At 36.2% G+C, this 72,089-nt stretch overlaps 1 protein-coding gene and 1 pseudogene across 3 annotated transcripts; both read right to left on the reverse strand.

The window, feature by feature from the left end:
- Window positions 1-19,509: 19,509 nt before the first annotated feature.
- LOC145074872 (tropinone reductase homolog At5g06060-like) lies at window positions 19,510-20,923 on the reverse strand. Of its 2 annotated transcripts, none has more exons than XM_079021200.1 (4): window positions 20,545-20,923; window positions 20,182-20,398; window positions 19,989-20,095; window positions 19,510-19,903 (listed from the first exon to the last, which is right to left on the reverse strand). In XM_079021200.1, exons 1-4 carry the CDS (start codon window positions 20,818-20,820, stop codon window positions 19,727-19,729), a joined length of 777 nt encoding a protein of 258 aa, XP_078877326.1. In that variant the 5' UTR covers window positions 20,821-20,923; the 3' UTR covers window positions 19,510-19,726. The 2 variants fall into 2 exon arrangements, with proteins under 2 accessions (XP_078877326.1, XP_078877325.1); XM_079021199.1 differs by having other exon boundaries at window positions 20,509-20,923.
- Window positions 20,924-41,755: 20,832 nt separating this feature from the next.
- LOC145072763 (tropinone reductase homolog At5g06060-like) lies at window positions 41,756-43,189 on the reverse strand (annotated as a pseudogene). Its single transcript, XR_013691145.1, has 4 exons — window positions 42,738-43,189; window positions 42,347-42,567; window positions 42,167-42,273; window positions 41,756-42,087 (listed from the first exon to the last, which is right to left on the reverse strand). The product of XR_013691145.1 is annotated as a tropinone reductase homolog At5g06060-like (transcript).
- Window positions 43,190-72,089: the final 28,900 nt, after the last annotated feature.

The raw sequence follows: 72,089 nt of genomic DNA on the forward strand, positions 1-72,089 counted from the left end.
ACCCCTATATAAGGGAGAGTAAACTTCATTTCCACCCTTTTTACTCTCTCTCTACACTCTCTCTCTACAACTAAATTTTAAGCCAAAATCGTCCGTTTCGAGCCCCAAACGAGTAAGCCATCTATCCTAACTTGTTGTATAGCTTATCTAACATGCAAATTCGAGTTTAAGACTTAAAATAGGGACAAAATTATGTGTTTATGGCCCAAGAACACTCTTGGACCGTGAACACCATTTAATGGGGTTTTTAAGCCCCAAAACCCCTCCAAATTGCCCTAAGGCTTAGATATGACTTGTAGGCTTATGGAATCGGACTTAGAACACCTTGAACTATAATTTTGGGGAGTAAACTTGAGTTTACTTCCCAAGAACTTGCTTGGGCCGTAAACTCCTCTTCATGGGGAGTAAACTCAAGTTTAGGTGTTAGAAATGCCCACAAACACCTCCTATGACTTTGGAAAAATGTCTTGAAGCAATTCCATTGTTGTAAAGGCTTTAAACTTCAATAAAACCAAGGGAATAGGAGTTTACGGCCATGAACTCCCATTAAGTGCCCAAATGATGCCTAAATTCCTTCATTTGACTTGGAAAATGCATAGAACTTTATTTCCTACCATTTAAGACCGTTATACATCAAAGGAATGAGTGTATAGGAGCATACGGCCATAAACTCCTTGTTTAGGGCCGTAAACTCCTCAAATGGTTCCTTAAGAGCTTTAAACCCCTTCATATGCATTATATTTGGACCTAGCATAAATCTACAAGTGATATAAGGCCATTTAACATCTTAGAGCATTCCCACCATGAGTTTACAGCCGTAAAGTCATGGGGACATGGTCTTAGGGCCGTGAATCTATATAGAGTTTACTCTTGAAGAGTAAACTCCCTACCTAGGCCATACAAGCCCTTAAATGTTACCCGGGACACCCCAAGCTCTCAACCAAGGTGTTTTCCGCACTTTAGGGTGATTACATTTGTTTATTAGTATTATATGTACTAATTGTATGTAAACATATGTTATCATATGTTAATAGGTCACTAAGTGTGTTCAAGTCTTTACTTGACACCGAGCACCCAACCGACACCTTCGTCGGATCCACTTACATCAGGTGAGTTCATACCCCTGAATGAACCTTTTAAATGTTTTACATGTTTTTATGGGGGGGGGGAATACAAGTTAAACATGCCAGTTATCATATCAATTACATGTGATTGATAACCCGCATGCACAAGGATTTACTACACTGTTAACTGTTTTACCGAGAATTATACTGAAAATGGTTTTCTAAAACATCGTTACTTGCTCAGCTTTTACTTATAATGTTTTATCAAAGTTTCGTTTAAAAACTTGTTTATGAAAGATTCCCAAAGGATTTCTAAAGGTTTTTAAACTTATTTTACAAAAGAATACCAAGTTGTGATTTTCTTAAGTATAAAGGTTTTCCCAAGTTTTCATTGAGGTTTTCTTCCATGTTTTTATACTCTTACTTGTTAGATACTACTGCTTCACTTCTACTTAGTTTAAACTCCTACTTGATAACGCTTTCACTTCGTGATGCGCTTATACTTGTTAACGCTTATACTTCACTTATACTTGATAACACTCCTACTTCACGATACGCTTATACTTCACGATTCGCTTATGCTTCACGATTCGCTTATGCTTCACGATACGCTTATACTTCACAATTCGCTTATGCTTCACGATTCGCTTATGCTTCACGATTCGCTTATACTTCACGATACGCTTCCACTTGTTAAACACTTAAACATAGTTAGATGTACGCATGTGCTTGTATAGATGCATATAAATAATGTTCGAAGGACTTAGGAAGGCTTGTTCGCCCTATTTCCTTTTCTTCGTTGAGATGTGGTCTGGTGGGATCGGATGTCCGTCCGAAGGTCGTTTGATCATTAGTTATATATTATGTATACAAGCATAGTCATATAGGTTTACATTAGTCAGTTCAGTTGTGAGTCTCTATCATTAGTCTAGTATTTTACATCAGATCTCACTACACGAGATACATCTTCAATACACGGCCTTCTCCGTTGTCAAGTTGGTAACCAGAGTCTCTAGTAGGGAGAGCGTACATTGTGTGTATAGATCTATACGGTATTGACACCCCCGCACCCTGACTGCTAGCTACAGTCCACGACTTTCCAAGCCAAGGGGTGACAAATGTCATATTCAAACTGACGCTTGCAGGGCGTCAAGTTCTCTAGTGTCTATCAGTATGGTTACGAGTATCCCGGGGTTACCTTATAATTCATGGCTTTAAGGTAACGGGTTTTATACACTGTACTCACTGTATTTACTGTGTTCACTGTATTCACTGTATTCACTGTTTTTAGACCCTGCTAGACGTATCATTCATTTGATACTAGCTGGGGTCTGTATTCACTGTTTTTAGACCTTGGTAGACGTATCATTCATTTGATACTGGATGGGGTCTGTATTCACTATTTTTAGACCCTACTAGATGTATCATTCATTTGATACTGGCTGGGGTCTGTATTCACTGTTTTTAGACCTTGCTAGATGTATCATTCATTTGATACTGGCTGGGGTCTGTATTCACTGTTTTTTGGACCTTGCTAGACGTATCATTCATTTGATACTGGCTGGGGTCTGTATTCACTGTTTTTAGACCTTACTAGACGTATCTTTCATTTGATACCGTCTAGGGTATGTGTCTCCTTTTTGTTAGACTGAGCTAGGCATACCGTTCATTCGGTACTCTCCTGGAGTCTATGATTTCTTTTTCCTTAGTCGGCAGTCTTCACTGCTGAGGCATATGTTATTTTCCCTGATATTCTCCTACTTTCTTTAAAAATCAAACACCGTATTTTGATAATGATAGTGTTTAAGGGAAAACTACTTTTTACCACATAACTCTGACCAGTCTTGGTAGAAGACTGCTTTTTTAATTAGAAAATATAGGATTTTCTGGAAAGGACTCTATTTCACTATATACTTGAAAACTACTACTTATATAAAGTTATTTATAATAAATGACACTAAATACTTATGAACTCACCAGCATTTGTAAAAATGCTGATACTCGCTTTTCAAATAACTTGTATTCTCATGTCAGCATTAGACAGGTACATTCCAGGAGCTTCTGTTGAAGACGGTTTTGTGCCAAGCTGCATTTATACTAGTTTCTGTATTACTTTGATGATTCTATACAATGTAAACTATGTAAAACTATTACTATTAATGCAATGGTTGTTGTACTTTGATTACTATACTACATATGTTGTGATACCTGACATGACGTCATCCACCCCAGAACGTTTCCGCCATTCCGGTTTTGGGGTATGACACAAACACGAAGTCAATCCATTAGATTAGGAAATTAAATGTAGGAATTGAATGAAAATGATAATTGAATTCTTTCCAAACTTACAACTACAAAATTGGTTCCTTATTAATGTAAACCTTAAATTTAGGCTCTATTTCCATTTAAAATTGCTTTCCAAATACATTATATGTTGAAATCTCGGAAACTATTAATTTCAAATTTCAAAAGTTTTGGATATTTTTATGAACCAATACACTTTCAAGTATGATATCTTCTATTTTAAATTTAAATGAGCTTTCAATTGATTACCTGCTAATTTTCTTCATATTGACTTGTATATATATTTCAAACCTTTTTAATAGTCGATTTACACAAACATTATGTTATAATTTCCACGTAGAAACAAATCTCTAAATATTATTTAAAGAGAAAGTTTATTACATCATCTAAAAAAATCTCGATCGTTGATTGTCTTTTCTATATAGGTTTTACACCCTTAGATCAATTTGCTTACGTCAGCTTGATCAAACAAGAATTCAATCCGTTATATTAGGAAATTAAATGTAGGAATTGAATGAAAATGATATTGAATTCTTTCCAAACTTACAACTACAAAATTGGTTCCTTATTAATGTAAACCTTAAATTTAGGCTCTATTTCCATTCAAAATTGCTTTCCAAATAAATTATATGTTGAAATCTCGGAAACTATTAATTTTAAATTTCAAATGTTTCGGATATTTTTATGAACCAATACACTTTCAAGTATGATATCTTCTATTTTAAGTTTAAATGAAATTTCAATTGATTACCTTCTAATTTTCATCATATTGACTTGTATATATATTTCAAACCTTTTTAATAAGCGATTTACACAAACATTATGTCATAATTCCCACGTAAAAAACAAATGCAAAAAAACTTCAACCTTCCCATCAGTCTGATTAGTCGAATAAATGTATGTATTTCTTCCTTAAATCATTTTAATCTATAAGTTTGATATTGTTTTCAAAATTATATGTTTTTACTCATTCGTATGGTTCTTTGTTGAATACTTATAATTTGGATGTATAATGTTGTTTTTGAATTTTTTTTTTGATGTTGTGTTCGGTTCTTGGTTCCATCTTTTTAATCGGTAACTATGTTCCTATTTTCGAAAACAGTAAACTCAATGTTAAAATTGGATGTTATATATAATGAAATTATGATGTTACATATGTGTGTATACCTTTGTAAAAAATCAATAGACAAGACAAGAGATGGCATGACATAATATAACAGACGGGTTGTACAAAAGACATGAACGCCCTCGCCAGAAAGTTTTTTTATGTCTCCGGTAGTAACAAAATAAGAATAAGAAATATACCTTCTGAACAATTTATGTGAGCTTTAAAGTTAAATATAAGCATGATGTGAAAGATGAAAATAGGCTTCCGTATTCTTTTTTCAAAAAGAATCGGTACCATACATGGGTAGGTAAGAATGCACGGTATAACAGAAGTGTGCACTCAACTAAAGTCAGCATTTGACCGTGAAATACCAAAAACGCCCCTCAGAACCTTCTGAAAAAAAAATCAGGTATACTCCAGGACCAAAAATGTAATCTACTATAAACTTAAGTAATATATATATATATATATATATATATATATATATATATATATATATATATATAAATTTTGTTGTTATGCTATATGTTTTTTAGTTTTGGTTCAAAGGCAAAATGGTGATTTAAAAAAAAAAAAACTAGTAGCTAGGCTGTTAACTTAGGCAATCATAAAAGTTTTATGAAACAGTGAAACAAGGTCCAAAAACTACAACCTGATTCTTTTAGGGACCAAAACCAAAAAAATCAACTAAACACAGGGATCAAATATGTAAATCACTAAAAATAAATGAAAAAACTTTTGTTTATACTGATCCCCCCACCCCCCCCCCACTTATGCCCCTAATTTGCTCTTTGCTTTATAGTAAGGAATGTTCTTTACTACCACTTGATCATTTCTTGCACGTTCAGGATCCATTGATATAATCCGTGTTGTATTTAAAATTCAATAACAAAATTGTAATTAATTAATTTCTCATTGAAGTTAATAAATTATAAACTTATCTCACTTCCTGCTCATCCAAGTTTTCGTATTGGTATAGCATCACGAAGTTGATCATATCGCATATTTTTCTAAATAAGAAACACTAATATCAACAAAAGAAGCTATTTAATTTCGTAATAAAGTTGAATTAAAAAATAAGTAAATAAATATATAAGAAATAGAAGAACCTTGTATTATCACCATCTTTTATGTTTGACCTCATCACCATAGCTAAATCCTCCGATAATTTGAGGCATTGTGTTTAACCAAAATGCAACAATGCTTGGATCTTTCATGCTATCAATAATACGCTGAAACACAAAAGTAGATGTTTTGAAGTGAGATAATTGTTACAAGAGGAAAAGGGGTAGAATCGTAATTGGCATTTACCTCATAAGGGTTTTTGTTTTTTTTTTTCATTATGTTGTAAGCTTTGCATGGAGACTCGATAATTTGCAAAGTAAATAAAACTAAAGGGGTGTTTCTTTTTTCCTTCATTAAACTCTATAGTGAATGACTATATGGATAAAGTGTTCTATACATAAAGATTATAGATAAAGATGGAAAATAAAACACAATGGATTATGAGAAATCACAAAAAATAAGAACCAAACCTAGGAACCAACATCGAACAAAAACCCTACTTTCTTTACTTCAAAAAAAATCAACATACCTGCACATACTCAAAACCGTAGAAAGAATTTCACAAAAAAAAAAATGTTATTTCATAAAAAAAAGGAGCCTGAAAAAAAAGATGGTGGTAAACCGAAGAAGGCATATCAAAATCAACAAAAAAATGAAGATATAAACATAAATGATCGACCTGATAAATGATTTCTTTCATATTATCCCTAAAATAAAAAAGAAGCCATCAATGGATCTTAAAATTTCGGTGATAGTGACAATAACTTAGATTAAGGAAAAAAAAAGGATATGATATTAGAGATGAAGTGGAGGGAGGTGATTAGCTTCATTGCAGATTTATTGGTTATAGTTTCTTTATATTAAATATTGTGGGGGGTTTTATGTGGTTCATTTTGAAAGAACATAAATAAATCGCTATTTTTTGAAATAAACAGTTATATTTCGCAATATAGCCATAAAATAACAATGTATTTTGAAAGTACATTGTTAAATGTTGGATTATACTTGTGTAGACCCATTTTCACGCATGGTTGGCTATATATAGTTGTTTTCCGTGTCACGAGTAAAAAATGTTTGAAGGTACTTATATGTGACAAACAAGGTTATTGAACTAATAAAACAAAAAATGTTGTCTATAAAGAGGTCCTTTAACGCTATATATATATATATATATATATATATATATATATATATATATATATATATATATATACCTATTTTAATGTAATTTCTACACATTTCAATAATACCAATAACCCTACTTTTTTTATAATTATTTTGTAATATCTATATAAATTTGCATTTTATTTATGTGTTCCCCGCGTTTAACGCGGGTTATAATCTAGTTATTTACTAAATTGTCTTTTTATTTTATTAAAAATATTCCATTAAATTTTCATTTATATCTTTAAGGAAATCTTCAATAAAACCTTAATATTTTAAGCAAGTTTATGGTTTAATCTTAACTTTTATTTTTTAAACAGAAAATCCCTAATTATCTTATATTTTGTCCAAATTAATGGAACAATCATTATTTTTTTTTCTTATGACAAATTATTGTATAAAATTAAATAATCAAGACTTTTATATTCAAAAAACAAATGTTTGGATTAAACTATAAACTGACTTAGATTATAACTCGTGTTAAACGAATAAACAAACATAGAAATGTATCTAGATATTGTATAATAATTATTAAAAAACATTTTTATGGTTATTGGTATTATTGAAATGTATAGAAGATACATTGAAATCAATAAATATCAATAATCGTTGAACCTTTTTGTAGACAACATTTTTTATCTTATTAGTAGAACGACATTCTTTGTCGCATATAAGTACCTTCAAAATCATAAATAACTACATTAGTGTAATTTGACGAAAGATTGATGAGTAAAACATTAGGGACAAGACTTTTAGTTTTTTTTTTCTTTAAGAAAATGAATCGTCACTTGAATCTATCACTTCGTTTTAGTGTTAATGTTTCTTATAAAATTTAAATATTCATATATAGGCATATTGGTAAGTTTTAATATTTTATATGAAGAAAGTAATAATTATAATGAGGTAACATTATCTAAGAAATAAATGTTTGAAATATTTTTGGAGGGAAAAAATCGTGATCATAAAAAGAATTTTTACAAAAAAAAATTATAAATTTAGATTGGGTGAGATTATGGATGAAATTACGTGACAAATATTATTTTGGAAGGAATTGTATTTTGTAAGGTATAATACTATGAAAAAATTCGAAATATGTATATTTGTTGTATAAATTTATAAATTTTATTTTTACTATATAAAGATAAAACAAAATAGGCTGGTATGTTATACAAAAAAAAAGTAATCGCTTTGTTTTTATTGTTAATGTTGCTTATATATATATATATATATATATATATATATATATATATATATATATATATATATATATTGGTAAGTTCTATTATTTTATATGAGCAAAATAATAATTATAATTGGACACCATTATCTAAAAATAAATGCATGAAATATTTTTAGAGGGAAAATCGGGATCATTAAAAACATTTATATATGGGAAGTGCAAATTTATATTGGGTGAAGTTATGGATGAAATTAATGATGATTAAATTGGTAGCTTACAATTGAATCCGAATTTACAAAGTTTAAATTTGATAAAAGAAATATGTAAGTTATCAAAATAAATTTTTTTATGGATATAAGAAAAATACAAATTTGAATTTGATAAAGAAACACGTAAGAAATAAATGTTTGAAATATCTTTGGAGGGAAAAATCGGGACCATTAAAAAAAATAATATAAGGAAAATACATTTTTAAATTGATGAAATTATAGATGAAAATAATGACGATTAAATTTCTAGGTTTGTAATCCGATTTTAGAAAGTTTGAATTTGATTAAGGAAACGTGTAAGTCGTCAAAATATAAATTCTTAAATGCGGTGGAAAATATAAAAAAAAGTACATATTAAATTATAAAAAGCCGACACAGTAAAAAAATAAGTTAAAGCAATATAAAAAATATATATCATAATAAATAGAAATAATTTTGTCACATGTTATTTTCTCGTTCATTTTGCCGCCTGATAATTTTTGGTATTTTTGAATTAATTATTTTTCACTTGTCGTTATTCTAATTTTCAATTATTTAAAAAAGTTACTTAATTATATTGTTATATAATCATAAACATGTTATTCTATTTTTCAATTATTTAAAAAAGTTACTTAATTATATTGTTATATAATCATAAACATTCTAGTTAAACGATCCTTCTATAATAAGGTTATTTAATTTAAACCAATATTGACAACCAATATACTTTTTTTTCACTGCATTAAATATTGATAACTATTTTATTTATTTTGATAAAATCATAAAGTATAATTTACCGAATGTTAAATGTTATATGGATTTAATTTTAGTATTAAATATTGACAACTATTTCATTTATTCAAATTAAGTCCTTGGGTTTTCCATGACCGAGATATAACCTTTCAAAGACAGAGATAAATTAGGAAAAATGCTGAAATAAGAGTTTTGGCTTTTTAAATTAAAAAAAAACACATACATACATTGTTATTAACTGAATATGTTAAAAACAAAATAGAAATTGCAACGATCTTAAATCACTCAATGAGAAGCTTTTAGTTCATAATTCTTTCTTCTTGACTCTTTTATCATAGATCTTAAAAATAATCAGAGAATCTATATTGAGAACGAGGCTTAAAAAATTAGTGAAATCGGGAGTGAAGTTTCGAAAATTAGAATTGGGACCGGGTCTAGGGACAAAAATCAAAAGGTATTGTTCATATTTTTTATCTATCTAACTCATTTATGATGTTCTTTAGAAGTAGATTATTTTTTTTTTCTGATTCCCTTTTCCTCGAATTTAGAAGATTAAAGCAACAATATGTCCACCTTCAATCTAGCTTTGCGACTTACATGTTTCTGATTTCAAATTGTCTTCAAGCGTCAAAATCAGTTGTTATTATACATTTTTTATATCCATTTGTACATTTCTGATATTGTTTAGTAGAAAATTAGTTATTTTTTTCATTCTTTATGATCCCTATTTTCTAAAACTCATAAGCATTGAAACAACAATCTATTGACTTTCAATCCATGTTGGAAGTTTAAAGGTATCTGATTTCAGATTTTTTTGAAGCGTCCAAATTTAGAAGGTAACTTATTCATTTCTAATTTTTTTAATTAGAAGAAAATCATAGTTTCTTTCTGATTGTGTAATATAACATTTTGATTTGATTTATGTTTTTTTTACTATTATTTGTAAATGATAGAGGTCTGCTACTTGAGTTTTAAGAGAATGATGATTGCTGTCACAGCCCCGACCGATTACAGACACACCCGGGTTGTGCGCCGATGTCGTGGCTCATAGATATTGATTACGTTAAACAATACACAAAAATATATAACATAAATATCACTTATATTATGGAATAAATATTACATCAAATTATGTTTTTATAGTACCATGAATTTAAATACAAATGGTGCATTGACAATTAGGAATAGCAATAAATGACAATAATAATAATAATAATAATAATAATAATAATAACAACAACAACAACAACAACATCAACATCAACATCAACGCTTCTAGTGATCCCATAGATCTTTCCCCTAATGATAAGCTCTTAATCAAAGTCTTGCATGGCCACCACATACGCTGGCGTAGGTTGTTAGAGGCGTAATTCTGGGTCAATGTGGAGTATGCTGGGCGTACAACTGGGTACACCCGGCCCGTATACTCAGTCAGTTGGGTTTAAGATTTTGGGCTTCGAATTTTGGGCCACCTTTTGGGCTTGAATGATTGGGCCCTTATTGGACTATCTGAGTATAAGTGTGTTGAGCTAAGTGAAGAGTTAGACCTTAGGATAAGGCCCAAGAAGGATTTTGGGCACAGTTTGGAAAATTAGGCCAATTATGGGCCTTAAGTGATTATTTATTTTTGAGCGTTTTTGAATTGAGATTTGGGTCTGGGTCTTAGCCCAACTATGGAAAGGTTAAAGTGGCCATTTACCCTAAGTATGGATTATCAGTCAAGGATTGTAATCCAATTATTAATTGGATGTTTATTTTGTTGTGATAGCGTGGGGGTTTTAGTGAGCCAGCAACCGGAGACTTTTAGTGTGATTTGACAGTGTGATGTGAGTTGTCCACACTATAATTGCAGGTCGAAGGCACCAATGTTGGCCCATTGGATTGATATCGTGTTATGCATGGTATTGTATTGTTATGATCTATTAGATCGGTATCTTGGTAGATAGGATGTCCCTATGCCTAGTGATTTGTAGATCTGTTTGACTGGCTGTAGATTATTATATGATTATCTGTTATATGTGCACATGTTTGATTGGTGGCTGAGGCTTCTCTGCTTTGTGCATAAGCCAATAGGATGGGGCATTCCAACTCGATTGTTGATTGGGCCTGAGGGTATTCCATCTCGAGGATGATTGGACCCATAGTATGTTGGCATTCCAACCTGATGATTGAGGGGCCTAGGGGTATTCCAACCCGATGGTTGATTGGACCCATAGTATGTTGGCATTCTAATCTGGGGTATTCCATCCCGAGGATGACTGGACTCTATGATTGACTGGGTCAAGGGTATTCCAACCCGATGGTTGATTGGGCCCATAATATGTTGTTTCTATATGTGTTATTGTTTGTGTGTCGGTACTTTGGGGGAGTTCACTAAGCTTTGGGCTTACAATTTTGGATTATGTTTCAGGTACCTCAAGGGATCGCGGGAAGGCGAAGGCGTGATTGTGCACCCTCCTCATATTGTTTTTGTGATTTTGGGCAAACTCTGATATTAGACATGTTTTGGAAACTATTTTGTAAACAATGATGATTTTTGGGTTGTTTAAAAAAGTTTAAATTTCTCATGAATTTTACGGTTGTTACAAGGTAGGGGTGGTTATGTGGTGTTCGATCGAGACAAGAAGGAAGGAAATCGTCCGGTGATGGTAAATCTGTCGAGGAAGTTGAAGTTATTGCAACCGGTGATCCTCTGGTCTCATTGTCCTTGTCGTCGAAAGCAAATCGAGGAATATAGGAGGAAGCAGAGGCGGAAATTGGTGGCTATTGTCGACAACAGGGGTGGCAAGGGGGCTGCTCCGGCAGCTCCTCTTGCTTCTTCTTTCCCGACAAAACGCGAAGGAAATGGGTGTTTGGGTGTGGCTTCTCCGTGTGCTCCGGTCAACAGGAAGAAGAGGTGCAAGAGCTTGTTGCCTCTTTGATCTCGCCGGAAAAAGAAAACAACCACCACCAGTGGTGTGTTTCTTGATAGCAAGGAAAAATAAAAGAAAAAGAAAGAGAAAGGAAGGATTGTATATTTCATGATAGCAAGGAAAAATAAAAGAAAAAGAAAGAGAAATGAAGGATTGTATAGAGAACTATTATTATTATTATTATTATTATTATTTTATTATTATTATCTATCACTAGAAGATAAAATAGTTATTTTGCATCAGTCATCCCATTAAGTCAGATATACAATCAAACAACATGGTTTTTTACTCGGTCCGAATTTATTACTCGGATATTTCCAGTCGTTACATTCTCAGTTAACAACTATCAAACATGAGCTATCAAACATGAGCTAAGTTAATTCATGGATTTTGTGTTAGTCAACATTCAAGACCTTGTTAAAATACGAGATATCATATCAGTATTTGTAACAAGAACCTTCTTCACCATCATGATGATTTCTACATCATCTATTTTCATACTCATTTCTCGTTTTATAAACAAGAAAATATCATCTTTGTGCCTTTCTACAAGTAATTTTACATGCCAACATTTTCTATTAATTTTGGAAGTCACGGGAAACCATTAACAGAAAATCCTCCATCCACAAGAATCGTTTGGCCACTGATGTAAGAAGCAGTAGGCATACAAAGGAACGCCACCATTGATGACACTTCATTCGCTTCAGCAATGCGTTTCAAAGGTGTTTTTGATACCAATGTATTTATAAACTCATCATGATTATTAAACAACTACACAACACAAAATAAATTCTTACGATAGGATCAAAAAATGTCAATAAATATAACAATTAAAAAGAAGGCTAGGATTGAGTTATATTACACGTTCCACAAGTGGGGTCCGTAGATAGATGTGTAATTAACATGAACAGAACCTGCAACAGAGGAAATGAACACAATGCTTCCAAATCCAGAAGCTTTTAAAAGAGGATGTGAAAGTTGAGAGATATGGTAACAAGATTCCAAATTGGTAGCCATGATCAGGGAATACTCTTCTGCAGTATATTCCAAACTAGGCTTCACTATGTTGGTCCCAACGTTGTTTATCTATGGTTTTGGAAGTTTGTATAATCATTTGTAAGAATATATACAAATTAGTAACACAAGAATAAATGTGTTTGTTTCAATATATGATCAAACATGATGTATGCAAGAATTCCACGATTTTTTCTAGAAGCTGTTCGCGTTGAGGACGAGAAGCTGCATCACAGACGGATCCGGTGACTGTGAAGCCCTTGGAAGACCATTCTTGTAAGCGGTGGTTGAGCTCAGCCTCGTTGCGAGAGCAGGTGTGTACTGCCGCCCCTAACTCCGCCAGTTCCTCCACCACAGCGTAGCCGATCCCATGTGTACCACCTGTAACGAGAGCCGTCATTCCGGCGAGAGACCATCTGGAGTTTCTAGTTTCTGAACCGCTCTCCGCCGCCGCCGCCGTCGTCATTTTAACAGATTGTTTTGAAATATTGCAGTGGAATATCGATATGTTCGACAAGATGACTGATTTCACTCCTTCCGATTTGTTACAAGCGGATCAGCGTAGTTGCTGTATGGTCCAGATTTTTCCCACTCAATGGACGCCTTTTTTTTTTCCGTGCCTATCACGTATCTTTTTACGTATTTTATTTGAACTTTTTGCATTGCTGTCGTAGGGACCTAAGTAGGGCTCGTTTTTTGGGTAGGACCATAGAATGATAGAATGGGTTGGTTCTAGGGACCATCGGAACCGGATATCCGTTTTTGGAATCGGAACCGCCTCGGAACTGCTGGTTTTGGAACATGAACCGTTTAAGGTTCCGGTTCCTAAACTTATGGAACCGCCTTAAGTGGTTCCAGTTCCGGTTCTCGTATTTTCGGAACCGCTACCCGTTGGGTACCCGCCGGAACCGGTTTATATATATATATATATATATATATATATATGTGTGTGTGTGTGTGTGTGTGTGTGTGTGTGTGTTACTTAGATCGGTTTAGAATATATTGGTCCGATTTTGTCCGTCTTATTTGGATCGAACTAAATTGCGGTTTTGTCGATAAAAGTTAACAAAGTTAATGTGACCGGGTTATCCGCTCCTGGAACCGGAATCGCCGGTTCCAGGACTGGTTCCAAACATTTAAGAACTGCCTAGAGCGGTTCCGGTTTCGGTTCTAACTTTCTAGGAACCGCCGGTTCCGGTTCTGGTTCCAGTTCTCGCCAAATGAGGAAGGTATCCGCCTATGCTCATCCCTAGTTGGTTCGATCTTATCCTACCTTTCATTGATTTTTTTATTTAATTATATATTTATTTTTGTAAATGAAACTTTTTTTACCACTTTATATCTTTACGTTTTTTTAATTTAATGTTTATCATTTTGTATTGTAACTTATGTTTAATATTTTGAAGTTTTTATATCGTTTGAACAAAAAATTGAATGTTTGAATTTTTTTTCATGTTTTAAAATTATAAATTAAAATTATGTTCTATTTTGTGGGATCTTGGGATCTCGATCCCGACTTTACAATTCTGATATTACAAACCCAAAAACGATCATACGTATGATCCCGATCTTGACAACCTTGCAAATTGTCTATTTGTTTTATTAAAAAATATTCCATTAAACTCTTTTTTTTATATATAATTAACCATAATCTTATTTTTATACATATCGACTACTGAATTCTTTTATTCTAATTTTATTAAAAAAATGACTATGCTTGGTATCAAAACTTGAAACCTCAACCAAGGGAAGTGCCAATTGTACCACTAAGCCAATATGCCCACCAGGCCAATATTCGTTTTCAATTTTTAATCTTCTTTAATATGATATTCCACTCGTACCAAAATTATTATCCACACACGAAAAATATACATATTACGAAAACATTAATTACCACTAATTTTATTAAATAAAATGACAATTGTACAATTTTCTTTAATTTAATTACATCTTTTTGTTACATTTAATTTAATGATAGGTTAACAAATAATTGAGGGTATTTTAGTAAATGTGATATGTGTTTTTAAAAATATACTATTATTTTGGAATAAACCAAAAAGGAAACATGAACTATTAATATGGGACGGATGAAGTATATTGTTAGAAGATCTGTTAAACGTTATAGGAAAAATAATAATAACGGAGACAAGAATCGAACGGACGTGGGTCTCTTTATAATTAGGACCGGTCCAAGCCGATTTCAAACTCCGGACAAATAAAAAAGATATGGCTTTTACGTTAAAAAAAGTAGTGAAGGAAAGTGCATGTTTTTTTTGTTTTGTTTTTCTTGAATGGGGCCTTCTGATAAATTTATCCTTAAATCGTTTTTGTAATTTTAGTTGTTTGGTTTTTTTGTTTTTGATTTTTCCTTTTTCTAGTACCAGATACATATTTATTAAGCAAAATGTTATTATTTTAAACTTATAAAACAATTAGAAAAAAAATAAGTAAAGGAAATGAAATCACTTGGCTTTTAACCGTTGTCTAGGACCCAACAACAGTGATTTCAAAACTTGTGATGTTGAAGTTTCAAGTTTCAACAAGAATTTCAAAAAGAAAATGCTTAAATTAGTTTTTTTTTTTTATCAAAAAACTAACATGAAAGAATTAAAGAACAATAACGAAATCTTACAATTTATACGAATCATAAATTTGAATCAACAATTCTGCTTGAAATCATATTAACACGAATACAAGATTGATAGGATGCGTGAATTAAGATTATCACAATCGGTGTATTGAGAAATATTGAAATCGGAAATCAGACTAACACGAATACAAGATTGATAGGATGCGTGAATTAAGATTATCATAATCGATGTATTGAGAAATATTGAAATCAGAAATCAGAACATCAAAATTCAAATCGAAAATAAAAAATCAGAAGGATGTGTGAAAAACCGTAATCGATTTATTGTGATTTGTGAATCGATTTTTTATTAAGGGTTTAAAAAACCATAATTAATATCCATATAGTCATTCTATCGATGGTAGTGAGAGGCCAAATGATATTATTATTTTAGAAGAATTATATGTCTCTTAGTCATCCATACTAATTTTTGTTTTGGCTCTATGTTTTTTCCTTCCTCCGCTCAGCCGCTATACACAATATTTTAAAGTTTTTTTTTTCCATTACTAACATAATAAGATATATAAAAATGAGAACCTACAAATGTTTCTATAATTCGAAGTATAAATATATTACTCTTTAGCCCAAGAAAAATAGGAAAAATAAATTGAATTATCTGTAAATCGTAAAAATGAGTACGCCAAAACACACACACACACACACACACACACACACATATATATATATATATATATATATATATAGTACAAGTCATCCCGATCACAAAAATATAACTTTCGTAGAAATTTTACTCTGTATGAATTAGATATGATTTTTATAAGATATAAAAGTAAGTTGCGTACAAGGAATGTGTGACATAAGAAGCTACAAAGAAAATGGTTGACCTTTAGCTAAAGTGACCAAAAGGAGAATCATAGTACTCTTTAAGATAATAATTTTGAGAAAAAAAAGAATGTCAATAACAGAGTTCGTACGAGAGAGTTATGATTTTAGCAAAATGATTTAATTCTATAAAAATATGGATGAAAAAATAAAGTAAGAATTAGTTGTTAGGGTCTAAAGGAAATTTTTAGATCTCGTCGAGAGTTTTCTGGGGATATAAAGAACGTCAAAAACGGAGTTCGTATGAAGAAGTTACAGAATTTACAAAATCTGTGTTTTGTTAATTATTCTGTTAGGTGTGGAAATTGAATCGGAGTATATATATGACTTCTTCCTCTTGAAGGCTCTTCAAGACTCGACCGATGCCTGATCCATCCTTACTTGATGCTCTATCTGTGTGTAGCATCTAGGTTTCCTCAGGCCTTGTCTTATCTTGCAAGCCGGTGGGAGTTTAGCTTTAAGGTGGATGTTGTACGTCTTTTGGTATTTATGTCAAGAAGTTGTTGTTGGTTCAAGGAAAATATTCAATATCATGTTCCCCCACCTTAATTACTTATTTAGCTCGCCTTCCCGGTTTAGGCTTGAGGAGTATTTTCTTAATGGGTTGACTCTTCAGTACCTCGAGATTCTTTGTGATTGTTTCCTTGCGACTCGAATTTGCATTTCCAAGACAAAAGAATACACAAGCAGAAAGTTAGAGTTTTCCATAATTTCTTGGTATGTCAACTTTGACCATTTTTTCTACAAATCCGTTTTTTTTTTTTTTTTTTTTTTTTTTTTTTTTTCAAATTGACCTTCTTTCTTCCATGCATAAATTTTGTGTTTTGTTACTAAAGAAACCAGGTAGAAAGTGCAAAATTTGGCAACGGGTTGATGAAGAGCATGCTAGACTGAACCACGTATGACAATCATTAATGAAGTGTTCAAGATGGATAAAAAAGAGGAGCAACTATGCAAAGTTCATTTTCATGTTACTTTTTGTGTCTCTTTCCAACAAGTATTAAATTTGATAGTTTAATATCTTGATAAATTTTGATTATATGTTGTTGAAAATAAAACATTGAAACGCTATCTCTCTCTCTCTCTTCGGCATGAGGATTTTCATTTGAAACGCTAAATGACAGCTGAAACCCTGAAAACTAGAAGGGTGGCGACTAAAACCCTAAATACAAGCACACACGAAACCCTAGTGACGCACCATCTTCGATATGTTTTGTCATCCATCATTTCGTCTTCGGATCTGACAATGATTTTAGGGGTGATGAAATGATTCAAGTTTAGGTTTAGGTTTCATAGTAGAAAGTGATTCAGGTGGTGGTGAAGGGAATTAAAACACTGATAAGGGCTTCAGATCGACGGTGAGAGGGATAATCGGAAAAAGACAACTGTGGCGGTGCTCTTTCAGATCTTCACAGGGCTGCTAGGTAGCTGCTGAAGGCCATCAGACGGAGATATATTGACGGTGGCCATGAGCGGCGATGACATGGATTAGATATCCAAAAAACCCCCACATTGGAAACATTCATGGAGTCGATTTTCAAAAACTCACCCCTCGTTATTTTTCAGAAATTTTCAAAAACATCCATGAAGTCGATTTCCTGGGTTTTCATCATTGCTTTATGGGTTTTTGAGAGGCGATGTTGGAATCATGGAGATTAGATCCAAAAACATCAGAATCTGGTATACACAAACCCATCTTGATTAAGAAGGAAGATATGAAGAAGATGAACTGTTCTTGGGTAAAAGGAAAAAAAATATGGGGGAATACGGTGGAGAGAGAGAGTATTTTACTTTTGTTTCATTTTTTATTGTTTTTTAGTTGTTGTAATAAAAGAAAAATGGAAAATAAAATAATAAAGGGCAAATCCGTCATTATAAAAAAGTTGATAGAAAATTGGACCAAACTCGCAACAAAACGAAACTATTGGACCATTCTTGCAAGCCAAACCCATTTTGGACCAAAGTTGCTAGTTTTGACATACCTTAGGGACCATTCTTGCAATTTTGTCTATAATTTAGAAAAAAAAAAATTTAGGCCCACCTAATCGCACCTCACCTCCTATATCAAACTCCTCTTCTATGTTTCTATCAAGTCACTAAATATTCGTCAAATAGTGTGTTTGACACAAAACGTTTGAAAGTGTTTGGAGCTTATAGCTTCTAACAATTGATAAAACATTTCATTTTAAACAAAAAAAAATTTTGACACTATAAGTTTTTAGAATTTAGTTTAAATAAAACATTTCAAATCTAAAAGTTGCCTCATATAGCGTTTAACAAAAAACTATCAGTTAGTTTTGCAAAACAAGTTTCCAACTCTCTCTCTCTCTCTCTCTCTCTCTCTCTCTCTCTCTCTCTAGAAACACAAACACCTCTCCTCTACCTACCCCACCCCTTGCTAAAATCGAACCATAACCCAGACCACCATTGCCGTTTTTTCGATCAACATATGTTTTACGTGTGTTGTTCACTAATCACCCCATTCTTTCACAACTGGATCCATATCTTAGGTATGTATATCGGTCATTTCAGTTAATTATTCCAACGAAAAAAAAGTAACAACCAGCCAAACTTCAAATAATTCATTTCATTTGATTGTTCCAACAAAAAAAAATGGGAACCAACGAGCCTTCTTTTCAACGAGAGTTGTGAGATTGAGCGAAATAAATGTAGAAGGAAGGAGTTGTTCAATTTTTGGTGTTTTCCATAATAGGATTTTGATGGGGTTGTTGTCAGTTGTGCAGAAGACCAACTTTGATGGTGGTGAAATATATAAGGTGTGCATTCGGCCATAAGGTTTAGGGGAAAGATGAGATAGATACATGAAAAGAGGAAAGTGGAAAGGGTAAAGATGGAGGGGAACATTGTTAAGGTAGGATCTTCACGTATCATAATAACATAACTATTTAAAAAGAAATTAAAAGTAAAATAATCATTTTCATTCAAACCTCACCAAAATTGAAACAAATTTTAACCACATGGGTCAAAGTTAAAAATTAAGTTGAGGATAAAACATGTATTTGACCCCAAATGACACGGACGATTATGTAATTTACTAAATTTACTAAATTCTTAATAATAATTAGACAAACATCCAAATTTAAACCACATTAATACAATTTAACAATTTAAATGTAAAACACACACACACAAACAAACTAAACGGATGAACAATAAAACAAATACAATTAAATTAACGATCACTGTTTTAGCAATATAAACAAATTAACAAAATATGTAATATGTATTATTGACAAACATGACACATCTAATTAGCATGCGCATATACTCATTTAGGCAGTAAACTAATATATAAATTAACACAATTCATTTCCTTTATGCTTTTACCCTTGTTACAGAAAGAATAAAAGAGAATTATAGTTACCACCCAAGCTTCTTCACATCAACATAACAAAAAAGAACTCGTCGAGCATTTTGTATGTTATGCGAAACCATTAACTGAAAATCCTCCATCAACAACAATTGTTTGGCCAGTGATATAAGAAGCAACAGGCATGCAAAGAAACGCCACCATTGATGAAACTTCATTTGCTTCTGCAACGCGTTTTAGAGGAGTTCTAGATACCACTCTATCTAAAAGCTCCTTATTACCTAGCAACTAAACAAAAGAAAATTTACATGGCTTATCTATAAATTTTAAAGAAAGAATGGTAGAATCATCGATGGATGTATATTAATATTACATGTTCGACAAGCGGGGTTCTTGTGAACCATGGTGATACACTATTACTCCGAATGTTATCTTTAGCCCATTCACATGCTAGATTCTTTGCAAGCTGATTCATTGCACCTGTAAACACAAAATCGAAGTTAAAACCCCTATAATTATAGTCTCACACAACACCAAATATGATTAGGGATAATGGATAATCTTACCTTTAGTGGCTCCATAGATAGATCCAGAAAAAACATGAGTAGAACCTGCAACAGATGAAATGAACACAATGCTTCCAAATCCAGAAGCTTTTAAAAGAGAATGTGAAAGTTGAGAGATATGGTAACAAGATTCCAAATTGGTAGCCATGATCAGGGAATACTCTTCTGCAGTATACTCCGTAGTAGGTTTCATTATGTTCATCCCAACATTGTTTATCTACAATAAGTAAAAGGATCTATACATTATATATAGTAGCTTTCTTTACGTTTATCATAATAACGAAACAGAAAATCGTTCAAAACAGCAAGCAAAAAGAAATTAATTACTAAGATATTGAGCTTTCCATTGAAGATAGTGGAGACTTTTTTTAAAAGATGTTCACGTTGAGGACGAGAGGCTGCATTGCAGACGGATCCGGTGACTGTGAAGCCCTTGGAAGACCATTCCTGTAAGCGTTGGTTGAGCTCAGCCTCGTTGCGAGAGCAGGTGTGTACTGCCGCCCCTAACTCCGCCAGTTCCTCCACCACAGCGTAGCCGATCCCATGTGTTCCACCTGTGACGAGGGCAGTCATTCCAGCGAGAGACCATCTGGGATTTGTAGTTGCAGAAAGGCTCTCCGGCGTAGTCGTTTTGATCATATCTGTGGAACAGGGACAAAGGATTTGTAATGAGAGACGAAATTAGTTTCGCAATTAGTAAGAAAAAGAGTAATGAAATACAATTTAAGTAAACCAAATAAAAAAACACAAATACTACAATTAACAATTAGCGATAGGTCGAGATCATTTAAAGAACTTAACACAACTTAAAATAATTAGAATATGGTTGTCTTTCATTGTCAAAAGATATGCGATATAGATGAAAATGCAAATAATAATTTCTTTAATTTTTATTAGCTTATCGCTCTATAAATATTTAATTAGTTTTTATAGATTAAGACTTGATGCAAATATAACAAAATGTTTATAATTTGTTCATTTTCTATTTATTCATGCCCCTTGAACGAATTTCTTCGATTGCTTGCAACAAACAAAAACACCTTATCACCAACCCTTGGACAATCACACTATCAAGTAATGCCGGGGACGACGATATTACCGGAGACAAAGACATTAGCGACGACATAAGAAATACGCCGCCACTAATGCTCATGTGGTCGGTAATACCATCGTTGATACTACTACAAAACCACGATTTGCATCTTTTTTCACAGCTGCATCCTAGCCATCGATCTCACATTCAATCCAACAATCACTTGTGATCATCCGTACAATAGCAATAGCTATGACATAGTCGCCGCTGATGCCCTAAAAAATGACCGCGAAATGTTCCTTCCATTTACCATAAAATGTTGATGCTATTGATCATCGCTGCTAAAGCATGATTGATAAAATCAGTCTAATTGTCGGCTTTCTCAGTTTTCGTGGATCACCTCTTTTCCTCTCCGGCAATTATAACGCTCATCAGTCCAATCGAGTGGAATTTTACTGATTTCACCGGTCGAGTATCGATTATCTGAAGAAAATAATCGAGATTATCTTATATTCTCTTATGTTTATTTTATCCTTCTTTTATTCCTAGTTTCTTGGTAGGATTATAATTTGTTTTCATATATATATATATATATATATATATATATATATATATATATATATATATATATATATAATCGATTAAATAAGAAGATAGAACCTGAAATCAATTGTTCCAGTTGAACCTTATTACGTTTTTTATTTGGTATCACAGCGGGTCCTCTAATCCGCTAAAATCACAAACCAGAAACCTCCATGGCTGGATCAACAGATGGCATCGAAAGGTGTGGGAAAGAAAAAGCCAAGAACACTTCTTCTGATCCAGACTCGCCATAATACATTCACCCCATTGATTATCCCCGTCAGATGCATGTGAATGATTATTTAAACGACAACAGCTACGCAGACTCGTCTTAGGAGATGAGTAACTTCCTTATCGCCAAAAATAGGGTTGGCTTCATCGATGGAACTCTTCCAAAACTGCTAGAGGATGCATAAGACTGCAGAGCATGGTTGCGCAGTGACGCCATCGTCAAGGGATGGATCACGACTGCCATGGAAAAAGAAATCAGAAATAGTGTATAGTACGCAAGGATTGCTAGACAGATTTGGGAAGACCTCCAAGAAAGATTTGGGAAAAAAAAGTGCTCCAAGGGCTTATGAGAACTCTAACAACTATAAGACAAGACAATCAATCTGTTTCTTCCTACTTCACAATGATGAGGGGTATATGGGATGAAATTGAATCTATTTCACCTCCAACAACATGTACTTGCAATAAATGTTCCTGCAACTTAGGAAAAAGACTCATGGAGTCCAAAGAAAAGGAACGCATATACGAATTCTGATGGGTCTTGATGACAGTTTTGGGACCATAAAAACCCAAATTCTCAGCACCAAACCCATACCAAGTTTGGAAATGTCTACCATTTAGTAAGTAGCTGAAGACGAACAACAAAAGAACACCATCACAATAAAGAAAATGGCGGTGAAGGAAGCAACTTATCAGATACGAGCACCATTGAAAATTAAAGCCAACTACCCAGGAAAACGCATCATTCGTGAAGGCCTGAAGTGTAAGAACTGCAATAAAGTCGGATATACGATCGATGGATGTTTTGAAAAGATCAGGTATCCTGACTGGTGGGAAAATCGACAACGAAGGGCTCCAAACAATCAAAAGAAACTGATAAACCTGAAACCCAAAGGTCTTGCAGTTGGAATCGAATTCACCCCCATTCCTAGGCTTAATGTCAAACAATATAAGAAATTGTTGCAATAATTAAGCAATGAAACTAAGCATGAAGCTAACATGGCTGGTAGGATAAGTTTTCATCGGTCGTGGGTCATCAACTCCAGAGCAACTGAACATATCTCTTATGATGATTCTGTCTTAATCAATTTAAAGGAATCACCTGATGGTGCTCCTGTTAAGATACTAAATGGTGACAATGTCCATGTTCAAGGAATATGGAGTTCTTGCTTGCCAAGTGATTTGAGTGTCGATAATGTCCTTTACATACCAGATTACAAATACAACATATTGTCTATTAGTAAATTCACCAAAAATCACAATTGTTTTGTAACGTTTTTTTCGGATTTTTGTTACATACAGGACTTACAGTTGAGGAAACTAATAGGCATGGGGAGGTGTAAGGATGGTCTTTACAACGTGGAAGATATGGATGCAAGCATCAAATCAATAGCAATCAAAGTTGATACAAAAAGTTGGCATAGAAGGTTGGGACATGTTTCAAATTCTAGACTTCAAAATATCAGTTTTTTAATACTATAGGAGAAATAGATCATTGTGATTCATGTATTAAAGCTAAACAAACCATATTACCATTTCAAGTCAGTTTTATTAAAACTTCTGCTCCTCTTGACTTGATTCACTGTGATATATGGTGGGGGGGTATTGGGTTCCTTCGCTTTCTAGAGCCTGATACTTTCTCACAATTGTTGATGATTATAGCCATTCCACTTGGGTTGATTTGTTAAAACACAAATTATATGCAAGCTCAAGTCTTGTAACCTTATACAAAATGATTGAGACCCAATTTGAATTAAAAATCAAAAGAATTAAGAGTGATAATATGGGAGAGTTTGTTTCAAAAAATATGCATAAATTCTATGAAGAACATGGGATTTTACTTGAAACTTCATGCTTCCATACCCCACAACAGAATGGAATCGTTGAAAGGAAACATAAGCACCTCTTAGAGATAGCTAGAGCTTTACGTTTTCAAGCTAGTCTTCCTATCGAGTTTTGGGGAGAATGTGTTCTTACGACAACTTACATCATAAATACATTACCTTCTCAGTCCATCCAAAATATAACCCCATATGATGTTCTTTTCAAAATTAAGCCTCTGTATGATCTTATGAAAGTTTTGGGTTGCTTGTTATATGTCACAGAAAATAAAGCTGGAAAGGACAAGTTTGAAGAAAGGGGGAGGCCTTGTGTTTTCATAGGATATCCGATATCCACAAGGACAAAAAGGGTATCAAGTTTTTGATTTCCAAAAAAAGGATCACTGTTTCTCGAGATGTGAAGTTCATAAAAAGCATCTTTCGTTTGCATAATATTGAAGAGTACAACATCAAAGATGAAAATCGAAACAGGAACCATGTAGGTTCAAATCCTCTTGATGATACTTATGATGATGAGACAGATACCATTCTTGATACTACTGATCACGTGCATGTTGTTGATCATCCGGTTCCAAACAACAATTCAAGTGCTTCTACTAGCCCACAACGCAGCTCAACTAGGACGTGTTCTACTGGCGAGTCTACATCGGCCCAAGCCAATCATTCTGATGTCGGCCCAACCCATCATCCAGCCCAAAGCACTCATCCTGAATGAACTCGAACCAATCTTGTACGTCTGCAAGAATTTGAAGTTGATTTGCCACCTTCCATTGACCATTCTCACTCCCATGTGAACACGACTTCTTAGACGATACACCATTTATCACACTTTGTGTCTTATAAAAGTTTTACTAACTCCCACAAATCTTACTTAACTGCCATATCTTTTCAAGATAAGCCCAAACACTTTTCTAAAGCGGTTAAAAGTCAGCATTCGAGGGATGCTATGCAAAGGGAGATTTAAGCTCTTGAAAATAACAACATGTGGACATTGATAAATTTGCCATACGGAAAGAAAGATATCGAATCAATGTGGGTTTAAAAAATCAAATACAAATCGATTGGTGAAGTAGAGCGCTACAAGGCAAGTCTAATTGCAAAGGGTTTCACCCAAATTGAAGGCATTGGCTTTAATGAGATGTTTGCACCGGTTGTTAAGCTAGTGACAGTCATAACCATATTATCAATTGTTGTTCAAAAACGATGGATGATTCACCAACTCCATGTAAATAACGCCTTTTTACATAGAGATTTAAATGAAGAAGTATATATGAAGCTTCCACAAGGTTTTGCAAAGGAAGGGGATACGCGAGTTTGTTGTCTACGAAAGTCTTTGTATGGTTTATGACAAGCCTCACGAAATTGGTACAATAAATTCACTGGAGCTCTTCTCTAAATTGGTTTCAAGCATTCTAAGGTTGATTGCTCACTTTTTTTATTCAAAGAAAAGGATATTTTTATTTCAGCTCTTATCTATGTTGGCAATGTTATTCATTTGGGGAATAATGATCGTCACATTGCTAAAATTAAAACTTTTCTCGACAGCAAGTTCAGTATCAAAGACTTGGGAACGTTGAAATATTTTCTTGGAATTGAAGTGGCACGAACACCGGATGGAATGGTTCTTAGCCAAAGGAAGTATACTCCTGATATACTTGTTGGCAGCAGTTTGGAAGGGTGTTGTGACATACCCAAAATCACGGCTAGAAAAGACCGATTTAATTTATGCTTTTAAACTAATTTTCAGAGTAATCCTTTAATTTAAAAAAGTTGCGGAATTTGTTCCCAAAACAAAATATGATAAATATAATTTATCAAAGCATTCCTTAAAGGATGTATTTTCATTATATATCAAAACTCGGGATGTCATGTTCCGATACAGACACAAAAGCATAAACGGCATATTATAAGCCTTACAACAATTATACACAACTACTAGCCTATAAACAAAATATCTTCACAAGTTGTCCAACTTATGCTCTCGCGCCACTACCTGTAATACAAATAAAACTGAGTGGGTCAGGCTTGGGAACCTGGTGAGCATATAGGGTTTTCAACCCACAATAATTAATTATATTTAATTTCACCAACCAACGATAACCCGATTACCCATTCTCGTTATCCTCACCTTACGTCCCTATGATAACAACTATTACAAAGGACCTAATCTAGGATTTTCATCGGGACGGACATTACTGCAAAGGGGTTTCCTCAACAATAGTTGTCCTAAAGGAAACCATGAGGGGGATAGAGTACACCGGTGAACACATCGTTCACAACACCTACAGGTTATGAACCTACCAGCGTTCCACTGCACTGTCTAGAAAGAGTCTGTGGTCGTCATCCATACTCCGCTAGATGACTAGATCAAAAACAACATCGAGTTCATTTTATTTCATCACACAACAACTGTCTACCCATGTTCTACCCAACATATTAGTAGATAAAAATATATACATTTATATACAACTTAAAACCTCTACAAATCATTCATTCAACAATTATTTCAAATAAGCAAATAATATACAAACACATAACACGTATTTTGTAGAGAATACTTCGTATCTATGTGTTAGAAGAAAAGGAATATACACTCACTTGATAAGACGATGCTCGGACAGCACTACGGCTCTTAAAATAATAATCTTCGATGAAACCGGGATATCTTCCAAAAACCGGGCTTCTCACGGGCAGAGTTTCGGCTCGACAACTCTATTTCTCGGGATCTTCGGGGCTTCGGGACTTGCTTCGAGTGTCGGGATGATACCGGGGGTTCAGGGTATAACTTTCACGCAAAACGAGGCAATAACGAGTGAGAGAGAAGAATTTGAGCAATAAAACTCGACAACCCACGACATCTATTTATAGGGTTGGAGTTGGTCTCGAACACAGGGCGTTCCCTAAAGGAACGTTGGGCGTTCCCTTCGAACACGGCGCGTAGGAGCGGGGTTCTGTCTTATCTCTTATCTGTTTGATGCGGCATCGACGTGGCCAATCTGGGGCCAAGTAACGAACGCGGGGCGTTCCCTTTTGGGATGCGCGCCTCGAACTTCAGAAAATCATAACTCTCGCATTCGATCTCCGTTTTCGACGTTCTTTATACCCACGCGTAGGTGAGATTATGCTCTACAGCTCTTGTTTAGACTCCATCGGCTAATTTTGACTTTATTTTTATTATATTATTTTTAGTAGGCCGGGACAGGAAAACTCCATTAGAAATTCATAACTTCTTCATCTGATGTCCGTTTTTGTTTGTCTTTTCACCGTTGGACTACTATCAACGAGATCTTCAATTATCGTTTAGATTGTTCCGGCTAGAAACCACTCGATCTCATATTCGAACTTTGGGTTGCATACTGCTAAGTCGAAAATTCGAAAAATCATAATTTCCTTATACGAAGTCAGATTTAGACGTTTTTTTATGTACACTCTCGGTTTAACGTATTCTACGACTTTTGTTTAGATCATTAAGGCTAAATATCGCTCTATCGTAAATTTACTATTTACGTCACGCAGTGTCGTACCGGTTCTGTCGCGAAACTTCGACATGTCATAACTTCTTCGTTATAACTCGGATTTCGGCATTCTTTATATATTCGGAACCCTTGTCACGACCACTACAACTTCCTTCATAGATATTGGGCTTATCTAATATTTTATTACTACACTTATTTTTATTCTTAATTCATTTAAGTCATACAATTAAGCATAAAACACATAATACTCAAATAATACATTCTTATTATTTCAAAACGAGTTACAAAGGTTAACCTAGACTATTACATCAACATTAATGCCTAGCCTAGAAACACAGGCGTTACAGGTGTAGACCAAGGTTTTTTTTTCCTATGGAACATAATATTCGTCTTACTACTAATGTTGGGAAGTATAGGCGGCTTATTGGTCGTCTTCTGTACCTACAAGTCACCGACCTGACATAACGTTTGCATTAAATACGTTCAACCAATTTGTTGCGACAAATCATTGGAACGCAGCTCTCCGTGTGTTGTGATACCTTAAAGCCACTCCTGGTCAAGGGATTTTCCTTCCGGTCGATGGTGATTTAATGTTGGTTACATATTGTGATTATGATTGGCTTGGTTGCCCTTTACGAGACGTTCAAAGGCCGGTTATTTTATTACTCTTGGAGGTGCTCCAATCTTTTGGAAGACAAAGAAGCAATTCGTAGTGTCTCGCTCTTCTGCTGAAGCTGAGTATCGATCCATGGCCACTAAAGTGCATGAAATTTTATGGCTTCGTTTGTTGTTAAAGGACCTTCAAGCTCCTCAAATGGCTGCTACTCAACTTTATTATGATAATCAAGCTACACGACATATTGCTAACAACCCGATATTTCACGAACGCACTCAACATGGGAAGATGGATCGGTATTTCATTCGTGAGCGAGTTCAGTCCAAAGAAATATTTCGAGTTGATATCCACACTAAAGATCAACTAACAGCATAGCTTTTTACTAAACCTCTTGGGACGGACATATTTCGTTCTCTACCGGGCAAGATGGGCGTTCGTGATCTTCACGTTCACGTTCCATCTGGAGGGGGAGTGAAGAAAATAATCGAGATTATCTTATCTTTTCTTATGTTTATCTTATCCTTCTTTTATTCCTAGTTTCTTGGTTGGATTATAATTTGTTTTCATATATATATCCGTTTGGATATTTTGATGTATATAGATTCTTTATCGATTAAATTAGAAGATAGAAACTGTAATCAATTGTTCCAGTTGAACCTTATTTCGTTTTCTATAATTATCACCACCCACAAACATGAACATCATCAGGGTGTTTTTGCCGGCGATTTTGGGTCCTTTTCGACGATTTTAGGGCTTTTTTCCGATGTTGTTGATAATTTAGTTTTAGTATGATTATAAAACCCTTGGACAACAATAAACCCTAAGAGGTTCTAGAGAATTTTTTGTTGAAGTTTTTTTCACTAAAAACTTCAAATGAAAACATTCATTTTATCCGCATGAGATCAGTTAGTTTTTTTAGAGCCCTTATATAAGTTATCCATTTACATTTTGTTGAAAACTTATGAGGCCATCAAATTATTGAAATTTTTTTTACAATAGTTTGTTAATTAATATGTTTTATGAAATAACATGGCTTTTAAAAAAACTCACCCACTAGTTTTTCAATTTTCATGAATATTTGGGGGTTGAAAAACTCTAAAAAGGCTTATAATTTGAATTCATTAGAAGTCAAAATTAGGTAGATATTACTTAAATATTCTTCTGAAGAATAACATCTAAGTTACTACAAAAACTCACCTATATATCTTAATATCCAACAAGTACAAATGATGAATATAGAGAACGGGATAATGACTTAAAAGGATAATATATTTTTTGATTTGTACACATTTGGTCACTGAGTATTTTTTTCGTCCACATTTATCCCTTTAAATTGTTAATAGGGCAATATTCTGATTTTGTACACATTTAGTCCTTAATATTTTTGTACACATTTAGTCCTTAATATTTTTTGTTTCAAAATAAGTCATTTTTGTTTTTTGTACTCTTTCAGTACTTATGAATGTTGTCTTTAGGTTTTTCTCATGACATCTTACGTGGGACAATCATTGATGAGGTGTTTGGGGGTATTGATGCTTATGTCAATCGCAATATCGACTGCTTGGTTGTGTAGGTATTGTGGTTTGACTTAGGTCTTGTATTTTGAACATCGTAACTTCTTCATAAGATATCAAAAATTAACGATCTTTATATCCACTTGTTCGTTTTTTGAATCTACTACAACTTTCGATAATTGCTCCCGTTAAAATGTAATATTTTTTACTTACGACTTTATTAAAAAAACATCCATACATGCATTCATGAAAAACGTATGGATATATAGACCGTACGTAAAAATACGGACTTATGGATATAAAGATCGTTAAAATCCGAGATTGTATGAAGAAGTTATGACGTTCATAACACATGACCTAAACAAACTAGTAGTCGAGATCGCGATAGACATAAGTATCAAAAGCCCTAAACACCTCATTAATAATTGTCTCATGTAAAATGTCATGAGAAAAACCTAAAGAAGTCATTCATAAGTACTGAATGAATACAAAAACAAAAATGACTTATTTTGCAACAAAAAAAATATTAAGTACTAAACGTATACAAAAATGTTAAGGACTAAATGTGTACAAAGTGAGAGAACATATTACCCTATTAAGTCATTTTTACCGGCTAAGTTGGAGTAACCGGTCATTAATACTAAATGTGTACAATTTAACAAGTTAAAGGGGGTAAATGTGGATGAAAAAAAGACTCAGTATGCAAATCGAAAAATATATTACCCTTTTAAGTCATTATCCGTACAGAACACTAGATAACATGAAACGGGTACTTTCACTCATGAATAGAGAGCCCTGCCTGTGTACAACTACCCATGGACAATATCATCCACATAAAGTACCAGGTAAGCAATATGAGAGCCCTGCCTGTAAATAAACATATAAACATAGAAGAATCACACTTTCTATTAATAAAACCAATTCGAGAGATAAACATAGTAAATCTATGAAACCATGCCTTGGTGCCTGTTTAAGACCATATAAAGACCTTTGAAGAAGGAAAACATGATGAGGTCGAGAAGAATCACGGAAAATAGGAGATTGTTGCATATAAACTGTCTCTTGAAGATGACCATGAAAGAAAGAATTCTTCACAACAAACTGTCTGATAGGTAACTTATGAGTAACTGCAATGCTCAAAACCGTACGAATGGTAGTTGGTTTAACCACAGTACTAAAAGTCTCATCATAATCACTACTAGGTCGCTGACAACAACCATTAACAACTAAACGTGCCTTATACCAGGACAACGAACCATCCACATTTAGCTTCTTGTTAAACAACCATACGCAATTAATAACATTTGCAGAAGCTGGGAAAGGAACAAGAACCCATGTATTGTTGGTGATGAGAGCAGAGTATTATTCTTGAATTGATTTTACCCAATTTGGAACTTCAAATGCTTGTAAGTAAGACTTAGGAATAGGAGAAGAGGAATCAACATGAAGATTTAATCGTGTAATATATTTTGTAACACTGTTTTTAAGACGAGTGAGCATAGGATGCTGAGACAGAGGAGTAGCAACCGGTTGAGAAGAGGTTATCGAAAGAACAACTATGAAAGGTTGGTCGTAAGACAGATTAGGAATGAGATCAGTTGTTTGGGCCGATGAGTCATGAGGGTGAACCGATGAGTCGGTTGGTTGAGGTGTGTGGATATTCATATTAGGAGATTGGTCTGATGGATCAATGGGACTGTATAAGTGAGGAACATTTCGGTAAAACGGTGCAATATAATTAAGTAAAGATTGTGAGGGAGCAGAATTGGGTGTCAAAGAACGAAAAGGAAAAGAGTATTCATCAAAGAAAACATGGTGGAAAATAATTGTCTTTTTAGTTTGAAGATCAAGGCACCGATATCCCTTATGATTGGTTGGATATCCAAGAAAAATGCTTGGGGTCGACCGAGGGGAGATTTTGTGAGGTTCGACAACATTAGGAAAACAAAGACAACCGAAGACACAAAGATGAGTATAAGTGGGTATTTTCTTGTATAATTTATGGAAACGAGTGTTGTTGTGAAGGGTAATGGAAGGAAGAATGTTGAGGAGACGTTCAGCCATATGAAGAGCTTCCACCAAATATTCGGATGGAAGACGAGCATGTAAGAGAAGGGTACGACCAATGTTGTCGATTATACAAATCATACACTCAGATTTTCCATTTTGTTGAGATGTGTAAGGATACGAAAAACACATTTTGATGTCGTTTTGGTCACAAATATTCTGAAATTGGTTATTATTGAATTCACCACCATTATCACATTGTATAATTTTAATCTATTGAAGTGATTTTGGACAAAGGCACAAAAATGAAGAAATTTAGAGAGCACATCAGATTTGACACGTTTAGGATAAATCTACACATAATGAGAACAGTTATCACGAAAGATGACATAATATTTAATACCACTATAACTTTCAACTGGAGAGGTCTAAATATTGAAATGAACAATATGAAATGGAAAATGAGAAAAAGTGTTTGGTAAAGAAAACGGTAACTTAATATGTTTTCCTAATTGACACGGTTCATATAAAGTAGGAATATTATTAGAAGAACTTGAAATAAAACGACTATCAACTAAGTGTTTGGGAACATGATGATCGGGATGCCCGAGACATTGATGCCAAGTGAGAGGAGTAATGGTGAGAAGAGCTTGAGCAGTAGGAGTGGTGACCGTATAGAGATCTTAGGTGCTATCACATCTCATGAGAGTTTGCTTGGTTTTGAAATCCTTCACAGAAAAACCATAAGATTCAAATTTAATGGAACAACTATTTTCACAATAAAATTGACGAACATATATAAGATTTTTGATAATTTGAGGGGTGATTAAGACATTGTGTAAGACAAGAGTATGATAAGGGTTAGACGGCGAAAGAACGGAATGACCAACTTTACTTACAGGTATTGAAGATCCATCTCCAACGAAAACAGAGGAAAAATAATTACTCTTATTAGAAACTTTAGAAAAATACATGCATCTGCATGTAGATGAGAAGTAGCACCTTTGTCAATGAACCACCCTTATGTTCCTAGATTCGTCACCGAGGTTGTTTGAAAACTTGAGGAATGGATGTGGACTGTTGAGGAGAATTCAAGCATGTTGTAGCACACCATGAAGGCTATTGGACCTGAAATTGAGTGAAGTAAGCATGAGGATGATTTTGTTGTTGGCCAAAAAAGTTAAATGGCTACAGCAAATTAGGATTTGGCCAGGTAGACGATAACAGAAGTTAGGCTCCAACTGATCATGTTTCGTCATCTCCATTACCTGATGCAGGTACATGTGAGCTTGGTAGAAGCCCCGATTGATTGTTTCCTCTAGGTAAAGGGTATTAGCCAAACCCCACCCATTAGGGGTTGTCAGTTGTTGACGCGCACCACCAAACTGACCACCACTACGATCACAACTGCCTCTTCCTCCATGTTGACCCCCTCTGCCTCGCCGTAAATAACCAAGTACGCCACCATTATTGGACTCTTCTATCACAAGAATCGTTAAAAAAGAAGAAGTGTCTGAATGAGAAGGAGTGATTTGTTATTGTTGATCCTGCACCATAGTTTGTTCTTCAAGACACGAGATGGATCTAGCTTCCATAAAATAGGGGGTAGGTTTCGTGTACTTGATGGTGGTGGCAATAACATGAAACTTCTGAGATAAGCCATTGAGCGTGATGGACAAGAGGTTGTGTTCGGGAATAGGAGAACCAAGATTTTCCAACATGTCATAGATGGTGTTGATTCTAGTGTAGTAATAAGTGATAGACGGGTCACCCATTGTCATATTCCTAAGTTAGTTCTCAAGTTGCATAGCTTTGTTGTATTTATTAGCACTAAACAGATCTTCCAGACATTTCCAAACACCATAGGCGGTGGACTTTTTCTTTAAGATCTTGTGGAGAAGAGGTTGAGAAACGGTATTGTATATCCAAGACTTAACAATAGAGTCGATTCTAGTCCATTACTTGAGATCAATTTCCACAGCCTTGGCTTTGTCCTTGGGATCAGTTGAGGAGGAGGATACTTATGCAGGAGCAGGATGGGCAGGGGTTGAAGATGATCTTTAATAGTGAGAATATAACTCGTCACACCAAATAAGGTAGAGAGACAATAGATTTATACAAAAGGAATTTACAAGATACATCCTCAAAGAATTAGAAAACATACAATCGACGATTGGGCCGAGGGGGCTGGTGAGTGTGTCGAGGGGGTTGGAGGTGTTTGAGTTGCCTCAGGTAATGGAGATGATGAAACATGATCAGTTGGGGTTGAAGATGATTGGTTTAAGTCATCAAGACAACCCACATGTTGTGGGTTTTCATCACACAAGCCACAATTATTGAAGTTGGTGGGTGAAGGGGAAAAGGTAATGGGAGATGAAGGTTGTGAACATAGGGTATCATCGTGAAAAGTGACCAAAAGAACGTCATTAAGTGAAGTGGGAGAGGAAGAGCCACAAAAGGGAAATGAGAATTCATCGAACTTGGCATGTCAGGTAACATAAATACGAGATGAAGCAGGCTCGAGACATAGATAACTTTTATATTGTACGGAATACCCAAGAAAGATACAAGGAAGGCTTCACGGAGAAAATTTATGATCCGCATAGTTACGTAAGTACGGATATACTCGACACCCAAACGGTCGAAAATGATCATAAGATGGAGCCCGAGTAAACAATGCTTCAAAAGGTGACTTATTTTGCAACACCCAAGTAGGGAGACGATTAATAACGTAGACTGAAGTACGAAATGCATGAACCCAATCAGAAGAAGGAGCGTGCCCATTGAATAACATAGCAAGTCCGGTTTCAACGATGTGACAGTGTTTTCGTTTCACCCTCCCGTTTTGTTGTGGAGTGTACGGGCAAGAAATGCGATGAAATGTGCCATTTTTTCAAGCAAATTGCTAACATGATGATTTATGAATTCCGTGCCCCCATCACTTTGAAAAACCTTGATTTTTGAAGAAAATTGTGTTTGAACAAAATTGATAAAAGCCCTAAAAACCATATGAAAACTTGATTTGGTTTTGAGAGGATAGAACCACATAAATCTCGAATAATCATCCACAAAGAGAGCGTAATAGCGATAACCATCAATAGAATCCACGGGTGAGGGTCCCCATAGATCACAATGAACTAAATCTAACACATGTAAAGCGCGTTTATCGTTAAGTTTAAAAGGTAAGTGATGTGCTTTAGCAAGTTGACAAGGAGAACATACAACGGGTGACGGTAATAGAGATGTCACAAGGAGAACATACAACGGGTGACGGTAATAGAGATGTCACCGATAAGTGTCCCAATTTATTTAATAGAGAAATAGTATCAAAAGAGACATGACCCAAACGGGAATGCCAAAGTTCAAATGATGCCCTCAGTCTTGAAGGTGCAACAGCTGTAAGTGCTTGAGATTCATGAGAGAGAACATATAGTCCTTGTTCACATCGGCCCTTTGCTAGAATCCGCTTCGTTGCTCGATCCTGAATAAAAAAATTGGGTTGGGAAAACAAAACATCCACATTGTTATCAGTTGTCAACTTGCTAATAGACAATAAATTTTTGGTAATATTTGGGACTACCAACACATCCCGTAGCCGACCATTATTATGAAGGACATATTGACCAACATGGGAGATGTGAAGAGAATTACCATCTCCAAAAATAACATTTGCATGACCATCATAGGGAGCAGGTTGTGTAACAGAATTTGTGGAAGCCGTCATATGATTTGTAGCTCCGGAATCAACAAACCAGTCTGGAGCGTTTGTAGTAACATGACACTGAGCATGGAAAGCTTTTGCTAATTCCGTATCTGTACCGGGTTTATGAGTGGCATAGGAAGAAAGATGTGGACATGTATTGGCGTAGTGACCATCCTTACGACACAACTGGCAATGTGGAGGACGGCGACCGCGACCGCGACCACCCTTATTAAACCGACCACCACGACCACAGTAGGAATTTGGTGGTCTGGTGTCAGCAGTGAATGCAACAGCAGAAGAGGTAGTTCCGTGAAAGAATTGTAAAAATAATTCATGTGCTTCTCTCGGGCAAGATCTCGAAGTGTAGTAGGAGATCGAGAAGCACGAACAGCAGTAGAAAAAGTCTCAAAAACAGACCCGATACCATATAAAAACCAATGAATTTTATCCGATTCATCAACCGGGTGACCAACAGCAGATAACTGATCACAAATAGATTTAAACTTACGACCAAAATCAGCAACAGTAGACGAACCTTTGGAGTTTTGGCGAAGCTGATCACGCAAGGCTTGAACACGCTCAATTGAGGAATTGTTGTAAGTACGTTCAAGTGTTGTCCAAATCTGATAGGCAGTAGATAAGCCAACAATTTATGAGAATGCTTCCTCTGTTAGAGAGGCTTGAAGGAGAATAATTGCTCGCTGATCAGCCAAGACCCAAGAAGAACAAGCCGGATTTGGTACAGATTTCCCATCAACAAGAATTTCAGGGGCTGGTTTTGAGAGAGTTCCATCCACATGTCCCATAAGATTTTGATATGTGAAAAGAGGGGTCATTTGGTTTTTCCAAAGGAGATAATTAGAAGAGGATAATCGATTGGTGATAAGATGAAAAATTGTGTTCATTGGGAGGGTAGAATCTTGAGAAGAGGAAGCCATAGATGAAGAAGAAAGAGGAGACAGGAAGTAACAGAGGGAAGAAGAAGAGATACGGATGGATTGATTAGGGAAGAAAGTGAGCCGACCTAAGCTCTGATACCATGAGAATATAACTCGTCACACCAAATAAGGTGGAGAGACAATAGATTTATACAAAAGGAATTTACAAGATACATCCTCAAAGAATTAGAAAACATACAATTACATACACACAAAATAGAAGATGTACAGGAGACATTAATGTTGGCTAATAAATAGCAAACTCAAGACAATAAGTTTCAAATAATTCTCTTCATATATCATAATTCATACGATCAAGATCAAGAACAAGAGGGACAGAGTCTTGATATTAATGGTGGAAGAAGTTTTATCGTTAAGATTTGTAGCCATGAGAAGAAAAGAGAAGAAGGAAGAGAGCAACCTCCGAGATGAAGAGAATAGGAAGTGGGAATCAAGGATCATCTAGGGTTAGATTACCTAGTATGATATCATGTTAATATGTATTTTCCCGTTAATCATACTTTCATTAATGAATTGTATATATACAGAATACATAACATAAATGCCACGAATGGGCTGCACTCAAAATATAATAAACACAATTAATAATCAAGCTTAATATAATTATGCTAACAAAAACTACAAAATGAAATACAACTAAATGACTAATAATATATTAATCAAACACATACCTATATCATTTTTCTCTGTAACTCTAACTGAATGATCACCACTAGAATCACATGCGTTTTCTTGAACTTTTGATGAAATAAATAACGGAGCATTGTATAAGAATAGATAATATATATTTTGTAACTAGAAAATAAATACAAAAAATTATATATGAATATGTAATAAAACATATAACTACTAGAAACATGGGTTTTTGCAAAGTATGAATCCGTTGCAATTCCGTCACTAAAGGTCTCTTGTGACAGATCTGTGACAGACTTACTCCATAGCCAAATAAAATGTGGCTAATGACTTAGCTAGAGATTTAGCAACGGACTTGTTTTTCCTTGCGACGACTTTAGCAACGGAATATCCATCGCAAATTCGTCCCTTAATACCTTTATTTAGGACATCAGCAACAAAAAATTTTCGTCGTTAATCCCTTGCAAACCTCTATATCTGTCTTTTTATATTCCGTCGCTGATCACTAGGAAATTTTATATGTGATTTTTTTTTGTTTCCGTCGTTAATCCCTCGCAAATATATAGTAGTAATTATTTTTTATTACAAATAAAAAAAATACTAAAAACATCAAATAATTATACAATCAATAACAAATTAATACCAAAGGAATCAAAATAATTATACAATCCAAAACAAAACTCTAATATTAAAATACCAAAATCAAATATCAAAGTTTAACCAAACGTCAAATATCAATGTTTACCAAAACGATCAAAATCATCAAATATCAAAGTTTAATATTGATTGATATTTATTTCTAAGTATAATGTACCATAATCTCAATTTTGTCTCATATTTTGCATTTCCACATACATATTCTCTATTGCTTCATATCTTGCATAGCATCCGAAAGAATGACCATAATGAAATTGGATTCCGATTCCTGTTAAATCCCATGGAATTAGGCGAACCAAGTTCTAGTTACTTTTTCCTGCAATGGAAGGAGACATGGTATTTGTTGGAAGCATGCTTTTCTGCAATGGACATTATTGTCTACTCATTTGAAGCTAAACTAAATGCAGGACTAGAATGGAATTGAATTCCGATTCCGACCAAAAAATATATATAAAAACATGTTGTTGAAAGAAAATAATGTGTTTGCATATTGGTCTTCAAAAATTTCTCTTTTAGGATTTGATCTTTGAACATTTGTATTGACCATTATGGACCATCTACCACATACCAAAACTAATAGCACATTAAGCATTTATAAAAATGGATGCATAATTTTTTAATTTGGATGAAAATTACAGAACTAACCTTCATGGTCTCTGGTGCCATTGGCCCTTTTTTGATCGCAACCAACCTTATCAATAAAGTTGTTGGTACCACCCAAGAGCTCTGGAAATCAAATGCTGACAAATATGAAAAAAAAAATATGCACATATTATTTAAAGTTTATATCATGAAATATTATTTTAAAAAACTTAAAAAGTACCCAACATCAAAGCTATCACTATCCTAAACTCCAATATTTTATAAAAACACAATCCTCATGAAAATAAAATCAGTTACCTATAACGCTCTCATGCTTGCATTGCCAAGGGTCCACATCGATGGTGCAGCTGACAAAGCATTAGCCAATGCTTTTCCGCAATAATGTTCCAATCTGTCAAGACATGACACAACAGATTGTCCAAATGACCTAAATACCCCCTCATTGAAGAAGCATGTTTTAGTCATTTTGTACGAAAAGATGTACCTTGTATTGACATCAAGAGAACTTGAACACTCTGTCAATAAAGACACATTCCATTTACCATCCATTGTATTAAGATCAGTTAGCGTTGTAACCAACAACTCCAGCTGCAAAAGATTGAGTTAGACTCCTACTTTCATTTTTTTTAAATTGAAATTTGTATTATGGTTTCTTTTTTCTACTGACCTCTTCAGTGTCAGTATAGTCAATTCCAATTGCCTCGGAAAGTGCAATGCCATATCAGATTCTTTGTAATCAAATGCATATTTGATCATGTATTCTCCTGTGTGTTATGCAGAACACCCTATCACGTGCACCGACATGATTCATTAAAAAATATGAGAAAATAAAAGTAGTTCAAAATTATAACAAACTTAAATACCTTCGGCTTTTCGGTTCTTCCACTTGTACAAAGAAGAAAAAGTGGATCCTCTGCATCTATCCACACCACATCACACATAGTAGAGTATTTAGGAACAACATCCTGCAAAAAAAAAGTATAATGGAAAAAAAGACCAAAAGGCCTAAAGTTTAATCAACATGATCATATAATAATATCTGTGAAATTAAATAGTATTAGTAGTACTACATGCCACCAAATATCTCTTCCTTTTTGCCAATTAGTATCTTCCTTCTTCATGGCTGATTCATTTTCATACGTCTAAAATGAATCCATTTTGCAACATAGAAATCAATTTCATGAAGAGGTAAATAAATATAAATATGCTTTCTGATAACATTTCCTTGATATTCCATTTTTAGATGATTCTGAGAGTGCAACATCAACAATATCCTTGAGATTGAGTACTTTTTTCCCTCTTTTAACCACATTGCAAGCTACTACAATCTTTGGTTTGCAATCCATAATTCTTTGAAGAAGTGATTCTACAGAGTATCCAACAAAAACAACCTGAAAATCAAAATGAAATTCAATGTTAAATAAAATTATAATAGTAAACACTATGTAATTTGAATGGCTTTTACCGAGTGGACAACACCAATGTGAGCACAAGCCGTCATTGTGATTGGCAGTTTCCCATTTTTAACACCTTTGTCTTTCAAAAAATTTGCAAGTTGTTAGATGGATTGCCAAATGTAAGAATAAAATCGCGAAAAAACAATTTAATAACAGTTAAGTTATCATTCTAATTACAAGAATGTTCCAAGTAGGTCACTAGTTAACAGGTATACAACTAAGCTTTACTGACATGGTGTCTATGTGGCATGTAAGTGTAATGACTAGCATCCACAATTTGGGAACTACACAACAATTAAAAAAGCTCATTGCAAGAGCTTGTTAATTAACAAGTTCTTTGAAAAAGCTCATCCAATAGCTTTTTCATTTCTTAAAAGCTTTTTGGTTTGCAAAAGCTTTTAAAAAGCTACTATTGTGGTTCTCTAGTAAGTAAGTTGATATTCTGTGATCTTAACCCATTTGATAATTAACATGTATACTCAATATGAGAGTATGTAAATGGTATGGGTCAATCTGGTCAACATATATGCTATACCCAAACATTACTACCCCTTTTGTAAATGGTATTGGTTAATATGGTCAACATATATGGATTTTGTTGGTAACAATTTATGTTACCTTGTTATGATGATTATGGTCATTATGGCGATCTAGTTGTTATTTTAATTATTTTCATTTTGATCATCATTTTTCAATATTTTTTTGGTTATTTGTGTTATGGTCATTATAGTGTATATGGTTTTTGTTATTTGGTATGTGTATATGGTTTTGTTCACATTGGTTTCAACATGTATGTGTATTTTGGTTACATTGGTAAGGGTAGTTTGGTCCTTTCTATTTTGGTCACTGATTTGGTATATAAGGTAATGGTAGCTTGGTCCACTTGCATCATATAGATCAAACTTTTTACATAAGGGTAGTTTGGTCTTTTTTGTTGGTACATAAGGTAAGGATAGTTTGGCATACTTGCATCATATAGCATCATACTTTTTACATGAGGGTAGTTTGGTCCTTTCTATTTTGGTCAATGGTTTGGTACATAAGGTAAGGGTAGTTTGGTCCACTTGCATCATATATCATTGTCATAAACATATAAACTTCCCTATCATTCTCATAAAAATCCAGTAGTAATATATATATATATATATATATATATATATATATCAAAATCGATCTGGACTATACAAACTACAATTTTGTACATCTATCTACACACACACAAAAATGGTTAACATTGGACATTACCAGACACTACTTCAAACTTAACAACCTACCACAATATACTACTTGCCCATTATATGCCATCCATATCCAAATCCCTACCATGATTATTAAAAAGACAAGCAAGGCAATCACAACCCTAGGAAGAGCTAGCATAGTTATTTCACCATGATAAGGGTTCTCTTTTCCTTTTCCAATGGTTTTTTTTTCTTTTTGACATAACTTCACACATAAGTTCCTTGTACCATGAACTTACTTCACCAGATTAACCACATTCTTCATCTTCATCAGGTCGGTACTTGCAGCTAAAGGAACTTCTGGTCCATAGTAGCACGTCCTAGAGGGACCACTGGTTGATTTAATTACCCCATTGTGGGATATATATATATATATATATATATATATATATATATATATATATATATATATATATATATAGAGAGAGAGAGAGAGAGAGAGACCATTGCATAGTGCTCTTGAATAACTGAGAAGAAAAGTAACGATGGATCAAGGGAAATAAGAGTGAAGGAGGTTAATATTCATTTATAAAGTTGTTACTGCCATCTAAGATATTAGATGGATGCCACATAAGCTAATGACCTAGTCATTAAAGTGCAAACTGTTTGACCTTAAGACAACATGTACAATGGTTACATTTAAAATAAAATTAATAACACGTTCTCAAATTTGAGACTAAAATATAATAATATATAAACACAACCTCAAATTAAAATTTAAGTGTAAACTTAATGACTCTTATATTATTTTCTCTTCTTAGTTCTTTAGTTTATAATGTAGAAAATGACTGAAATTCATGTTTCGTCCTTATAGTTTTTAACTTATAAAATAACATTTTTAGTTCGTATAGTTTTTTTTTAATCTATAAGAAAACAGAATAGTTATAGTTTTGGTCACTATAATTTTTCAAATTTAAGAATTTATACTCTTTAGTTTTTAATTTAGAAAATTACAATTTTGGTCTTTTTTTTTTCTCATTTTACTTATTATTATATAATAAATATATAATTATCTATTACTTGCTTTAACAAATAGATCATCTTTATCTTCAAGTAATTTTACATACCAACATTTGCCGAGACTTTAGTCTCTTTCAAAAAAAAACTTTACGTACCAACAAATTTCTGTTAATTTAATCAATCCAAAGTCCGAACGAATGAACCATTTTGGAAGTCGACTCACGGGAAACCATTAATGGAAAATCCTCTATCAACAAGAATCGTTTGGCCAGTGATATAAGAAGCAGCAGGCATACAAAGAAACGCGACCACTGATGACACTTCATTCGCTTCAGCCACGCGTTTCAAAGGTATTCTTGATACCATTGTATTTAAAAACTCCTCACTATTAAGCAACTACACAACACAAAATAAATTCTTACAATACGATCAAAATAATACAAATAGAAAGAAGGCTAAAATTGAGGTATATTACACTTTCCACAAGCGGGGTCCTAGTGCACCCTGGAGCTACACCATTACTCCGAATGTTATCTTTAGCCCATTCACAAGCTAAATTCTTTGCAAGTTGATTCATAGCAGCTACGAACAGAAAATGGAAGCTTAAAATTTCTTGTAACACCAATTACAATGATCAGGAAAATCAAAGTATTACCTTTAGTGGGTCCGTAGATAGATGTATAATTAACATGAACATACAGAACCTGCAACAGAGGAAATGAAGACAATGCTTCCAAATCCAGAAGCTTTTAAAAGAGGATGTGAAAGTTGAGAGATATGGTAACACGATTCCAAATTTGTAGCCATGACCAGGGAATACTCTTCTGCAGTATACTCCAAACTGGGTCTCACTATGTTCGTCCCAACATTGTTTATCTACAGTTTCGAAGTTTGTATAATTATTTGTAAGAATACAATTAGTAACACAAGAATGAATAATGAATGTGTTCGTTTCAGAAGATTAGGAATTCCTGCAAAATAAGATGAAACTTGATGTATCGAAGAATTCCCTAATTTATCGGTGAAATAAAATCAAAAGAACTTACTAGAATGTTGAGCTTTCCATTGAAGATAGAGGAGACTTTTTCTAGAAGCTGTTGGCGTTGAGGTCGAGAAGTTGCGTCGCAGACGGATCCAGTGACGGTGAAGCCCTTGGAAGACCATTCTTGTAAGCGGTGGTTGAGCTCAGCCTCGTTGCGAGAGCAGGTGTGTACTGCCGCCCCTAACTCTGCCTATTCCTCCACCACAGCGCAGCCGATCCCACGTGTGCCGCCGGTGACGAGAGCAGTCATGCCGGCGAGAGACCATCTGGAATTTCTAGTTTTAGAACTGCTCTCCGCCGCTGCCGCCGTCGTCATGTTATCCGATTGCTTTTGCAGTCGATATCTTCGAGAAGATGACTAGTTTAGACCTTCCGGTTTATAACAAGCAGATGATGTAGTTGCTGAATATGGTCCATAATTTCTCACTCAATCAACGCATGACCTTTTTTTTTTTTTTTTTTTTGGTTCGTATCACGCTTCTTTGTGCGTAATTGATTTCCGCCAAAAGGAAAAACTACTTGAGGTACATATTTTGATTGTGAATTTTTTACATATTTTATTTGAATTTTTTTTACATTAATTACTAAATTGTCTTTTTATTTTAATAAAAATATTCCATTAAACTTTCATTTATATTTTAAGGAAATTTGCAGTAAATTCTAAATATTTTATAAATTTATGGTTTAATCTTAATTTTTATTTTTTTAACAAAAAAATCCCTAATTATTTTATATTTTGTCTAAATTAATGAAACAATTTTTATTTTTTTTCGTATGACAAAGTATTGTATAAAATTAGATAATCAAGATTTTTATGTTCAAAAAAAATGTTTGGATTAAACTATAAACTGACCTAGATTATAATTCGCGTTAAACGCTGGGAAACGCATAAAAACATACAAATGTTTGTAGATATTGTATAACAATTATTAAAAAAATTATGGTTATTGGTATTATTAAAATGTATAGAAGATACATTGAAATCAATAAATATCAATAATCGTTGAACCTCTTTGTAGACTACATGTTTTATCTTATTAGTTGAACGACATTTTTCATCATATATGAGTACCTTAAAAATCGGATATAATTACATTAGTGTAATTTGATAAAATATTGATGTATAAAATATTAGGGACAAGACTTTTAGCTTATTTTCTTTTGAAGAAGATGAATCGTCACTTGAATCCATCACTTTGTTTTAATGTTAATGTTTCTTATATATATATATATATATATATATATATATATATATATATATATTAGGGACAAGACTTTTAGCTTATTTTTTCTTGAAGAAGATGAATCGTCACTTGAATCCATCACTTTGTTTTAATGTTAATGTTTCTTATATATATATATATATATATATATATATATATATATATATATATATATATATATATATATTGGTGGGTTTTAATATTTTATATGAGTAAAGTAATAATTATAATGGGTAACATTATCTAAGAAATAAATGTTTGAAATATCTTTGGAGAAAAAAATCGGAACCATTAAAAAAATTATATAAGGAAAATACAAATTTAAATTGGGTGAAATTATTGATGAAATTAATGATGATTAAATTGGTAGGTTATGATTGTAATCTGATTTTGGAAAATTTGAATTTGATAGAGAAAACGCATAAGTCGTCAAAATATAAATTTTTAAATGCAGTGTAAAATATAAAAAAAAAAAATACATATAAAGTTATAAAAAACCGAAACAATAAAAAAAATAAGTTAAAGCAATATAAAAAAAATATATCATAATAAATAAGAATCATTTTGTCACATGTCATTTTCTCGTTCATTTCGACGCATGACAATTTTTGGTATGAATTATTTATTTTTCACTTTTTATTATTCTATATTTTTCAATTATTTAAAAATATTACTTAATTATATTGTTATATAAGCATAAACATTCTAATTAAACGTTTCTTCCATAATAAAGTTATTTAATTGAAACCAATATTAACAACCAATATATTGTTTTTTCATTCCATTAAATATTTATAACTATTTCATTTATTCAAATAAAATCATAGAGCATAATTTATGGAAAGTTAAGTGTTATATGGATTTAATTTTAGTATTTAATAATGACAACTATTTCATTTATTCAAATTAAGTCGTAGGGTTTTCCATGACCAAGATATGACCTTTCAAAGATAGGACCGATCAGGAAAAAATGTTGAAATAAGAGTTTTGGCTTTTTAAATTAAAAAAAACCACATATATACATTGTTATTAACTAAATATGTTAAATACAAAATAGAAATTGCAATGATCTTAAATCAGTCAATCTGAAGCATTTAGTTCATAATTCTTTCTTCTTGACTCTTTTATCATAGATCTTAAAAAAAATCAGAGAATCTAAATTGAGAGCGAGGCTTCAAAAATTAGTGAAATCGGGAGTGAAGTTTCGAAAATCAGAATTGGAGACTGGGTCTAGGGACAAAAATCAAAATGTATTGTTCATTTTTTATCTGTCTAACTCATTTATGATATTCTTTAGAAGTAGATTGGTTTTTTTTCTAATTCCTTTTTCCTCGAATTCAGAAGATTAAAGCAACAATATGTCCACCTTCAATATAGCTTTGCGACTTACATGTTTCTGATTTCAAATTTTCTTCAAGCATCAAAATCAGATGTTATTATACATTTTTTTATCCATTTGTACATTTGTGATATTGTTTAGTAGAAAATAAGTTATTTTTTTGCATTATTTATGATCCCTATTTTCTAAAATTCATAAGCATTGAAGCAACGATCTATTGACTTTCAATCTATGTTGGAAGTTTAAAGGTATCTGATTTCAGATTTTTTGAAGTGTCCAAATTTAGAAGGTAACTTATTGATTTCTGATTTTTTTAATTAGAAGCAAATCAAAGTTTCTGTAACGCCCCAAATTTAGAGTCAAAAAATTTCTTTAAAAACATTACTAATTCATAACGTTAAGTTATTCAAACATACAAAAAGGGTTTATATGACAAATCATAGTTTCATTTCCAAAACACTTGTTTAATTATCAGAGTAAATATCCCAGGCTAACTTGCTGTGGTGTGTGCACTGCAAACCTCCCGAGCTCCTCTTCTGAAAATTGAATACCTGAATCCAAAACTGAAAACCGTAAGCACGAATCTTAGTAAGTTCCCCAACCTACCGCTTACCAAACATATCTATGATCCATACTTGCCATACATAATACTGAGCACATAACCACATTTTGTGAATACTGGGCCACGCCCGCTATTTCGGGCCCCACCCACCACCTTGGGCCTCGCCCGCTACAACGGCCTCGCCGCTCCAGGCCCCGCCTGGCTTCGAGCCCCGCTCGGATACATATATGTTTCTCTTAGGCCCCGCCTGCTAATATATACTAACACATAAACATACCACAACACATAACCGAATATATACTGTTGAATCCTGTTCTAAGGCCTCGCCTATCTTGGGCCTCGCTCTTGTCCTGCTAGTGATGAGTCGTGGAACCCCGTCCACACTCCTTCTGATAGTGAGATACGGGCCCAGCCCACACTCACACCTTTCCTAACTTGGGCCTTGCCCCCTGCTCTACTGCTAATGAGATATGGAACACCGTTCATACTCTGCTATTGGTGAGATACGGGACCTCGCCCACAATCACCTTCCTACCAGGCACATACATGTATCACACAGACAACAAGTATAAACTATCATATAAACCATTCCTTGGGCACCCGCCCGCTACCATTTAACCTTGGTCCTGAATGCTATACTAGCATACTATGCCTAGGGCTAACCCCCGGGTCTTCCTACTCATAACTACATGGGTCGACATTATGGCCGTAGACCCATCCACACAAGGGAACTCACATGCACTGATGAACGTTGCTGATAACCCTATGGCTGCTGCCCGACAACTTTCTGGACCGCTGCTCCACTAGCTCCCCGAGCTACTATTATCAATATAACACTTAGTTCCAAACTGAACTCTAGAAGTCAAACTAAGTCAACCCTGGTTAAAGTCAAAGTCCTGGTCAAAGTTAACCTTCCAGTTGACTCGACTCGCCGATTCAACTCATAGACTCACTAAGTCCCTAAACTCAGAAACTCTCCAAATACGACTCAACTCGCCGAGTCACCCCAAGACTCGTCGAGTTCAACGATCTCTGAGTACCATTCTGTCCAAATCGCTGAGTCACCACTCAACTCGCTGATCTTCGTCTTAACCAGAAAAGATTGAGGTTCTGCGACCAGACTCGCCGATTCCAAGGCCATCTTCAACAAACTCGCCAATTTGTTCTTCCAACTCGCTGAGCCCATGCTCATGTTCATAAAACTCACCGAGTACACCCATGTGACTCGCCGAGTCTCTTCAGATCTCAATCCATACAGTGGATTTTCGAGCCATGCAGGGGCTCCAATCCATAGATCCATTCTTTTATAGTCTATCCCCCACGTAAAGTTGCAAACTTTACGTGAAACCAAGGAGCCAAAGGCCCAAAACACTCTAGGGCTAGGGTTTATGACAAAGGGACTTCACCAACAACTTATTGACATAAATTTTATGACCTTCTGGACCATCACAACCCTAGATCTGAAGTAGCAACCTCAGATCTAAGTCCCAAACCCAAAATAGATCTCAATCCTACTAAAATAGCCCCAAAATCTTACACATAAGATAGATCTAATTGAAATAAAGCCAAAGAAACAGCTTATTACCTCAAGGATGACCTCCTACTGAAGAATAATCCAACTCTCTACAAAGCCCCTTGCTCCAAGCTTCTTGATCTTCAATATCTCTTCACAAAACCCCCTTATCCAAGCTCCAATTTGCTTCCAAGGGCTCTCACTCACGATTTAGGGTTTTTGGGTCTGAAAAAGGGAGTAAAGAGGTTAGGGGAATGGTGTAATGTTCTATAAATAGGGCACAACCCTCGGAATTAGGGTTTTTCTCGTCCAGACGAGACTCGCCGAGTCTACTAGCCGACTCGCCGAGCCGGTCACTTACTCAATACCCCGGATCCCGCTCCAACTCGTCGAGTTCCTCCTTGGACTCGACGAGTAGACTTATGACTTAGAGCTTTTCCTCTCTTTTCTTGGTCTTTCAGATTATGGGTGTTACAACTCTCCCCCACTTAAACTAGACTTAGTCCTCGAGGTCCGCTATGGCCAACTGTCCTGCAATCCGCTCACTTCACCCTTGCCTGATGAATATAACTCCGGCCGACCACTTCCATGGACCTTCCGCCCGGTTACCTAGAATAAAACTAGTCCTCTTAGATATCAATCCTCAAGTGTACTCAAATCCTGCCAATCCTGAGCACACACTCACTCAACTAACAATCCTTCCAGTACTCCCCAAGTACTTATGCTGAAAATTCTAGGGGTTCACCCCTTTGTCCTTGCGCGTTTTCTAGACTTCCCAAGGCAACGTTCCACCACAAACCACCTCCTCTACCACTGTGAAAGACATAACCTTCATGGTATCCATTACTCCAGCCACTCCCAGTGTAGGTCACTACTGTCGATACCCACCGAACACTTCATGCTACTATAACTTGGCGCTGAGCACCTAGCCCAACGTATGGACCAGATAATCCTGCGAGTAAAAGATTCATCCCTGTAACGATTAGACTCCAACGAGAGCTGCGCAACAGGGTCGAACCCTTCCCTCTGGGATTATCCATCCCTTCCGCGAGAGGCATAGCACTCCTCGATCAACTAACTGACTCGCGCCATACATCTCTGTCATCACTTTCCTGCCTTATAGTCTTGCCCTTTTCTCATTCGCCTTCCGAATGGAACGAGACCACCTTGGTTCCTCTACAGATCCTGCTGATAACCGAGTTACCCGATATTCACCAGTCACTACAACTAGTACAATCTCTTAGTCGCTCACAGCGACTTCCGAAGAAACTTCGGCTATCTACACTTTTCTATCTATTCTGCCACTCTGGCGATACAAGTCTTGGGATCCTCGATCCCCTATCTTGATCCTAAGATCCCTACCAGGCCCCACCTGCTGCTATAATCTCACAGGCCTCGCCCATGGGTCTCACCTGACTATATCCTAGAGTGGTCCTCCCTTCTAGTCTCACCTGCCTAACTACTGTCGCACGGGCCTCGCCCATGGGTCTCACCCAAACCATACTACTGAGCAATCCTGCTCCCAGGGCTCACCTATACTGTTGCTAACATACGGGCCTCGCCCACGGGTCTCACCCAACTGCATATTGGAGTGGCCTCACCTAACAAGGGCTATGCAGGCCAACTCCTTACTAAACCTCAAAGACTTAGCCTATCCTGATCCCCATCGCTGACTAGGAGATACGGGCCTCCGCCCACACTCCACGAACTAGGAGATACGGGCCTCTGCCCACACTCCGCGAACTAATCTGCTAATGAATGTTACGGCCTACCCGCAGTCTTACATCACTACCCTCATGACTTATTGCTGGGGAATGTTGCGGCTACCCCAGAGTCTTACATCCCGCCTAAACTCGCACCTGGCGAAGGCTCTGCGACCTGGTTTTCCCGAACCAGTCACCCGCTAGACATGAATACACAAACTCAAGGTTGGAAAGTTTCTCCAACTCCCAACTAACCTGATCCTCCATCCAAACAGCCACTTGAGCTGCTTCCTTCCTTACAAGGACTGCGAGACCACCCCTGTCTTGTACTTACTTCTATCCTTGGCCACACGGATGGTTCTCCCCCCACTTCGACTTGACTAGCTCCTCACAGCTCACAGCTCGGAAGAATTTCCAAATCTTCCTACCATCCCCTGTTCACTTCGCTGAAAACCCGACCTACCACAGCTGGGGATCTAACCGATCCATTTCCAATCGATACCTTCCCGAACTAGCGAGGCACTACCAAGCCCCTCACAAGCATGCTGCAGATAATGCATCCTAAGTAACCCACTCTAAAGGAGATGACATCCAACTATCATTCTAACATTCAAGGTATGCAGATGGCATATAAATCAATCACCAGCAGGCCGCAAAATTCCGAAGTATCATTATCAATACCGATGCAGAACCATAAAAAAGTAAGACCATATCTTAAGCTGTTAGAGAAATGAAAGAAGATATGTACCTGACACATCGGGCTGCTTACACCTCATCTAAAACCAAATGATACACCCTGCTCCTTGCTGCAGGCGTCTCTACCTGGCCCTGACGGCCGTCGGTGATCCTCATCGCTGCAGGGGCAGGTGCTATCACCTGTCCTGCTGAATGCAAACTCGGACACTGGGCCTTCTTGCGGCCCTTCTGACTGCAATGGAAACAGAACAGGTCAGATCCCAGGGTGGTGGTAGCAGTACAATCTCTGTTGAAATGACCAATCCGGCCGCACTTGAAACAACCAGAATCACCACCGCTGCCACTCCTACACGCACCCTCGTGCTTCCTGCCGCATTTTATAACGCCCGTGTTTCCAGGCTAGCCTTTATCATTGATGTAATAGTCTAGGTTAACCCTTGTAAGTCTTTTTGAAGTATTAATGATGAAATATTTGAGTATTATGTGAATTATGTGTTTATTTTCTTAATTATTATAATTTAATGAATTAAGAATAAAATAAGCGTCAAATCTGAAGTGTGGGATAATCCCAATATCTTTGCATAAAGATATAGTGGTCGAAACAAGGATTCCGAAGATATAAAGAATGCCGAAATCCGAGTTATAACGAAGAAGTTATGACCTGTCGAAGTTTCGCGACAGAACCGACAACGCTGAATGACGTAAAAAGTGAAATTTACGTTAGAGTAATATTTAGCCTTAGTGATCTAAACGAAAGTCGTAGAGTTCGTTAAACTGAGAGCGTGCATCAAAAAAAACGCCCAAATCTGACTTCGTATGAGGAAGTTATGATTTTTCGAAGTTTCGACTTAGCAATATGCAGCCCGAATACTCGATTTGAGATCGAACGGTTTTTAGCCGAAACAATCTAAATGAGAATTGAAGGTCTCGTTAATAGGAGTAAAACCATAAAAAGATAGGCGAAAACGGACGTCGGATGAAGAAGTTATGAATTTATAACAGAATTTTCCTGTCACGGCCTACTAAAAATAAATAATAAAAATAAAGTCAAAATTAGCCGACGGAGTCTAAACAAAAGTTGTAGATCGTAGTCTCACTTACGCGTGGATATAAAGAACGTCGAAAACGGAGTTCGTATGAGGAAGATTTGAATTTTTGAAGTTTATTAAATATTTTCGATCTTATCGTCATTACGCCCAGCGTAATCTCAAGTTACGCCCAACGTAATTCGACCTTCCAGCCCCTATACAAGGAGGTCGAGGGCAACCGAGTTCATTGCTCATTTCTTCCCTTTTTCTCGCGTTTTTGCATCGTTTTTCGTGCAAGAATTATCCCAAAGTCCCGGTATCATTCCCGAGCCCCGAAGCAAGTCCCGAGGTCCCGAAGATCCCGAGAAGTAAGATTCCCGAGCCGAAGCTCTGCCCGCGAGGAGTCCGGTTTTTGTGAAGATCTTCCAGATCTGCTGAAGAATACTACTTCTACAAGTCGTAGTGTTGTCCGATCATCTTCTGATCAAGTGAGTGTGTAGTTACTTTCTTCTAACGCATAATTATGAAGTATTTTATACGAAATACGTGTTATGTGTATAATTTTGTTGTTATATGTGTGAATGTATATCCATTCTCTTCTATCTCATAGATCTGATTTATTTTCTAAGAAATACATGTTATGTGGGTGTGCCTCATATGTTATGTGGAATATGTATTGAATAAAAATGCTATACAGGTTTTAAACTATGTATGAAAATATATATTTTTATCTACTAATATGTTGGGTAAAACATGGGTAGATAGTTGGTGTGTAATAAACAGATGAGAGGCCTCGATGTTGTTGGTGTTGATCTAGTTATTCAGCGGAGTATGGACAACGACCACAGACTCCTTCTAGACAGTCTTGTGGAATGCTAGCAGGTTCATAACTTGTAGGTGTTGTGAACGATATGTTCACCGGTGTACTCTATCCCCCTCATGGTTGCCTTTAGGATATCTATTGTTGAGGAAACACCTTAGCAGTAATGTCCGTCCCGATGAAAATCCTAGATTAGGTCCCTTCAGATAGATGTTGTTTTAGGGACGTAAAGTGGGGATAACGGGAATGGGTAATCGGGATAGTGATTGGTTGGTGAAATTAAATATAATTTATTTATTGTGGGTTGAAAGCCCTATATGCTCACCAGGCTCCCAAGCCTGACCCACTCAGTTTTATTTGTATTACAGGAAGTGGCGCAAGGGCTTAAGATGGATGAATCATCGAGTTGTTTTGTTTACAAGTCTGTATATGTATATATTTGTTGAATGACTTGTAATGTTATTGTTTATGCTTTATGGTTTGTATCGGAACATGACATCCCGAGTTTTGATTATATAATGAAAATGCATCTCTTGATGAAATGCTTTGATAAATATTATTTTATCATATATTGTTTTGGGAACAAATTCTGCAACACTTTTAAATCAAAAAGAGTTACTCTGAAATTATTTTAAAAAACATAAATGAAATCGGTCTTTTCTGGCCGTGATTTTGGGGATGTCACAGTTGGTATCAGAGCATTAGTTTAACCGAACTAGGAATTTGTAGGATTTCTAGACTTAAACTTAGAATGCTAAGTGGAATTTTGAGATGTGTGTCTGTTGGATTTTAGACACGAGCACTAGTTTATTTTTAGGAAAGTTGCCTAAAATGCTTTTATGTGCTAAATGTTATATGTTGCCATATATGATATTATTTGTTCGGATCTACGGTTTGTTGCCAACCGGATCTGAAGGTTTATGTGTTTAGGATTCTAAGCGTATGTATACGATATTAGAACTAGCATGTAATCGTTTCGGAGTGATAAGGATGATTTGAAATCTATCGTGAATGAAGATCTAAATTTCACCTTATTCGGTGTGTAGATCAAAAATGGTGAGAACATGGAGTGGCGTTGGAAACGCGGATGAAAACAGGAATCAACCGCCAGTGATTGAGCAAATACCTGTTGTAGCAGCAGCACCAGAACCAATAACAATGGCTGGGGTGCAAGCCATGATTCGGGCTATGTTAGCCGAACAAAGGGATGAGATGCGACATATGTTGCATGATAATAGGGACGAACCTATCATACCTATTGAGGAACCCGAATTGATTCCCGAGCAATCGGAGGAAGGGAACAATAGTCGCATTATGAGTCAAGTTGGGACTCAAGGAGAACGAAGGAACAATCCGGAAAGGAGAAACAAGAAGGATGGGCGAATGTACAAGAACTTCTTGGGCGCCAAGCCGCCAAGTCTTTCTGGGAGCCCAAAGCCTGTTGAAATAATGGATTGGATCTCCGAAATGGAGATGGTATTTGAAAGTTTTGACTGTAGCAACAAACAGAAGACCGTCTTTGCAGTTAGACAACTGAAGACTGGAGTCTTGAGTTGGTGGAAGTTGTTGGCAGATACTATGCCACGAGGAGAAGCCCTAAAAATGTCATGGGAGGAGTTCTTGGAACAACTAAGAGTGCAGTATTGTTCAGAGATAGATCTGATTGATCTGAACAATGAGTTCCAAAACTTGAAGAAGGGGAGGATGAGCATAGATGACTATGCTACTGCATTCACTGAGAAAATGAAGTTATTTCCGTACCTAGTGCCAATGGAACTCTCCAAGATTGAGAGGTTTGCTAATGGACTGCCTTCCGACTTTGGTCCGACAGTCAAGATGGCAACTACTCTGAAAACGGCTGTTCGTGCAGCTAAGAATGTGGAGGCCCAGCAGAAGGAAAAGGGTCTGGAAAGGATAGAAGTTGGTGAAAAGAGGAAGTTCGATGGAACTTCAGGGTCCAATAAGAAAAACAAGTTCTCGAAGTCTGGTTTGAGGGGAAGTGGAGGCGAAGTGAAATGGTGCGACAAATGTAAGAAGAAGCATCATGGAAAATGTGAGGTAGCGGCCACATGCTACAAATGTGGAAAGCCAGGGCACTATGCCAATGAATGCACTTTTTCTAAGAAGGTTTGCTATGGTTGTGGTGAGGAGGGACACCTATCAAGGGACTGCCCAAAGAAGAAGGAGGCAGCTAGACCCAACATTCCGCCCAAGCCAAAGGCGAGAGCATTCCAGATGACACTGGAAGCTGCTAAAGTTGAAGCTGATGTCGCTTCAGGTACCTTTCTCGTAAACACATTGCCTGCCCAAATTTTATTTGATTCTGGAGTCAACTACTCCTTTATATCGCATGAAATTGGTAGAAAACTAGCTTTGCCTGTTGATATACTAGATAATGCCTTATTAGTCGAAGTTGCTAGTGGCAAGTTTGTACCTGTTAGCCATCGTATGAAAAACATCTTAATTGATCTGAATGGGAATAAGTTCCATGAGGAATTATTGCCTATCGAACTTAATGGTTTCGACATCGTGCTGGGAATGGATTGGCTTAGCGCCAATGATGCCGAAATTTTATGCAAGAAGAAAATAGTGAAAGTGAACCCGCCTGGGAAGGAATCGTTTATGGTGTATGGAGATAAACGCAGAGTAAATTCTGGAATCATTTCTATAATGAAAGCCAGAAAATGTTTGACCAAGGGGTGTACATCATACTTAGCATTCGTGATCGATGCTAAGAAGGAAAAGAAGGTGATGCAAAATATTCCTGTTGTGTGTGATTATCTGGAAGTATTTCCCAAAGATCTTCCTGGATTACCGCCTGATAGACAAGTGGAGTTTAGAATAGACTTGTTACCAGGGACGACGCCAATAGCAAAAGCACCTTATCGATTAGCACCGACGGAGATGAAGGAGTTGATGATGCAACTTCGGGAGTTATTGGACAAAGGTTTCATTAGACCTAGTTCATCACCCTGGGGAGCTCCGGTGTTATTTGTGAAGAAGAAAGATGGAAGTATGAGAATGTGCATTGATTACCGAGAGCTGAATAAGGCAAAAATAAAGAATAGATATCCGTTGCCGAGGATTGATGACCTGTTCGATCAACTACAAGGTTCAAGTTATTTTTCAAAGATCGACCTAAGGTCAGGATATCATCAGCTGAAAGTAAGAGGGCAGGATATAGAGAAGACTACATTCATAACCCGATATGGACACTACGACTTTTTGGTTATGTCGTTTGGACTAACCAATGCTCCAGCAGCATTCATGGACTTAATGAACAGAGTTTGTAATCCGTTCCTAGATAAATCTGTGATAGTTTTCATAGATGACATTCTGATTTATTCGAAAAGCCAAGAGGAGCATGGCAAACACTTAAAAGTCTTGAAGAAGGAGAAGTTGTATGCTATGTTCTCCAAATGTGATTTTTAGATTCGTGAAGTCCAATTCTTGGGTCACGTGGTCAACCAAGAAGGGATAATGGTTGATCCAGCGTAGATCGAAGCTGTGATGAAGTGGGAACAACCGAAAAGTCCCACGGAGATTCGAAGCTTTTTGGGATTAGCCGGATATTACCGAAGTTTTATGCAAGGATTTTCTTCGATTGCTAGTCCATTGACAGCTTTGACCTACAAAGGATCTACTTATGCTTGGAATGATAAGCATAAAGAAGCATTCGAGAAGCTAAAGAAGAAACTATGCGAGGCACCGATACTTTCTCTACCCGATGGAGTTGAAGACTTCGCTGTTTATAGCGATGCGTCTGGGGTTGGATTGGGTTGTGTTTTGACCCAAAGAGAAAAGGTGATAGCATATGTGTCTTGACAGCTGAAAGAGCATGAAAAGAACTACCCGACTCATGATTTGGAGTTGGCAGCGGTAGTTTTCGCTCTGAAGATATGGAGGCATTGCCTCTATGGCACAAAGTGCAAACTTTTCACTGATCATAAGAGTCTCCAATATCTCTTTGGTCAGAAGGAATTGAATATGAGGCAACGACGCTGGCTATAATTACTTAAAGACTACGACTGCGAGATACTTTACCACCCCAGGAAGGTTAATGTTGTTGCTGATGCTCTCAGTCGGAAAGTCAATCTTGAAAGGAAAAGGCCAAGAGCGTTGAGAATTGAAGTTTTCTCGACCATTGTGGAAAGTATAAAGAAAGCTCAAGAGGAAGCTTTTGAAAAGAATGACCGAAAGGAGGAACGTTTGGGCAAAACGTTGGTGTTCGGTGTAAACAGTCATGGACTGAAGGTGTTCCAAGATCGGATTTGGATACCTAAGACAGGAGGAGTCAGAGATCTTCTGATGGAAGAAGCTCACAAAACCATGTACTCGATTCATCCCAGTAGCACTAAAATGTATAGGGACCTAAAACCCTACTACTGGTGGCCGGCGATGAAGCTTGATGTTGCAAAGTATGTGGCTGAGTGTGTGACTTGTGCGAGAGTAAAGACACAACATCAGAAACTGTACGGGAGTTTAGAACCATTGCCTGTGCCTATGGGTAAGTGGGAAGACATTGCTATGGATTTTGTCACTAAACTGCCCAGAACAAAGAATGGTCACGACATGATTTGGGTGGTCGTTGATCGATTCACTAAGAGTGCGCATTTCATAGCAGCCAACGAGAAATGGTCTATGGAAAAGCTTGCGAATTCTTACGTGAAGGAAATTGTAAGGCTTCACGGTGTTCCGTTAACGATTGTGTCGGATCGTGATAGCCGTTTCACCTCGAGGTTTTGGAAAAGTCTACAAGAGGAATTGGGTACCAAGTTGTGTTTAAGTACAACTTACCATCCGCACACTGATGGTCAGAGCGAACGAACGATACAAACGCTTGAAGATATGCTGAGAGCATGTACTCTGGAATTCCTAGGTAACTGGGATGAACATTTACCTTTGGTAGAATTTTCCTACAATAATAGTTTCCACTCGAGCATTAAGATGACACCTTACCAAGCTTTGTATGGACAGAAGTGTCATACGCCGTCTTGTTGGCTTGAGTCTGGGGAAAAGCAGTTTATGGGACCGGAGATGGTTCATCAAACTGCTGAAAAGTTGAAAATAATTAGGGAAAGAATGTTAGCAGCTCAGGATCGTCAAAAGAGCTATGCTGACAAAAAGCGAAGACCGATGACTTTTGAAGTTAGGGATTCGGTTTTGCTTAAAGTCTCGCCGTGGAAGGGACTTATAAGATTTGGTAAAAGGGGAAAATTAAGTCCAAGGTTTATTGGGCCGTTTAAAGTTCTTCAGAGGATTGGGAACCAAGCTTACAAGCTCGAACTACCAGAAGAACTGAATGGAATTCATAACACTTTTCATGTGTGTTATTTGAGGAAGTTCACGGGGGAAGTTCCCGACATGATTCCACTTTCGGAGTTGAGAATCGATGAGAACAAAAGGTTGATTGAAGAACCAGAGGCAATTGTTGACCGAAAGACTAAGAAGTTGCGACGCAAGATGGTCGAGTTAGTGCTTGTCCGATGGAAACACACGAATGGGCCGAATCTCACCTGGGAGACGGAGAGTGACATGATGGGTCGCTATCCGCATTTGTTTGTTGATGTGTGATTCCGGGGACGGAATCATTCTAAGGTGGAGAGAATTTTAACGCCCGCATTTCCAGGCTAGGCATTATCATTGATGTAATAGTCTAGGTTAACCCTTGTAACTCTTTTTGAAGTATTAATGATGAGATATTTGAGTATTATGTGAATTATGTGTTTATTTTCTTAATTATTATAATTAAATGAATTAAGAATAAAATAAGCGTCAAATTTGAAGTGTGGGATAATCCCAATATCTTTGCATAAAGATATAGTGGTCGAAACAAGGATTCCGAAGATATAAATAATGCCGAAATCCGAGTTATAACGAAGAAGTTATGACTTGCCGAAGTTTCGCGACAGAACCGACAACGTTGAATGACATAAAAAGTGAAATTTACGTTAGAGAAATATTTAGCCTTAGTGATCTAAACGAAAGTCGTACAGTTCGTTAAACCTAGAGCGTGCATAAAAAGAACGCCCAAATCTGACTTCGTATGAGGAAGTTATGATTTTTCGAAGTTTCGACTTAGCAGTATGCAGCCCGAATACTCGATTTGAGATCGAGCGGTTTTTAGCCGAAACAATCTAAGTGAGAATCGAAGGTCTCGTTAATAGGAGTAAAACGATAAAAAGATAGGCGAAAACGGACGTCGGATGAAGAAGTTATGAATTTATAACGGAATTTTCCTGTCCCGACCTACTAAAAATAAATAATAAAAATAAATTCAAAATTAGCCGACGGAGTCTAAACAAAAGTTGTAGATCGTAGTCTCACCTACGCGTGGATATAAAGAACGTCGAAAACGGAGTTCGTATGAGGAAGATATGAATTTTTGAAGTTTATTAAATATTTTCGATATTATATATATATATATATATATATATATATATTATATATATATATATATATATATATATATATATATATATATATATATATATATATATATATATTCCGATATTATCCGAAGGGGGGAAGTCATCGATCTTATCGTCATTACGCGCAGCGTAATCTCAAGTTACGCCCAGCGTAATTCGACCTTCTAGCCCCTATAAAAGGAGGTCGAGGGCAACTGAGTTCATTGCTCGTTTCTTCCCTTTTTCTCGTGTTTTTGCATCGTTTTTCATGCAAAAATTATCCCGAAGTCCCGGTATCATTCCCGAGCCCCGAAGCAAGTCCCGAGGTCCCGAAGATCCCGAGAAGTAAGATTCCCGAGCCGAAGCTCTGCCCGTGAGGAGTCCGGTTTTTGTGAAGATCTTCCAGATCTGCCGTAGAATACTACTTCTACAAGTCGTAGTGGTGTCCGATCATCTTCTGATCAAGTGAGTCTGTAGTTACTTTCTTCAAACGCATAATTATGAAGTATTTTATACGAAATACGTGTTATGTGTATAATTTTGTTGTTATATGTGTGAATGTATATTCATTCTCTTCTATCTCATAGATCTGATTTATTTTCTAAGAAATACGTGTTATGTGGGTGTGCCTCATCTGTTATGTGGAATATGTATTGAATAAAAATGCTATACAGGTTTTAAACTATGTATGAAAATATATATTTTTATCTACTAATATGTTGGGTAGAACATGGGTAGATAGTTGGTGTGTAATAAACAGATGAGAGGCCTCGATGTTGTTGGTGTTGATCTAGTTATTCAGCGGAGTATGGATAACGACCACAGACTCCTTCCAGACAGTCTTGTGGAATGCTAGCAGGTTCATAACTTGTAGGTGTTGTGAACGATGTGTTCACCGGTGTACTCTATCCCCCTCATAGTTGCCTTTAGGATATCTATTGTTGAGGAAACACCTTAGCAGTAATGTCCGTCCCGATGAAAATCCTAGATTAGGTCCCTTCAGATAGATGTTGTTTTAGGGACGTAAAGTGGGGATAACGGGAATGGGTAATCGGGATAGTGATTGGTTGGTGAAATTAAATATAATTTATTTATTGTGGGTTGAAAACCCTATATGCTCACCAGGCTCCCAAGCCTGACCCACTCAGTTTTATTTGTATTACAGGAAGTGGCGCAAGGGCGTAAGATAGATGAATCATCGTGTTGTTTTGTTTACAAGTCTGTATATGTATATATTTGTTGAATGACTTGTAATGTTATCGTTTATGCTTTATGGTCTGTATCGGAACATGACATCCCGAGTTTTGATTATATAATGATAATGCATCTCTTGATGAAATGCTTTGATAAATATTATTTTATCATGTTTTGTTTTGGGAACAAATTCCGCAACACTTTTAAATCAAAAGGATTTACTCTAAAATTATTTTAAAAAGCATAAATGAAATCGGTCTTTTCTGGCCGTGATTTTGGGGATGTCACACATTTGCCACAGCGGCCCCGGTCCTGAGGACCTCTTGATCTAGAGTCTGATGTCTTGGGCCTCTTGCCCGATCCCATAGATACCTGAACCTACTCCGGCTTCCTCTTCCCGAGGTGCTCTAGATCGATCTCCCTTTCCCTGGCCCGAGCAATCATATCCTCCAGCGTCTTGCACCTAGACCGACTCACAAACTCTTCGATGTCGTCTCTCAGCATATCGTGATACCGGGCCTTCTTCATATCCTCATCTGCGACATACTGCAAAAAAAGAAGAGCCCTCTCCCTGAACTTGGTGGTGATCTCTGCCACCGTTTCGGTTGTTTGCTGTAGAACCAGGAACTCCCGGGCTAACTATTGCACCTTAGTAATCGGTGCAAACTCGGCCTTGAACCTGTCCGAGAAATCACTCCATGACATCGCGTCCAACGCGACATCATCCCCGATAGCATGACCAACCTCCTCCCACCAATCCCGTACTCTGTCTTTCAGAAGACAGGAGGCGAGTCGAACCTTGTCCCCCTCAGGACACCGGATAGAACGAAAAGCATTGGCGACATCAGTTAACCATCTGCCACTAACAATGGGGTCCCTAGCCCGATGATAATCTGGAGCTCCACAGACCTTGAACTCCTGGAAATTAAAAGTACGTGCTCCCAACATAGCCATCAGCTCTGTGCGAAAGGCTCCAAGCTTCTCATCCAAAATCTCCAGGATGCCCTCCTTGATCGTGCCAAAGATCACATGAGTCTGGTCAAGAATACAACGCATAATCTCAGCTAACACAAACTCTCTCATCCTCTCCTTGAGCTGCTCGATCCCTGAACCCGAGCCTGACCCCTCTCTGACACCTGATCCATCCGCTGGTCCATCTTGCGATGTCGTCATTCTGAAAGCATACCATAACAATCATCAAAATACACATCACTACTGAGGGACCTCACATGCACTGCATGTTCCCTGGTTTCGTCTCGGATCCTCTTGAATCGAGTACGGATCCTCTGCTTTCATTAGTATGGGGCCATACTACCTTCCACATCTATCCGTACTTTCCTCAAGAATTGCCTCAACTCCACCAAGTCCCTTGCACGACCACCATTGCTCCCAGCACTAAACTCATCTTAGGCCTACCCTAGGGAAATCTCTGACCCAAACCAGTCCTCAGCTACTGAAGGTTTCCTCATAATGCCAATCAGCCATTACCTGAATACCATCACATGTGACGAGGCTCAGATAATCTTTCAAGTAAAGGACTCGTCCCTACAACGGTTAGACTGAAACGAGAGCTGCACAATAGGGTCAAATCCAAAACTCTGAGATTATTCAACCCTAATCACATGTGACTTAACGTATTCATCTAATGCCTAACACCCATCACTCAGAATCCTACAACGCACAGAGCAAGCAACATTTAGACAAAGGAAAATCTAACCATAACATAATTCAATCAAGTTGTTCTATACTCTACACAGGAATCTGTACTAGCATGCAATATAAGCTCACATAATAAGGTATAACCTAAACAGGCTATCTTACCACTGTCTAACCAATGCTAGCATGTAGCTCAATAAGCGCATATAACAGACACATAAGGCATCCTCTTAGATCCTTATCCCTAATCTAGCATGCTGATCACATAATCATATCATAACATAAACTTGTATGGGTAGTTTTGGAGAACTTACTTGAGCTCAGATGATTGCATGCACCGCACCTTTTTCTCTTTTCAAAGTTCTTTTTGCTTTTTCTAAAACCCTTTTCTTTCCAAAAAATCCTTTTATAAATATGGTTTTTCTTTTGGAAAATTTTATACCACTTCCTCAGTTTGAGTTCAGGCACACCCGGGAGTGTTCCGGAATCCCTCAAACCAAGGCTTTGATACCAACTTGTAACGCCCCAAATTTCGAGTCATTTCTTTAAAAACATTACTAATTCATAACGTTAAGTTATTCAAACATACAAAAAGGGTTTATATGACAAATCATAGTTTCATTTCCAAAACACTTGTTTAATTATCAGAGTAAATATCCCAGGCTAACTTGCTATGGTGTGTGCACTGCAACCCTCCCGAGCTCCTCTTCTGAAAACTGAATACCTGAAACCAAAACTGAAAACCGTAAGCATGAATCTTAGTGAGTTCCCCAACCTACCGCATACCAAACATATCTACTGATCCATACATGCCATACATAATACTGAGCACATAACCACATTTTGCGAATACTAGGCCACACCCGCTACTTCGAGCCTCGCCCACTACCTCGGGCCTCGCCCGCTACAATGGCCCCGCCGCTCCAGGCCCCGCCTGGCTTCGAGCCCCGCTCGGATACATATCTGTTTCTCTTAGGCCCCGCCAGTCTCTGGGCCCCGCCCACTAACATATACTAACACATAAACATACCACAACACATAACCGAACATATACTACTAAAACTTGTTCTAAGGCCTCGCCCTTGTCCTGCTACTGATGAGTCGTGGAATCCTGTCCACACTCCTTCTGATAGTGAGATACGGGCCCAGCCTACACTCACACCTTTCCTGACTTGGGCCTTGCCCCTGCTCTGCTGATAATGAGATATGGAACACCGTCCATACTCTGCTATTGGTGAGACACGGGACCTCTCCCACACTCACCTCCCTACCAGGCACATACATGTATCACACAGACAACAAGTATAAACTATCATATAAACCATTCCTTGGGCACCCGCCCGCTACCATTTGACCTTGGACCTGAATGCTATACTAGCATACCGTGCCTAGGGCTAACCCCCGGGTCTTCCTACTCAAAACTACATGGGCCGGCATTGTGGCCGTAGACCCATTCACACAAAGGGAACTCACATGCACTGCTGAACGTTGCTGATAACCCTCTGGCTGCTGCCCGACAACTTTCTGGACTGCTGCTCCACTAGCTCCCCGAGCTACTATTATCAATATAACACTTAGTTCTAAACTGTACTCTAGAAGTCAAACTAAGTCAACCCTGGTCAAAGTCAAAGTCCTGGTCAAAGTTAACCTTCCAGTTGACTTGACTCGCCGAGTCAACTCATAGACTCGCCGAGTCCCTAAACTCAGAAACTCTCCAAATACAACTCAACTCGCCGAGTCACCCCAAGTCTCGTCGAGTTCAACAATCTCTGAGTACCATTCTGTCCAACTCACTGAGTCACCACTCAACTCACTGATCTGCGTCTTAACCAGAAAAGATTGAGGTTATGCGACCAGACTCGCCGAGTCCAAGAATAGACTCGTCGAGTCCATGGCCATCTTCAACAAACTCGCCGAGTTCTTCCAACTTGCCGGGCCCATGCTCATGTTCATAAAACTCGCCGAGTACACCCATGTGACTCGTCGAGTCTCTTCAGATCTCAATCCATACAGTGGCTTTTCGAGCCATGCAGGGGCTCCAATCCATAGATCCATTCTTCTACAATCTATGCCCCACGTAAAGTTCCAAACTTTACGTGAAACCAAGGAGCCAAAGGCCTAAAACACTCTAGGTCTAGGGTTTATGACAAAGGGACTTCACCAACAACTTATTGACATAAATTGTATGACCTTCTGGACCATCACAACCCTAGATCTAAAGTAGCAACCTCAGATCTAAGTCCCAAACCCAAAATAGATCTCAATCCTACTAAAATAGCCCCAAAATCTCACACATAAGATATATCTAATTGAAAAAAAAGCCAAAGCAACAGCTTATTACCTCAAGGATGACCTCCCACTGAAGAATAATCCAACTCTCTACAAAACCCCTTGCTCCAAGCTTCTTGATCTTCAATATCTCTTCACCAAAACCCCTTATCCAAGCTCCAAATTGCTTCCAAGGGCTCTCACTCACGATTTAGGGTTTCTGGGTCTGAAAATGGGAGTAAAGAGGCTGGGGGAAGGGTGTAATGTTCTTTAAATAAGGCACAACCCTCGGAATTAGGGTTTTTCTCGTCTAAACTAGACTCGTCGAGTCCACTAGCCGACTCGCCGAGCCGGTCACTTACTCAATACCCCGGATCCCGCTCCAACTCGTCGAGTTCCTCCCTGGACTCGATGAGTAGACTTATGACTTAGAGCTTTTCCTCTCTTTTCTTGGTCTTTCAGATTCTGGGTGTTACAGTTTCTTTCTGATTGTGTAATATAACTTTCTGAGTTGATTTATGTTTTTTACAATTATTTGTAAATGACAAAGGTCTGCTACTTGGGTTTTAAGTGAATGATGATTGCTGTCACAGCCCCGCCTGACGACAGACACACCGAGTTGTGCGCTTATGTCGTGACTCACAAATATTGATTTCATTAAACAATACACAAAAGTATATAACATGAATATCACTTCTATTATGGAATAAATATTACATGGAAGTATGTTTTTATAATACTAGGAATTTAAATACAAATAGTGCATTGACAATTAGGCATAACAATAAACGACAATAATAATAATAACAACAACAACAACAACAACAACGCTTCTAGTGATCCCGTATATGTTTCCCCTAATGATATTTTTGACTTTTACTTTCCTGAGAATACATGAGATGTTGAAAACGTCAACATAATGTTTGTGAGTTCACAAATTTGAAATGTTATAACTCGAAAATACCTTTTTATTCTAACTATACTTAGTTGTATATAAGTATTTTTAATTATGATGTTAGGGTACCTTTATTTTAAAAGTAGTATTCTACTATAATCTAAGTGTTATTTCCTTTTGTTTATCAACCTTATTTAATGTTTTACAATATATAAGTACATTTTAACTTATATATTATTATCTTTTTCGGCGTTTGATGAAGCAAAGTTACAATGAGTTACCATAATTGAGTTTCTAACTAGAGATTTGCCCCACATGATGTTTCATCGAACGTTGTAAAGATTAGACAGTTATCACTAGCATGACTCGTCTATACATAACTCTCTCATTCACTTACGATTTAACGATTATAGGACGGAGTCTTAGTTAAATAATTAACTAAGATGAGTGAATAAATCTCATTTCACAATTTCATGAATATCCCTTAAGAGTTATAATTCCCAATGTTTTATTAGACCAACTTTATTTGGTAAGGTTAACTTTATGATGATTAATTATCTTTTTAAAGATTAGAGAAATAACAAAGTGTAATATTTTCCATATTAGAGTGTGGACTATGTATGTTATTATAATAAATAGGCAGAGTAACGACAGATAACAATATCTAGTATATTATTTGGGCAAAGTAAAGACATGGAATAATATTTGTTATATTATTTGGTCAGGGTAACGATACGGTATAATATTTATTATGTTATTTGGGCAGAGTAACGACATAATATAATATATACTATATTATTTGGGCAGAGTAACAACAGAGTATAATATCTACTAAATTATTTGGGCAAAATAACGATATGGTATAATATTTATTATATTATTTTGATAGAATAACGACAGAGTATAATATTTAATATATTATTTGGTGTAGAGTAACGATAAGGTAAAAATTTTACTATATTAATTTGAGAGAGTAACAACAACTAATTGTATGTAACAAAAGTTGACTAACATAACTAATGATAATCCCAATATATAGTAAATGATAATTACATAAATAAATTATTATTATAATAGACATGATAATCCCACTCACTATCTAATAAAATAGTAAATAGATGGGATCCTATATGGATGTTAACAGGGGTAAACGGACGGGACGGGGAGTGCATCGGTTTGAACTCCAATTGAGCAAAAAACTTTTTCATCATGAGAATCAACTTGAACTCCTTTTTCTTGAACATCAAGAACATCAAGAACATCTTTAACAAACATAAGAGCTTGAAGATCACTTGAGTTTTCAACAAGAGAAATGTAACTCTTATTAAACAAGTCTCTTTCTTCTCCTTCCTCTCGATTCTTGCTACGAGCTATCATGAACATGGAAAGATCATACAAACATTCAATCTTCGAAAGTTGTTGAAATATCAATCTTCCATGATCATCTTTCAAACCTCCATAAGAAACCAAAGAATCCCATGAAATCAAACCTCCTTTCAACAATAATCCATAGAATTGAAATTCGTTGACATCATATTTCACACCTTCAATGATTACAATCCAAGAATCATACTCCAAACGCACCATGATCACAAAAACTTGAAGATTTCTAGAGAGAGATAGTGATTTTGAATGAGTTTTCTAGAGAGAGAAAGTAAAAATCACTTGAATTCTAGTGAAAAAAATCGAATTATGAATAGAATCAAAGATGAATTCGATTTCTAGAATCCAAAAACTCTCTAAATCATGAAGATCTATGAACAAAAAATGAATCACTAAATCAAAATCGCCATCAAGGATCAATTCTTGATGAAATCAAGAACACCCGCTCCGATACCAATTGTAGTGGTGTTGATTATGATGACATGTGCGGAATTAGAAAGATCTAGTGATTCGTCATACAAATTCAAGAACACTAGGAGTAAATAAATCTTTGTAAGCTCTTATTAGATCTAGAAAGATTATACAAATGGGTTTGTATACAATTTCTCTCTCTAGTCTAACACTCCAAAATGGACTCACTTACATAATGGGAGTCACTCACTTCCTATTTATAGGAAAGACTCAACCCATTTACACATACAAAGAGGAAAGCCTAAACACTACATCCAAGCATGACTTTGCACCCTAACATAATCAGTTTCTCCGAGGTCCTTCATAGTGAAACACTTCCCAAGCCAGGACCTAACCTCCTTCAAGGTTGGGATGTCATTTCCTATGAGCAGTATGTCATCTACATACAATACCAGAAAGCTCACTATACTCCCACTATATTTGACATATACATAGGACTCATCCTCGCTTCTTGAAAATCCAAACTCTTTGACTTTCTCATCAAAACAAAGATTCCATTTGCGAGATGCTTATTTCAATCCATAAATGGATTTATCAAGCTTACACAATCTATTAGGGTACTTTGCATTGAAAAAACCCTCTGGCTAACTCATGTAAACATCTTCAGCCAACTTTCCATTAAGGAAAGCAGCTTTGACGTCCATTTTCCATATTTCATAGTCATGAAATGCAACAATGGCCAACATAACCCTTATAGATTTAATCTTTGCTACTGGTGAGAAGGTCTCATCATAGTCAACTCCCATATTTTGAGTAAAGCCCTTCGCAACTAGTCGCGCTTTATATGTGTGTACATTCCCATCCATGTCGGTCTTCTTCTTGAAGATCCATTTGCACCCGACTGTCTTACGACCCGGTACATTGTCAACCAAGTTCCAAACTTGATTGTCATACATGGACTGAATGTCGTTGTCCGTAGCCTCTTTCCATTTTGTAGACTCGTGGCCTCCATGGCTTCCTTGTAGTTGTTAGGTTCATCCAAATTTACCAGTGTTCTATCATTGATAAATGTATCACTTTTAATAGTAATATGGAAACCATAAAACTCAGGTGTATTTATAGCTCTACTTGAATGCCTCAGAGGTAAGGACTCGTCAATTGGATCAACTGGAGTTTCCTTCTCGGGTTGATTGCTAGTGTTTGAGGTTCCTTCACCTCTTGACTCTTAAAGCTCTTCAAGGTCAATCTACCTCCCACTGTTGCCTTGGCCTATGAGTTCTTTCTCACGAAAGAGTCCTCTCCTCGCAACGAAGACAACATTGTCACTCGGTCTATAAAAGAGATATCCAAAGGATTTCTGTGGGTAGCCGATGAAAATACATCGCTCACTCCGAGGTTCAAGCTTGTCATGAGTTTCTTTTATCACAAAAGCCTCGCAACCCCAAACTTTGATGTTATCTAATGTGTGAACTTTCCCATTCCACATCTTGTGAGGTGTTTTGGAAAACTTTTTGGTAGGGACTAGATTAAGGATATGGGCGGCAGTCTCTAAGGCATAACCCCAGAATGAGATAGGTAACGAAGCTCGACTCATCATGGAATGAACCATGTCTAGCAAGGTTCTGTTGCGCCTCTTAGCCACACCATTAAGCTATGGTGTCCTAGGTGGCATCAATTGTGAAACAATTCCACATTCCTTAAGATAGTCAAGGAACTCGATACTAAGATACTCTCCTCCCCGATCAGATCGTAGCATCTTTATCTTCCTGCCTAATTGATTCTCCACTTCTTGCTTAAACTCTTTGAACTTTTCAAAGGTTTCTGACTTATGCTTGATTAATTAAATATACCCATATCTACTATAATCATCAGTAAAAGTCACATAGAAGCAGTTAGCATGCCTTGTGGCGGTTCTGAATTGTCCACACACATCAGTGTGTATGAGATCCAATAGACCTTTGCCCCTTTCACAAGTACCAGTGAAGGGTAACTTTGTCATCTTTCGAAGTAAACAAGATTCGCAAATGTCATCCAATTTTAAGTCGAATAACTCCAAAACTCCATCTTTTGGAGTTGGGCTATGCGCTCCTTGTTGACATGTCCAAGACGACATTGCCACGAGCATGCTTTATCCAATTCATTGGAAGAATCAATATCGAACACATTATTTCCTAAGTTATATACAATCATCACAGTTTCATATATACCAGTGCAAGGTAATGCTTCAAAATAAAATACATCATTACAATAAGCATAAATACCGCCATTTTCATTATTAAAGGAAAAGGTAAAACCTTTTTTATACAAAATGTGAAAGGAAATAACATTTCTAACCATATCGGCCGAGTAACAACAACTATTCAAATCTAAATTTAAACCGTTACTAAGCAATAAAGAATAAACTCCAATCTTGGTCACATGTGACACTTTCCTATTTCCCATGATTAAGTTTATCTTCCCGTGCTCCACATCCCTACTTCTTTTTAGTCCCTCCAAGTCAGAATAAATGTGAATACCACAACCTATATCAAGGACCCAAGAATTAGCATGTAATGAGTTATTAGATTGAATAGTCTAAATACCTGCAAAGGAGTGCTTGATCTTTCCATCCTTTATGTCTTACAAGTACTTGGGGTAGCTTCATTTCCAGTGCCCTTTTTCATGACAGTGGAAGCACTATGCTTCATTCGGATTGGAAGAGGGATTAGCAGAACCAACTTTGGTCCCACTTAAAGAGGATCCATTAAGAGACTTTCCATTGCGGCTCTTGTAAGGATCCTTCCTCTTCTTTCCTTTTCCATGTCCGATTGCCAGAACAGGGGCAGAAGTAATAGTAGGAGTAGACACAACCGAATTTCCTTTCAGGTTGCTTTCTACAGTCCTAAGAAGGCCTTGAAGCTTACTAAGAGTGGCATCCTCCTTGTTCATATGATAATTCATACAAAACCGATCATAACAAGGAGGTAAAGAGTGTAGAATTATATCTGCGGCCAATTCTTCATCAAAATTGACATTCAATTTTAGCAAGCGGTCCACGAATCTCTGCATCTTTTTCAAGTGGGCCTTGATGGGTTCACCATCCTTCATTTTGGTTGTGATCATGGAGGCAATGATCTCATACCTCTCATGCTGAGCACTTTGATGGTATCTTTCCATCAAATCATGATACATTTCATAAGGGTAGTAGTCCCCATAGGACTTCTGCAACTCAGCAGTCATGGTTGCAATGATTAGACATGACGCTTTTGTCGCATCCCTCTCATGAGTAGTGTGTTCAATGATTTTCTCAAGAGTAGCAGTGGTTACATCAATCTCCTTTACCTCTTTATCAAGGACATATTCTTTGTCCTCATATCGAAAAGCCATCCTGATGTTTTAAATCCAATCATTGAAGTTCGAGCCATCGAAAATGACCCTCCCACATAGGTTCTTAAGGGAGAAAGAGCCTGAAGGGATTGTGTTGGAAGCATTGTTTGGGATAGATATCTGTAAAAGAAGAAGAATAAAGTTTAGTTTAGATGATAATCCTTAATATTACACCCAATATAAAATATTAAGGCTAGGATCCAACACAATATTCTACAATTGCGAAGAGGGATGTCGTAATCGAATTGTAAAATATTTGAAGGTAGGTAAATGACGATTTACCAATTTTCACAATGAAAAACAAAATAGATTATTAAGTTTTAATTGGATTTGAAATTCATAGATCTTTGAAATTCATTGAACTTTTTAATGATATGTTTAAATCTCGATTGTGCCCATCAAGTTTGTGATTGTGATGTCGAGGATCACAAACAAGGAGTGAATAACCATACAAATTATCTTGGTACACCCAATGTTACAAATCACATAATCAATTTGTCGGTTAACAACACAAGTTCCATTGATCTATGATTAACACCAAGTTACCCTTTGCCACACATTGTCAGTCCCAGATTAGTGTGCCGGTTAACCGCACACGCTCCACTAACGACTTAACAAGGTGCAAAGTGTAATTTCATGGATTAGCACCATTTCTCATTTTTCCCAAAGTAACTAAGATTGGGAATTTAATAAAAGTTTAGTTACTTTATATTGTTTATCATTATACTTTTGATGAGGGAGAATTAATGTCCTATCCTAACCGTTCGGCTAACGACCCTCCACCAGTCAAGGAAGCGGTGGGTGAGAATGGACACCCATTAAACTACCATTTTATAGGCATTAACCTTATACCCCCCTTATAGACCGGCTTCGTGAATGAGGCCTACTAACGGTAAGACTGACTTTGTCTTATATATATATATATATATATATATATATATATATATATATATATATATATATATATATATAAACTTGTAATATTATAAAGTATAAGGGTTGAATTTTAACTTTTAAAGCTCTAGGGTTTGGAATTAAAGTTTCATTTAATGCGACTTTGCAAATTCCAAAACTTGAGGGCAAGTTTTGAAACTTGTCAAAACTCTTCACATTCATAACCTATAAGTTTATTTGATTTTAATGAAGAGACCTTTCATTTTCCATAACTTGAGAACAAGTTATGGAGGTCATTAAAATGCATTTAGATCATTATTCTAACAACTAAAATTATCACACAATCTATGATCTAACTAAAATCATAATCAAGATAATTTCTATTCAACAATTTGAAAGCAATTTTGTTTATCATATAAAAACAACAATTATTTTAAAACTTTGACAATTATCTTGTGGTTGCATGAGTACAAGCACTACCATATCATAAAAAAAACATTTCTAATGATCCAAAACAGTTTGTGTTAGTGTTCCAAATCCAAACCAGGCAAAGATCTCGAAATTTTGCACACAGAGCCTCCAACTCGTCGAGTACATGAACTGGACTCAACGAGTTCTGTTACTGAGTAAACCCGTCGATTCTGTTCATGTACTCAGCGAGTTCACCAGTCAAAGGCAAAAATTTCGACTTTTTCAGCTTTAAAAAACTAGTAAGCATCAAATACAATTGAAAACAATCCTAGGCTTTGATATCACTGTCGGGTTTTAAGCACTATAACACTCCTATGGTGCACATGCAACCCTAAATGATTTGGATCTATGTTTTCTCTATCATACATGCATATTTTCAATTTTTCCAAAGCATTGTCCTAACTAGCATAAAACTTGTTAATTGAATAAGACATCTAGTTAGATGACATACCTTTTAAAGGACTTGTAGTTCTTGACCCTTGACAGCTTGAGCACCTCAAGTGTGATGCCTCTAATGGTTCACAAACACCAATATGCAAGAGGATGATTTAAGAGAATAATCTATTTATCTCAAAGAGAATAGGCAACTGATTTTGGTCTATGGAGGGTTATACTTATAGTGTTGGACATGCTATGGTTACACTTGGTAAACCCTAATAACCCATGACTTTCTCATGCTCCATGGGTTTAACCTCCATGGACTATCCATAGATTAGTTTAGCCCATAATCATGGATCATTAGCCCACACTACAATAATGTTTGATTTACATAATCAATCACCATATATTTAATTAGTCTCCTTTGATCTCAAAATTAATAAATTAATTCTTGATCAATACTAATTAAATAATTCCATATTAATATATTATACTTGTAATATATTAATAAACCATAAATAACCTTATTCTGAAAATTCATCCTATAAAATTGCACTGGTGAAGGCAACCCAAAAGGACCAGGCTACAATCGGGCCAAGTACATACCAGTTATAGATATGAGCTTAGACACCAAATCCAACAGTACCCAGCTCCTCGTGAAACCTCTTCCAAAACATGGAAGTAAGCCGGGTATCCTTGTCTGAAACCATTGAAACCGACACCCCATGTCATGCCACACCCTCCCTGATGAGCCAACTTCTCTACAGAGATACTCTTCTAGATCGAAATGAAATGTGAGCTCTTGTTCAATCGATCCACTATGACCCATATCGAATCGACTTTGGATGTTATCCGAGGCAACTTCACGATGAAATCCATAGTAATATGTTCCCATTTCCAAACGGGAATGTCTAACGGATGCATCTTGTCGTGAGGTCGCTGATGTTCGGCCTTGACTTTCCTACAAGTCAAGTACCTCTCCACATACCATGTCACATCCTGCTTCATACATGGCCACCAATAATCAAGACAGAGATCTCTATACTTCTTTGTCACTCTGTGATGAATAGAGAATCTCAACTTGTGTGCCTTTTCCATCAAAACCAGTCGTGCAACACCCTAGTACGGAACCCTCACCCTCCGGTG

Source organism: Lactuca serriola, chromosome 9 (assembly GCF_051521515.1).
Source record: "Lactuca serriola cultivar US96UC23 chromosome 9, Lser_US96UC23_V15, whole genome shotgun sequence".
Lineage (NCBI taxonomy): Eukaryota > Viridiplantae > Streptophyta > Magnoliopsida > Asterales > Asteraceae > Lactuca > Lactuca serriola.

Bases quoted from the DNA above. Each gene is read 5' to 3' on its own strand.
- LOC145074872 (XM_079021199.1), bottom strand. From the start codon at position 20,820: ATGATCAAAACGACTACGCCGGAGAGCCTTTCTGCAACTACAAATCCC. The intron at 20,399-20,508 runs GTAATTAATTTC...TACTTATTGTAG, and splicing joins ATGGAAAGCTCAATATCTTA to ATAAACAATGTTGGGATGAA. The intron at 19,904-19,988 runs GTAATATTAATA...TCTTTTGTTTAG, and splicing joins GAACCCCGCTTGTCGAACAT to TTGCTAGGTAATAAGGAGCT.